At 37.9% G+C, this 59,601-nt stretch overlaps 2 protein-coding genes across 3 annotated transcripts; one reads left to right on the top strand and one right to left on the bottom strand.

The window, feature by feature from the left end:
* Positions 1 to 8,450: 8,450 nt before the first annotated feature.
* Positions 8,451 to 21,918, bottom strand: LOC134800477 (nuclear transcription factor Y subunit gamma-like). The gene is made up of 8 exons (XM_063772943.1): positions 21,656 to 21,918; positions 20,715 to 20,850; positions 19,966 to 20,151; positions 18,513 to 18,641; positions 16,233 to 16,310; positions 14,445 to 14,540; positions 13,175 to 13,282; positions 8,451 to 9,371 (listed from the first exon to the last, which is right to left on the bottom strand). The coding sequence occupies exons 1-8, from the start codon at positions 21,679 to 21,681 to the stop codon at positions 9,300 to 9,302; spliced, it is 831 nt and encodes a 276-aa protein (XP_063629013.1). The 5' UTR covers positions 21,682 to 21,918; the 3' UTR covers positions 8,451 to 9,299.
* Positions 21,919 to 24,037: 2,119 nt separating this feature from the next.
* On the top strand, positions 24,038 to 50,825 carry LOC134800744 (zinc finger protein ubi-d4). Of its 2 annotated transcripts, XM_063773283.1 has the most exons (11): positions 24,038 to 24,123; positions 24,274 to 24,383; positions 24,495 to 24,588; positions 25,350 to 25,536; positions 26,111 to 26,314; positions 28,086 to 28,167; positions 39,653 to 39,865; positions 40,815 to 40,969; positions 42,180 to 42,285; positions 49,742 to 49,854; positions 50,696 to 50,825. In XM_063773283.1, exons 1-11 carry the CDS (start codon positions 24,068 to 24,070, stop codon positions 50,822 to 50,824), a joined length of 1,449 nt encoding a protein of 482 aa, XP_063629353.1. In that variant the 5' UTR covers positions 24,038 to 24,067; the 3' UTR covers position 50,825. The 2 variants fall into 2 exon arrangements, with proteins under 2 accessions (XP_063629353.1, XP_063629352.1); XM_063773282.1 differs by lacking the exons at positions 49,742 to 49,854; positions 50,696 to 50,825 and having other exon boundaries at positions 39,653 to 39,823; positions 42,180 to 42,511.
* Positions 50,826 to 59,601: the final 8,776 nt, after the last annotated feature.

Below are 59,601 nucleotides of genomic sequence, written 5' to 3'. Positions count from 1 at the left end.
TGGCGCCCCCTACGCAGTTATATTTCCTATTCGAACCCTAGGTTTTTTCATTATATCTGTCAATGGAGCGCCATCTATGTTAAGCTTTAATGTTATGCCAAGTAACAAAAACGTGAAGTACCTATACTATTATTTTGCTTCCACAATTTTTGTTTTGTATTCTTACTAGCTGCAGAAATAATTGACCCCCCTGCAAACAAGTTTCTATGCAGGGGGGTCAGTTATCTCTGCTTACTCTACTCACAAAATACATAAAGCGTTTTATTAAAAAAAATATTATTGATATTTAAGTTTTACGTAGGTACATAAGTGATAGGTACCTACTTCGTGTTTTTAAATTTATTTCATATGAATTTTCGTTTATTATTACTTAAATATAGTAGTTAACGGAGCTGACGCGGGCCGTACTTTGTTAATATTTATGACTTTATGAGACATTGTCGTTTGTCACTATTACATACAAAATAACCAAGGCGCCTCTCGGGCCGCAAGTGACAGTTTCACGAGCCGCATGCGGCCCGCGGGCCGCAGGTTGCCGACCGCTGAATTCTAGTTGATCACATCTAAGTAATCATATTGAGCATAATTATCGTTTTAGGAAGTATTTCAATACGAAAGCAGTTAAATTCAATGAATATTGGTCACTATTTACCCAAAACACCTCATATTAATTTACAATGGTCAGTATACTTATAGTCGAAATGCCTAATCATGATACACCTAATGGCCATTATACCATTAGATCTTTCAATTTTTAATTACCAATTTCCATAGTTACCACTGTGTTCTGCCAAAGTCAAAAGATAGGTGCGACGACGAGCGAAGCGAGGAGGAGCGTGTTAGGTTGACCGTGTAGTGACCAAACAAAATATTTTAAAAGAACTTCATTTTTGAATTAATAGATAGTCGTTTTCTTTTTAAATTGTGCTTCATAAATGATCTCCAATATAATAATTCAGTTTCCAAATAAATACTTGGTACCTGCCTAAAAATAATCTAAAGCTGTAACGGCATTAAAATACAACTAATATTGATATATTTTAAGGCTCCGTTTTTGTTGCCAAACTATTCATTTTAGTACCCATATCTATTTTTGTAAACTCGATTAATTAGTTGACCGGTTAAATACGTGCCTTTCTTTATGTTGGCCGGTGGAATTTTCTTTTAAATGATGTTTTAATAACGTTAATTTGGATTTTTTGTTTTGATTTTGTTTGATATTTTAGCTACAGTTAAGTAGTATTTTCCTTGCGTTGGTGTGGTGAATTTTTATGTGTTTCACTAGGTGGCAAATAACTATTGTCGTTAATGAATTTCTTTAATTTTGTTCCCACTATTTTTGTTATGTATGCACCTACTCATATAAGACTTGAGGTGTTTTATTTTATAGAATATTGTTTATATTTAATTTTACGTAGGTACAGTGAACTGTAAAAATATGGGTGTAGCCAACTTATTCAAAAATATGTCCCATAGTTCTTAATTCGCTGACATAAGAGCTATGGGACATATTTTTGAGATGATTTGTGCACCCATATTTTTACAGTTGACTACATTACGTTTATTTTCAAAATTATTTCATGTATGAATTCGTTTATTATTACATAATTTTGCCGTTATAGTGCAATTTGGCTGTTTTTCTTTTATTGATGAATTTATGTTATTTCTAAGATATATCAAAGTTGATCATTGTTATAGTAGTAAGTGTTACTGATGTAAAAGACTGAATATGTTGAAGTTGAATACCATTATTCACATTAAAAATAAATTGCGTTTATAATATTTGTCTATTATTTTTAATGTCTGTCCCGGGTCTACATAGGTAATTCGCCAGTAACTGGCCGCCCCAAACCAAAAATGAATTCTATTCACCTATAAATAGAATTCATTTTAGTATAAGGTGGCCAGGTATTGAAAGTTGGCCAGTTAAGTATTGAAACCTTATACTAAAATGAATTCTGTTTTTTTTTTTTTTCAAACAGTTAATAATTTTAATTATTAAAAACATTTAGATTACAATAGATTAAACATACAAATTATAAACTAAAATAAACCTAAGAATGAGTAAAACGAACTTAACAAATAAAATATTGCCCCCCACTCTGATTGTCTCCCGGATCAAATGTGCCAAAAATACTGGCGGCATTACCCCGCTGAATGGCCAGTGATATTTGTTGGATAAGGAATTCTGTTTATAGATGATTAGAATTCATTTTTAGTTTAGGGCGGCCAGTTACTGGCATTACGGCCTATATTGAAACGCATCATTTTTTCTTGGCTATTGGCATAACAATTGATCCGAGTTAATTGCTTACCCTAATTTTTATACGCATAAGCTTATTTTGCCTAAGGGCCACTTGCACCATTCACTAACCCGGGGTTAACTTGTTAAAGCTGGAGTTACAATGGTTACCAGTACAATTTGACACTGGGTTATCTTTTTACCGATTAAACGCGGGTTAGTGGGATGGTGGAAGTAGCGCTATGAGTTATCCGTCCTACAATATGCGGAGCGAAATTTGGACAAAGTTTGTATATATAAAATATAAAAACACAAAAATCTAAATAAAAAATATGTGTTGTCAATGTAAAGTCAATATATCTGTCAATCACTTCGGTAAGTCTCATAAAGATTGGGTGTTTAATTTTGTAATTAGGACTTTTGAATGATCCACGGAACATGGCGGATCGTGCTCCAGACATTTTTATTTATTATTAGCATTCTGCTGTTTAATGTATAATTTTGATAGGATATTATGCAGTGAATGGCAAGCGCAATGGGTGCAGTTAATGAAGAATTCTTCTGGAAATACGAATAACTAATTCCTTGGACATCATTCGGCGGTTCGTGGTCTCGGCCGCCATTATGCTTTGTACTGCTGCTCCAGCTATCCTCCAGTGCATCGTGAAGGCCTCGACGGATGACTGGATATCGACGACTTACTGTTATATAATCTCTAATATACAGGGTGATTCAGGAGACGTGAGCAGGACTAACACTGCGCATTTTGTAAATTATAAGCAACTGTTTCGTATCAGTATTAGTAAGATTAACGTTAATTTTCTACTCGTGTTGAAAAAAAACCGGGCAAGTGCGAGTTGGACTCGCGCACGAAGGGTTCCGTACCATAATGCAAAAAAAAAACAAACAAAAAAAAAGCAAAAAAAAAAAACGGTCACCCATCCAAATACTGACCACTCCCGACGTTGCTTAACTTTGGTCAAAAATCACGTTTGTTGTATGGGAGCCCCATTTAAATCTTTATTATATTCTGTTTTTAGTATTTGTTGTTATAGCGGCAACAGAAATACATCATCTGTGAAAATTTCAACTGTCTAGCTATCACGGTTCGTGAGATACAGCCTGGTGACAGACGGACGGACGGACGGACGGACGGACGGACGGACGGACGGACAGCGAAGTCTTAGTAATAGGGTCCCGTTTTACCCTTTGGGTACGGAACCCTAAAAATGAATAAATTTATTTACGACATGCATGGTCGCCCTAAAATTAGGATACTAAACTACCGATATTCTGTGTCAAATTGAATGTCATCACTGTCATCACGGTCTGGTTACTTTTGAAAACTCGTATCTCACTCAAGTTTGACAGTTTATTTTTTTCGTAATCAAAATGCTGTCATTACGGTTAAAGAGTTTTATGTTTATTAATTGTGTCTTGTAGGGTAACCATGATTGTAGAGAACTAAATTTGCCCTCATCAAAAAGTAAAAAAATAGGATAAAGTGTGGTTGTTTCACCTAAATACGACGGTGATCGATCAATTATCAGTTACTGAGTGTGCAGGATTAGTCCTGCTCATGTCTCATGAATCATCCTGTATGTACTTGACATTGGCAAAGTGCCCTGGTAGCAAAAAAGCCATTTATACTAATAAAAAAAAAAATTGTAAATGGTAAATCAACAAGAACGCCGTCGTCAAACAGTATGTAATTTCTATAGTAGCCATCCCCTATGGCCGAAATCAAAGGTGGTGGAAATTTTGTGCAAATGGGTGAGAGTCGAAGCACTATTTACAATATTGCTCCAATTTCACCACGGTGACAGGTGCGACAATTGTAAAACATCACTGTTGCTGACGTCACAGGCATCCATGGGCTACGGTTACCGCTTACCATCGGGCGGGCCGTATTCCTGTTTGCCACCATCATTGTTTTATTTAAAATAACTTTATTATATCGGGAATAAACAGATATTTCTCTTGCTAAGTTTATGACAATTGTCACAAGAAACACTACAATTGTCACGAAATTCCGACATATACCTCATTACCTGTCAAGAATTACCTACAATTCTTCTAAATCTTGACAATTGTCAGAAACTTCGCAAAAGAAATATCTGTTTTTTTTTCGATATAATAAGGTTTTTTTAAATAATACAATGATGGTGGCAAACAGGAATACGGCCCGCCCGATGGTAAGCGGTAACCGTAGCCCATGGATGCCTGTGACGTCAGCAACAGTGATTTTACAATTGTCGCACCTGTCACCGTGGTGAAATTGGGGCCTGGCGTCCTTTGCCTTGAAGAAAACCACTGCAAGAAAGCCTGGTTCTGGAAACTATTCCAGCTTGAGCAAGGTTTCTGAGAGAGCTAGATTAAAGAAAATGGCTGCTATTTAACTGATCACCAGATTTAGTAAAATTTAATACCAAAAAATCTATTTTACCACCCTAAAATCATGAATGATCACCAAAATTATAACACCATTTTAATGTGAAATGATTACCAATTTTATTACATTTTACTATCCTTTTAAAGGAAATGACACCAAAATAATCATTATTAACCCAAAAATAGTCAACGATTACCAAATTTCAATCCCCATTTTAATGTGAAATGATAACCAAATTTTTACATCTTGCTATCCTATTAAAGAAAATGACACCAAAATAATCATTGTAAACCCAAAAATAGTAAATGACCACCAAAATTAGAACTCCATTTTAATGTAAAATGATAACCAAATTTTTAAATCTTGCTATCCTATTAAAGCAAATGGCTCCAAAATAATCATTGTAAACGCAAAAATAGTAAATGATCACAAAATTGTAACCACATTTTAATTAAAAATGTGCAAACATTTAATATATCGTTATCCTATTAAATTAATTAATCCACTTCGTCACCTTTTTCTAGTAGCATTTTATTTCTGTAACAGTCGCAGTTCTAACCTAACCTAACCCACTTTTCTAGTAGCATTTTGTTTCTGTAAGGGTCGCAGTTCAAACCTAACCTAACCCACTTTTCTAGTAGCATTTCTTTTCTGCAAGGGTCGCAGTTCAAACCTAACCTAACCCACTTTTCTAGTAGCATTTCGTTTCTGTATGGGTCGCAGTTCAAACCTAACCTAACCCACTTTTCTAGTAGCATTTCTTTTCTGTAAGGGTCGCAGTTCAAACCTAACCTAACCCACTTTTCTAGTAGCGTTTCGTATCTGTATGGGTAGCAGTTGAAACTTAACCTAACCTACTTTTCTAGTACCATTTCGTTTCTGTAAGGGTCGCAGTGCTAACCTAACCTAACCCACTTAACTGATAGCAGTTTAACTTACTTTTCTAGTAGCATAACGAAATGCTACTAGAAAAGTAGATTAGGTTAGGTAGGTATGCGGTGCGGGCTACGGGGGGTTGAGCGGGAGGGGCTAGTAATTTTGGCATCAGTTTACTTTATTTGGTAATATGTATAAATTTTTTGGTAATCATAGTGGTTTATTTAGGTGAAAATATCGCATTAATTTGGTCTTCAAGATTTGGTGATCATTAATGATTTTTGGTGATCATTCAATATATTTGGTATTTGAATACAATTTGAAGTGCAGTCGTAATTAAAGTGGTGGTACTTTTGTATTTTTAGGCCTTATTTTTTTGGTGTTCAGTAATTTTTTTTGGTAAGCATGATTTTTTTATTTAGGGTACCAAAGTATTTTTTGGTGGTCATTATATTTGTAGCCAAAGAAAATTACGGCCGGCCGTGTCGCAAAATCTTATAGAGAGCTCGGAAGAAAATTAAAAACTGACGGCAAAACTGTTAAAAATATCTTAAAGACATGGGCATCGATAAGCGATGTAGAAAAGTTAAGCCCACTGTCTCTGAAAACCAAGAAATCACTCAGAAAGTACGGCTGCGTAAATTAGTCAAAGAAATATTTTACGCTAAAAACAATGTCACTTGCGTTCTGCATGACGAGTCATATTTCACGTTAGATGGAAACGAGTGGCACGGCAATCACTATTTTGAGAACACCAATGGTCCAACCGATGAGAACGTGAAATATGTTGAGCATACAAAATTTCCTAAAAAAGTTTAGCCTGTATTCTTTGAGTCAGGTTTAGCCGTGAACGCCGACCGCTACATAGAGCGTTGTTTGCCATTAGTGCGGGATTTCATAAATACGAGTCATAGAGGAGAAAATGTAGGGTTTTGGCCAGACTTAGCCTCAAGCCATTATTCCAAAAAACCCTTAGCAAAATGGCGGAGTTAAACATCCCATACGTACCGAAGACTTCAAATCGACTTCGATCGAATTCGACGACCGGTCTGGCCTAGTGGGTAGTGACCCTGCCTATGAAGCCGATGGTCCCGGGTTCGAATCCTGGTAAGGGCATTTATTTGTATGATGATACAGATATTTGTTCCTGAGTCATGGTTGTTTCTATGTATTTAAGTATTTATATATTATATATATCGTTGTCTGAGTACCCACAACACAAGCTTTCTTGAGCTTACCGTGGGACTTAGTCAATTTGTGTAAGAATGTCCCTATAATAAAAAAAAAAAAAAAAAAAAAAAAAAACCACCTAATGTTCCGCAACTTCGCCCTATAGAAAAATTTTGGTCAAATCTAAAGAGGCGAGTATATTGCAATAATATTCGTCCCAAAAATGTACAGAGTTTGATTCGAAAAATAAAATCGGAGCTGAATAAAATGCCGACATCTGTGTTTTCGACAGCGATGGACAAAGTACCACAGAACTGCCGTAAAGCATCTCGCATGGGAGTAAACTATTTTTTACATTTTTTTTTTTTTTTTTGGAGGAAAAAATCATTTATTTACATACAATATATATACAGTGGTACTACTAAACGAAATTAATAACTAGCTTAAATCTAAAATAGGCCCTTGAGGCATTGTACCAAGGATGCTGGCGGCATTTCCTCGCTGTATCGCAATGCTGATACGTTGTGCGAGGTAGCCGCCAGCTCTTCGGTCACCAGTTACGTCAACCAGACGCTTCGCGATTTCTGCGAACAACTTATGCGCGCTGGGACCCCATGGACCTAGAGTTTCAACACCAAATGGTACAAAATGGTACTCTCTACCGAGGCTCTTATATTTGTTACGTTTTAGAATTTCGGCGCTTTCCGCCGCTCCGCCCGCTTTTACAGTAGTCCGTTGGAGGTGGGACGGTGCCAGTGTGTCTACGCAGGTAGCATCCCACACCAACATCCGTCCCAAGCTCCAAGGAACTAAGGACACTCCATCGGGCCTCTTGCCATCATCTCTGATAATGCCAGTCGGCTCAAGAAGAGCAGGCACATTGATGGTGGCAAGAGACCGACGGACTATGTCATTAAGCGACGCATGTCTCGAAAAACGGCCTGCACTTTTTTGACAAGATAATCCGTGGTGTCCATTTGTTTTTTACATTAAGCTTTGATATATACATTATTAATATTAAGAACATAATTATTTAAAAAAAGAATATTTGGTGTTTTTTTTATTTAAAACAATATTGAACTTTGTCCAAATTTCACTCCGCATACGTTATACGCATAATCCGTACCTATAGCATAAGTGTGAATATTCTAAAAGTTACAATACTAATATGTAAATTACCTAAAATTATAGTATTCACATTATTATGATATATTTACTTTTCTGGCAGCAGTTTGCTTTACCCTACCTACTATTCATTATGTACTCTCTGGCAGTTTGGTTCTGTTTGAGGTCACACATAGATATTGTTAGACTTTCATGAGGCCGTTTAAAGGCTTCGTCACACAGGCGCGTTTTCCGGGCGGGGCGTGAGCGGGGCGCGCCGCTTTTACATATAAAACGCTCACGCCCGCACGGAAAACGTGCCTGTGTGACGGAACCTTAATAGAAAATTTGAAATAAACTCCATTAATTACAAACATAATATATTAAAAATAAATTATTTACAAAATCACATAACTGTACACGATCAATAGCTTCTGTCATCAGTCAATGGCGCATACGCGCATAGCTTCTCGAATCTGCGTCGAGTTTTATACGCAGTTAGGTACCATCAGATATATCGGAGCGGCCGATATGCTCAAATCTGAACACGCAATTAATCAAAATATTTATTATTGGTCATGAGTCACAGAGATGTTATTCTAATGTACAGTCAGCAGCAGAAGTTGCTAAGCGGGCGAGGTGTTCAAAATCACCTTGACACGCTCTTATTCTCTTACGTCACGACAAGATCATTTTGAACACCTGGCCCGCTTAGCAACTTCTGCTGCTGACTGTACAACGGTCTTCAATGTCCTGCCCCAGAGGCGTACAATATGGGAGCTTAATTGGCTTGACAATAGAGGCGTGTACAGATATTTGTGAGCACCTTGGCCGCTCCGATATATCTAATGGCGACTGTACCGCTTACTCAAGGCGGTTAGTAAAGAAGTTGCTGATTTTCTAGTCGAAGGTAGCCGAGTTTTAACCTTTTGGACGCCAATGACCGATATATCCGCACTGCAGGTCCAACGCCAAAGACGGATTAATCGGTCACAGACCTCGGAGCAACATAGACCTACGTGCATATGCATAAAGTTCAATTTCAGTTATGGCACTTCCGTGACGTGGCGTCCGAGTGACAGCTTTTGTGTTTGACACGGCGTCGAAAAGGTTAAAGTGGTATCCAGACGGGCCTGATCTGATCTAATCGGTCGATTTGATCAGGAACATAATTGGCGCCAATCTCCAATTTAATCACCAATTTTTGATTTATGGTGATATTAGTGCCCTCTAAATTGAAAAAATGCCCCAGAACGAAAATACTGGCGTCACAAATTGGTATTCTTGCGTCGTTACCTCATTTTATCGGTAATACCGGTCATTATCGGCGGTTGAATTCGGCGAGCCAAATTGGTGTTTGCGTCCGCACGTCCTGATTCGATCGGACAATTTAATCAGATTGGCGAAAAATTGACTAGTCTGGATACTAAAGACTGAAACTGGTGTTGGTAGGAACTCGAGTCTTTTGAAAGACTAGACTCGTTTTTACGAGACTCGAGTCCCGCGTCGAGTTTACTAGGAGTCTTCCTGGCTGGCTACTTGCAGGAACACCTGTTGCTGTGGCTGGTGCTGCGCTTGCGACGATACCTGACACAGAATACTTTGTTATAAAACTTATAAACATTGACATATATGTAATATCTAATCAAAACCAAAATATTACTTTGCTAATCCGCGAAAACATAACGTGCTAAACTCTAAATCATAATTAGATTCCAAATAATGTTGCACTGCAATCATTTGTTTGTAAAATAGTAAATTCCTTTTTATAAATAAATACGCTAAGATAATTTATTCATTGGTAATTTTACGCCTACGATTTAAAAAAGTACTTTTATTTACTTATTTTTACATAAATACAAGACGCGCTAGTAAAAAGTGGCAACATTGTCTTACTTTTTTTGGAATCTAATTATGATTTAGACTAGAGTATAGTCAGTGCTAACCCGTTATACTTACTTGCGTATTTTTTACATGCAATGAATGTTCCCGCCCTCCCACCGCAAAAAAAACAACGGGTTGCACTCCGGGAGTGCCGACAGAAGTGAAAACTCAATGACTAGTCCAAAATGTCTGCAGCACTATGTATAATTGACCCATCCTCCTTTCTATTGAAAAACTTTAGTTCCGAAATTGCTGGTCAGTGAGCTTGTTTAAAATTCGAAATTCAAATTTGTGGCGTTAACTGTTTAAAATTCGAATAGAAATTGTAAAGTTACCTTGCAGACCTCGCATCTAAATATATTTGGTCATGATATTTTGAGTTTTATTTACCAGTACTAGAGTTCACTTTTATTAGCGATTTCATCAAGATGTAGCTTTATTGAATTATATTTGAGTGATATAAAGTTAGAATGTATGGCCAAGCGCGCACCACGACTTTTTGTCGCGCGATAATTTAGTCGCAGAAATGTAACGTATGTGTTTATATGGCAGTGCGCGCATATGCGACAAAAAAATCGCAGCGATTTTAAACCGCGACTGCTCGCGACGCGATTGTCGCAAAGTGAATTGCAGCATGCGGAGTTGTATGGCCCCGCTCGCACTGCGATAATAAAATCGCACCCCGGCCGGACCTCAGTCGGCATTTCGCTCTCCAAGCCTCAACATATCGGCACCTGCTTCTCCAATGGAGTCTCAAAATGAGACGCTAGATGTTGACCATTTAATTATGGAAATAGACGGGGATCACCAAATGCTCAAAGTCATACAGCGATCGCATATTAAAGACACGTTTCATGACAAACGACTGGTGCGAAATCCATGTTGAGAATGAACAAATCGTCGACTTTTTCATCGCAGTGCGCGCAGTGAATTTTCTGCGATATATTACAGCGCGATTCTAAAATCGTGTCGCAAAAATGTAAATCGTGGTGCGCGCTTGGCCTAACTGTGAGATCCTCGTATTTCAACCCGTACAAGATTAGAACCTTTTTCATGTAATGTCATTGAGTTTTTCTTTATTGATTTAAATGCCATCTAAATGAGTGGCCATCTAAACCTTACGGTCACGTGATCGCGTTCCGCTGTCTCGAGTTTATAATTTTTTCCCCACCTCAAAAAGTGCCCAGCGCCGCTAAAGAAGTTTTCACTTCAATAAATACGCAAATAAATATAACAGACCACCTCCAATACAATACTCGACACGTTTTTCGCCTCTCTACCGAACCGCTCTCAAACTTCGGTTTTGTAGGGAGTTTCCTTTCTATACGAATTCAGGGACGAATCATGCTGTCGCTATCTAATGTGTGGCACTATCCCTTTCGGCTATTTAGGGTTGTCAAAATTCAAGTCATTATCTTATCTGTAGTCGTGAGGACGTCAAGTGGTGCCAATCCTAATAATTGAATGGAGCCGAGTTTGCCTGAAAGGAGGAGTGTCTCCCCACTGGTAAAATGGAAAATGTATTGATATATACAGGGTGGAAAGGCACGACGATCCTTTCCGGAAATGGGAGATAGTTTAGCCTAAGCTCTATATTTTCTCCATAGAAACTATGTTAATATGGGCAACCGTTTCTAAATTATGACCTTTTAAACATCCACGCAAAAAACTACTTTGTTCTAACCCTAACAGGTGACAGGGTCAATGAACTTACTTGTAAACAATCAGTATTCGACAGGAAATTATGCTAATTTGTTGCCATCTAACCATTTTTAGGTCTGCTTACAGCACGGTAAGAATCATTGCAGGATTTTCGCTTTCTTAGTGGTTCCACTTGTTCAATACTTGAATGAAATAGTTAAGTTATTCCTTAATATTAATAATACTAACCACAACATTGTTTACAACGACAGTTCAAATGGTGACATTGACAACCACTCAAAAGTACGCAATCGTCTTATAAATATCTCTGGTTTCCTTGACTGATAAAAAGGTTTTAGTTTCTTAACACGTTTCACAAAATTATTTTCGAATAATTGGAAACTATCTAAAATAATTAAAAATAACAAGTAGGTTGTGTTAGTTGCACCAAATGAACTTGCAAAAATTAAATACTAAGAATAAATCAAAAATAAATACTTCTTCAATACCAAACTAACAAACCTTCTTGCGTGGTAGGAAATAGACAAGACGTCTGATGTTTGAAATTAAATTTTCATTGAACTATACTTATTGAATGTCATATTCTTCAAATAAAAATGTTAGATGCTCGTGGCTATTTAAATTTGTGGGGCTGTGTAAAAGATATGGTGTACCAAACCAAACGGAATGTGAAACTGCGGACGAAATGAGACAAAGGCTAATTGGTGCTTTCTGCGGAGGATAAATGACGAAGAGCATACACTATATCGCATGTGCATCGACATACTCGGGTACGGGCTGCGGCGGCGTTGTAATACACGGAGGTACATTTGAACACCGTATGTGAAAAGAAGATAGTATTAAATATTGGAAAAAAGTAATTATCTAAGAAAGTAATAAAATTGTTTGTAATATTTTTGCATGCATTTGATTTATTTGACATTTATGCGTCATTCATACATCATTGCGATACTGTCAACGATCGGAAAAAAGTGTAAAGTCCCGAGCTTTCCCGACGGAGATCCTTAATCTAGCCGTCATGTGCACATGCTATAGGGTTATCACCACAGTTAAAAAGTAGTATTTTTGCAATTTTTATTTTTTACTCAATTAACGATTCTTACCATTACCAATAGTCTCTGTATCACTTAAACGACCTAATACTTCCGGGAAGGATCGTCGTGCCTTTCCACCCTGTATAATAAATATTATAGGACAATTTTACACAGATCAATCTAGTCCCACGGCCCACGGTAAGCTCAATAGGCTTGTGTTGTGGGTACTAGACGACGATATTATATAATATATAATTACTTATATACATAGAAAACATCCATAACTCAGGAACAAATATTTGTGGTAAACACACAAATAAAGTTTGTTGATTTTAGCATTAGAAAGAAGGTAAGCGATATTAACATGTCTTTTAATTGAAAAACGCTTTTTAAAAATCAGTAACTATTACTTATGAAAGCAGAAGAATATAAATGATCGTATTAGATTCATAATTGTTACATATTTGCCGTGACTTATTTTTAAAACATGTTTTCCAATTAAAAGACACATCAAGATTGTCTACCTTTTTTCTAATGCTAAAAAAACGAACTATAAAGTGTCATTCTATGGAACTTGCTAATTATGTAAACAAACCACCATACTGAAATCATCATTCAGTGACAGTTTCAATATGGCGGTTTGTTTACATAGTTAGCAAGTTCTATAGAATGACACTTTAGGAAGTCAAGTGGTGCCAATCCTAATAATTGCTCGGAGCAATGCTGAGCCGAATGGAGCCGAGTTTGCCCGAAAGGAGGAGTGTCTCCCCACTGGTAAAATGGGAAATGTATTGATATATGAAAGCTCACCTGTATAATCTGCGAGTTGTGTGGCTGCGCCTGTATTATGATGGGTTGCGTCGGGTTATTCTGCACCTGCAGCCGGATCATGTTCAACTGCGCCTGCGTTAGCTGCAACTGTAACCAACACACATTTATATAACCAAGTTATATACAGTGGTGGTATTACTAAAAGAAATTAATAACTAGCTTAAATCTAAAATAGGCCCTTGAGGCATTGTACCTAGGAAACGGAAGCTCGATAAACTCACAAAACCAAGACTTAATGGACAAATAATACCGTTCTCGGAAGAGGTCAAGTATCTAGGGGTCACCTTCGACCAAAAGTTAACTTGGAACCCTCACCTGAGAAACATTATGAAAATGAAAATGAAATGAAAATGAAAAATGTTTATTGTGTTAAACAGTACAATTTGTATACAATTAGACTTGAGTCCTCCTTGTAAGTATATGTATACCTGTATCAGGAGAAGAATTATACAGAAAGTGGCCATGTGGTCATGCTGTCGAATGGCAGGAGCAAGATGGGGCTTAAGACCCAAAATTGCTATGTGGTTATACACAGCGGTAGTGAGGGGGCGTGGCCTAGGAACAAACTTGTATGGCGGTGAACGCACATGTGCGTCGGGGGCAGTGAATGTGTTAATTCACAAAAAAAGGAAAAGTTGTTTAATTTCATTTCGCAATAAGGTCAATTTTTACAAGCTTTTTATTAACTTGCAATGTACCTATGTGTGTATGTTTGTACGGGTCAAATCTTGCAAGTTAAATTTGACCCACTTCCCGACTTCCAATGAAGCTAAAAATTTGCATACATATGTAAGTTGGATGACAATGCAATATTATGGTACCATCGAGCTGATGATGATGGAGACAGGAGGTGGCCATAGGAACTCTGTGATAAAACAACGCAACCTAATTGTGTTAGGGTTTTTTAGAATTGTCTCGATAAGTATTAGTTGTCTGTGGAAAGAAAAGTACAGTCAGCGAGAAAAGCTTGTACCAAAAATTCTTTTTTTGTCAAAAACTTATTCGATAGCTTCAATCGTTCAGTATAGGTACGGTCAGCAGCAGAAGTTGCTAAGCGGGCCAGGTGTTCAAAATGATCTTGACGCGACTTTATTGTTAAACGAATACGAGCGTGTCAAGGTAATTATGAACACCTCGCCCGCTTAGCAACTTCTGCTGCTGACTGTACTTTATATTAAACATAGGTGAAAAACAGTCTGGTAAAAGCACGACGCTGTGTTAGAGACAGACAGACAGAGTGGTAGTATACCGGCAGTTGTTGCACGTCGCCCTGCGGAGTCACCACCTGCTGCACGAGCGTCACGGGCTGCGGCACAACGCTCGGGGCCGCGCTGTGGGACTGTTGCTGCAACAACGGACATTATACGTTCAATACGGGTCACCCATGCCATGTCATTTTGGCCGAATATATAGGTAGATAGTTTTAATCGTTTTGACAGTTCGAAAAACAAACTGATTTGACTAGTAGTCAAATACCTTATTGTAGTTTGGCCAGGGCCTGTTTCATTTCAAATATAGTCAGAGAGAATCATACTGTCTTTGTGTTATGCCAGTACTAGCACCAAAAGAAAGAGAGGGGTCTATTTTTTTTTCTTATTATCTGGCAGATTGGGTTTGCCCGGCTACATTTTAAATAGAGGTACCTTTATATACCTTTAAACGAGCAATTCTTGTTTATTTATTTATATGTATACTTATTTATATACGTATATATATTTCGGGGATCTCGGAAACGGCTAGGCTCTAATCATTTTGATGAAATTTGCTCTATTGTCGTTTTCGAGGGCGATAAATGGATCTAGCTATAGTTCGTTTTTTTAGCATTAGAAAGAACTTGAAAGAAGGTAAGTGATCTTGACATGTCTTTTATTTGAAAAACGCTTTTTAAAAATCAGTAACCATTACTCATGAAAGCAGAAGAATATAATAATATAAATGATCGTATTAGATTTATAATTGTTACATATTTGTCGTAACTTATTTTTAAACTGTGTTTTTCAATTAAAAGACACATCAAGATTGTTTAACTTATTTCTAATACTAAAAAAACGAACTATAGGTCTTATCTCCGGGAAAACGCGCATTTTTGTGTTTTTATATGTTTTCCGAGTAAAGTTCGGTATTCCAGGCCGCGTAGCCAAAATGCCAATCGCTTACGCTCCGTAGCGATCGAAACGCAACTGTCACTGTTGTACTATAGTGTAAATAACATTATTTGCGGTATTTGACACATTATGACTGACGTATATAGAGATGTAGCTAACGCAAATCGATTGTCACAGCAAGCGATTACGATTGGATGGCACGTAGACTGAGGTATCGAATTGTGACGTATAATTAATTTTTATTTGAGATTTAAATAAAGCTAGAATTATATGGTTTTCCCGCAAGCTACCGGTTGGTCGGTGTATTTAATACACCGACCGAGTAGGTCGCACCCATTGTCAAAATTGAAACTAACTGGGGATCTATTTTAAAGTTTATTTATGTTATTTCTGTGTCAAATTTGTTGTCTGTTAAGTGACGATAAATATATCCATATTTACAGTTAATTATCCACCTTTTCCATATTTTTATTAAAAGAAAAATGAAAAATTCATATCGATTTACTTAGACGACTACCGATTCATAACGGTGGTGTCCGGCCAACCCTAAAATTAAAAAAAAAAAGACGTAGAACGTAAACGTTCGCAGTGCAGTTGTTTTCCTTTGTGATTTCGATGTGCAAAACATTTTACGTAGTATTGCTGTTGTGAGTGACAGACGTCAAATACCGCAAATAATGTTATTTACACTATAATATGGAAGAGTGATAGAGAGACACAAAGCGTTTCGTTGTCGAAGCGATAGCGATTGTAACCTTGGCTAGGCCGGCTGATATTATAGTCTGTATTTTTAGGTATTTAAATAAAAGTAAACAAATAATTTGTACATTTTCGGGTAGTTATAACATTTATTTGGCATTTGAGGGTAGATTTTGTTTACTTTTATTTAAATACCTAAAGATACAGACTATAGAGGTGTTAATAGAACGTACCTGCACAACTTGGGCGCACGGCTGTATGACAAATTGTTGCTGGTTTGAAGTCTGCAACGTTTGCTGTTGCTGCACCACCTACAATAGACAATTATTATGTATTTGATTAACACATTCATTGCCACCCAGCCAAACAAGACGTCGCGCCGGGCCACAACAATTTCGTCATATAAAGCAGTAGTACCACGATCCCGACTAGGTGGTTCGGCCTGGGAACGAAATCATAAAATACCCGATAGTCGGGTTTTCGGCACTGAATGTGTTAATTTACAAATAACAGACTAGTAGTAGTAAAATACTAATACGACAACAATGAGTTACCGTCCAGTGGCGCCCTCATTAGAGGAATTGTGTTTTCTAATAAACCAATCCATTTCTGAATAATACAGTATATTAATGTTGTAGTCCTACTGATTCACCAATGTTTTTAATTTTTATCTATACGTCTAGCTATACCTTCTCATGGACAAATTTAGAGGTACGCAGGAAAAGGTTGGATTACAGTACTACTTAGAAGTGTAATTCAATATTAGTAATTAAAACTTTTTTTTGCGTTCTGCTAAAAATTCTACGAGTAAACCTGTCTATGAGTGTATGGGATATATTTATAGTATCTATTTAGTATATCAGAGTATATTTTTAGTACAGTATAGTATAGATTTTATTAGAGATGCCACGAATATTCGGCAACTATTAGGTATTCGGCATAGACCTAGGATTCGCTTGCGCTTGACAGACAGCTGAAGTGTGCGAAAGGGAAGCCATCACGTATATGAACATCCCATGAGTGCAAAAGAGTCAGACTACCAAAGACAAAACGTAACCACTTTTGAGTTTGACGACGGCCGCGGACGGCCAAGAGCTTATCACGGTAATTTTCAAATTGAAAAATATACTCGGATTAGGACGAAAAGTATTAAATAAAGTAATTCAGTGAAGATGGTGTCTTGTAGTGTGCCGGATTGCAGTGTCACAGGGCCAAATAGTCCAAGCAAATACTCATTTCAGAGGATTTATGATATTCCGAGCGAAATTTTCATAACGATATTTTGTCAAATTAACAGCGTAAAAAGTGTAAGAAGCCGGTTTATACAGTTCATTATAAGTTTTTTTCCTTTGTGTGCTAATATTTTATCATATTAGTCTATAATTTAAAATATTTTGTGTAAAAACATAATCTGTTACTTTACGCTAGGGCTTGACAAAATGTTCACATGACAGTATCGATAACTTGTCGGTATATTAATAGCTATGTAATTATTTCTTCACAAGACATCATTAAGATATTAGCTTTTATAACCGACTTCAAATAATAACGATTGTTATACCTTTTTGAAGGTGTTCATGTATAGCGGTAAACTTAAACTTCACTTTCCAACACAGTAAGAGTTACATTAAGATAAGTCTGCAACGATTTTGATGTCAAACGCAGTGCAAGTGTTATTTATACGTCATAATGTCGTAGAATTTTAACGTTTAAAATAACACATTTGAAAAAGTAGTCGATAAAGCAATCAAACATCGACAGATTATTAATATGTTGTAACATGACATCACTATTTTTGATCTCACATAGACAATTTACGCACACACTTGCATTTCATTTTTGGTCACACTTTCGAAGATTGACAGTTGTTCTTTGTCATATAATTCTTTGGTATTCGGCCAATTTGCCGAATATTCGGTATTCGGCCGAATACCAAATATTCGGTATTCGGCCGAATACCGAATATCTGTTGCACCTACCTGAAAAGAAAAATTTCACAAAAAAATAACCAAAAACTAGGTATATATATAATATTTAAACGTGTTTGAGCATTTGTTGAATCCAAAATATTTTATTTTTATCATGGGTCTGATTTGATTGACTCTAATAACTATATTCATTAATTCTGTTCAACATAAAAATATATCTTAGCAAACGTTGTGCTTTGTTGGCGAACAGTTTTCGTAATAATTGTGACTCAAAATGTTCGCATGTCATGCCGAATATTCGGTACTCGGCCGAGAGGGGGGGCCGAATATTCGGTATTTGGCCAAATTCACTATTCGGGGCATCTCTAGATTTTATGGCGCCTCCGGTCTGTCGTTTTAAAAACAATACTGAATAGAATCTTCGGAGCAGTAGGCCAAGCACATGATTGGCGCGACAGTATCTCGCCGCGAGATAGACCCGTCTTTTTCTTACTGTATTAATTAAAGAGGGACGGGTAGTAGTCTCGCGGCGAGATACTGTCGCGCCAATCATGTGCTAGCCCGGCAGCCCAGTATAAAACTCACATGTTCGGTGGCGGTATGCCTGGGGGGATCCTCTCGCGGCTTGCTCGGTTTAACCTCATGTCGCGGCACGATGTCGATTAGGAAATCGAATTGGTCGGACTTGGATATCGCCATCGCTATGTCGTTGCGCTGCAAATATATTGCTATTATTTATAGGCCGTGGATGAGCTATAGGGGGCAGCAATGGCAGCATAGCCGTCAGATTTTTAGCGCGAGGCGTAAATGTGTCGTTTATGCTTCCGAAGTAGCCCACAAGATGGCAGAACCTACTATGCACAAGGAAACGTACCGACAAGAACGGTAGATGGTAGCACTTGCTTTGGCAATGTACATGCGCACATATGTTTCCGATTCAGGCCACAAGATGGCAGATCCAACGCGCACGGTCCCTATACATAATCCATATCATATTTCTGCTGCTACGATATGTTTTCTATAGTACAAAAAATGACGTTCGAAGAACAGATCCGCATTCAAAATGTGATTATACTCTGGCACACCCACCTTGTCAGTAGAAAAAGGCGGCAAATTTACAAAATGGCACGGAGAGCTGAACTTCCCATAGAAAGTTTGAATCGCGGCTTTTTCGACTGACAAAGTGGGTTTGAGAATATACAACCCTTTTCCAGGCCGCACCAATCTACAAGGTCTTCCCAAAAAATCCAAACATATTCCAATTAATCCAGCTTTGATGATTAATTTCAAGACAAGTCACTTTTCCAAAATGTACGAATTTTATTCTCTATTTACGTTCGCGGCTTGTCTCGTGTTCGCTTCGAGCTCGTAAGCTCATCGAGCTACTGATTACACTCTCGCCTCGTGGCTCGTCTCGTGTCCCGGCCACAGCTCGTAAGCTCCTCGAGCTAATCGATTTTAAACACAAACGGTATAAGATTTGTAACCGAATGACAAGCCGAACGCAAATGTAAACAGCAAGCGCGCGTTCCGCGCGAGCCCCTTTGACTCGTGCCCAAAAAACCGCTACTACACGCGACCCGAGCCACGAGCCCTCGTTTACACTCGCGTCTCCTGGCTCGGCTCGTGGCTCGCACGCGAATGTAAACCACGAGTTATATAGAAGCAATGTTTGGTATGGTTCCCGGCCCGCATGGTGAGCTCGTGGATGAAGATCTCGGCTGCCTTGGCGAAGAGGACTGGGGCCTCGGCGGATATCATCTTCACTTCGCCGTCTAGCTTCATGATTCTATTAGATATAGAGAAGCAATGTTTGGCGTGGTTGGCTATTGTGAGCTAGTACCTGCAAAGTCCTCCTCTTATTATCCTCAGTATGGTTCCAGGCCCGCATGGTGAGCTCGTGGATGAAGATCTCGGCTGCCTTGGCGAAGAGGACTGGGGCCTCGGCGGATATCATCTTCACTTCGCCGTCTAGCTTCATGATTCTATTAGAAATAAAGAAGCAATGTTTGGCGTGGTTGGCTATTAGAGCAAGTACCTGCAAAGTCCTCCTCTTATTATCCTCGGTATGGTTCCAGGCCCGCATGGTGAGCTCGTGGATGAAGATCTCGGCTGCCTTGGCGAAGAGGACAGGGGCCTCGGCAGATATCATCTTCACTTCGTCGTCTAGCTTCATGATCTTCTTTATGCGGGCTAAAGGCAGTGCTTGGGTTTTGAAGTCTTCCTAAAAAAAATAACTATTTTAGGGTTCCGTACCCAAAGGGAAAAAAGGGGACCCTAATTACTAAGACTCCACTGTCCGTCTGTCTGTTACCAGGCTGTTTTTCATGAAGCATGATAGCTAGACAGTTGAAATTTTCACAGATGATGTATTTCTGTTGCCGCTATAACAACAAGTACTAAAAACAAAATAAAACAAATATTTGAGTGGGGCTCCCATACAACAAACGTGATTTTACTGTCGGTTTTTGCGTAATGGTACCCTTTGTGCGCGAGTCCGACTCGCACTTGTCCGGTTTTCTTATTTACTGTTACTTTATTACAAAACAGTGAACCTATGACCCAAAGAGAGAGAGTGATAGTCAGCTATACATTCAAGGTTTTATAATAATATATGGGGCATTATCTATGAAAAGGGACCTTATTGTCGATGGCGCTTACGCCGCACAGCGTCGCGCGGCATTGTAGTTATATCGGAGCATCGTTAATAATGGCGTAAGCGCCATCGACAATAAGGTCCCATTTTATAGATAACGTCACATATATTATAACCATGTCTAAACTCACCGCAGTGACCTTCCTGATATCATCAGTGACCTTGGCCCAAAACTGCTGCAGGTTCTGATGCTGGGTGTCAGCGGAGTCCTCTGCCGGCCCCTCCTGCTCGAGAGACTCCTCCGCTGTTGAGGTCCCGGCTTGGTCACTGTAAGTACGGTTTATTATTTCCATTGTTATAAACTATTTAGCTTTTTTATAAGTATTAAATTGGATTGTAACTATTGTAAGACATAATAGAACCATCATAGTTGATATTATCTAGAGAAAAAACATAAAATATTACTTAATTCAAATTTCCTTACATTATAAAAATAAAATAAAAGGCACAAAAAAATCATGGATTATATATTATATAATCCATTATTTCATTTCAACTTTGAAATTCCATTTAGTTTTAGTACTACTTATATAAGTTGTATGGTTTATATATTCTTATTAAGGAAACTGTAGGTCTATAAGTCTAATAACCGTTTACTGTAATAATTTATTACTATAAGAGACTGTTTGTTTCTAAATAAAGAAATAAATAAATTATATATAATGACTAATTTAATTTACATACATTATAACTATCAAACCAAAAAAAAATCATTTTATACTCAGTAGGTAATTATAGTAATTAATAACCTATAACTTAATTTAGAAATAGTTTTTATTTATCAAAACAATGCTTTATTAATTTAAGTTACATTCATGATTTCAAAAGTGAAAAACATAATAGGTATAAAGTTTTATCATTTTGGGTTTATCTTTTGAATAAAAACACGTAAAGCCGGGTCGCTTTATATTGGACATTGTATTCCTTACTAAAGGAGACGAAACAAAGTAACTTGGCCAAATGAGCTTTAACACATAACAGTGACCAAACATAGTTAAACATAAACAAATTGAATTTAATTTGAACAACTAGATTGAGGTAAAAAGATTAATCGGAATATTCAGGAACTTACGCAGGCACAAAGAAACACACCGACATCTTGAATTACAACACCGATAATGGACGACCTCGTCAAAATAAATTACAGCAATTCAATAACGAAATTAATTTACTACAAAAGAGTTTTAGAAAAATATTAGCCGCGGTCCAAAGTTAATGGGACACAGTAACCAATAATCAGACTAATATTTGGAGATCTCCAATCACCAATTACTGAAAATGCGCCACCTCCACGATTCGTCCACCGATGACCAGTCACAAGCTTGACGTATTGATGGTGTTGCTAGATTATTGTATGCTCTTTTGGTTGTTCGTACTTCCGGTAATGTAACAATTGACTGAAACTTTATCACAATGAATAATTTGTTTAAGACGTTTTAAAAGTGATATTTTAACCATTCAAACTAATTATGCTGAAGTTGTTAAGTTACTACCAGCCTAGATCTTGGATAATTGTTATTAAGTTAGCCCTTTGAACATTTATTTTAAAGGCAACATTAACCGGAAATGAATCATGGCTACGTCATTACTTCACTATAAGAAACGCACGGACCTAGAGAGTAAACCGGATAGTGTACATTAGCCAAAAAGTGTGTCCACATGAGAAGTCAAGGTGGGCCGTTGCATCTCTTTCTAATTAGGGTGACCATAAGTCATATGTATGTGGGATATTAGGATAACATTGAATATATAGTTTGGCCAGGGTCTTTTCTTATTCATGCATAGTTATATCAGTTATAAAGAATCATACTGTATTTTCGCTGTACTAGTATTATGGCCTAAAAAGGGATGGATATAGTTTTTTTTTCTCTTCTGTATAACGCTACACACAACCTTAGGTACTTAATTTAGTTGTTCTAAAAACTGGACCACGAACATGGTCGATCCTCAGGAAGGTGGTCCGCCGTAACGTCTGTCAAGAATACAGGTATGAGTGAGAGAGATAGAGAGACAGATATGCTGACAGAACCAGAGGGTCTACCGCGAACCGCGTTCGACGTGTCGCCCCTCTGTCACACTTACGTACGAAAGTGCTACAAAGAGGCAACACGTCGAAAGCGGCTCGGGGTAGGCTCTCAGGACACCCCTACTGTCCTGAGAGCTTTTTACAGTCTTTGCAGCGTTAGGTCCCAGGCCCTTCATAGCAAGCACTAGCCGCCCCTTTCTCAGCACCCATCATATAGACTGCCGCTTAAAATATCTGGCCGCCCTAGGCCCGGGCCTACTCGGCCTTAGGGCAAATCCGCCACTGCCACAGGGTCGCGTGGGACCGCTACGCCCGTTTGCTATAGTTTTTAACTAGGACGCTTGTCACTGGAGCATAGACACCGAAGTTTGCATCGTTTGACGAGCATCTTTCTCTGTCTCTGTAATTATTCCTTTATAGGAGTAAAAGAGAAAGATGCCCGCAATTTGCGAACCTCGGTGTTCACGGTGGTAGGCCATCTGTGCGAAAAGAGAAGAGTCGTGAAATGTAAAGAAACGAGTGATGTGCATTTCCCAGTATTAAATTTTCCAAAGACGGTAAATTCCCAGTAACGTTTCTGGTATCGTCCCAAAAGTCAGTAAATTACCATAAAGTTCTATTTTTCTTTTATTATCAATGTGTTTTTTTATTATTATAACAATGTATACATGTGTCTGTAGTGTTTAAGGACTTTGGATTTCAATTTTGGCAATTATTTATTTGTATTGGCTCTCATTTCACCAATTTAAACAAGCCGAAATAAATACATACCTATTCATATAAACTTACTTTTAAGTACGTAATAAGAATTGTGTAACACTGATTCTCATCGTGCCGACATCATGGTCACCCTAATGAGTTTGACAATGTTGACTTGTATTTTTATCGCAAAATGTAATAATTGTGGCTTCCTTGTGAAACAATATTCCACAATTAGAAATTCTTTCACTCCTACGACCTTTAACGCAACATTTATTCACCATTTTTAAGAAATTTTTCATTCACGTGTTTTGATAACATGTCATCACACGTTAGGGATACCAATTAATATTCAATGTTACTACAATGTCTACCATATCAAAATTAATGTTTTTTTTGTTATGCACATGCTTGGTTAAATCAGTTAATAATATTGACATCATAATTATTTACAAATTTCTTAAAAGATATCAGAACCTTACTCTAAATAAAGCACTTAAATAATATAAGAAGGTATTTAACTTTAGTAGTATATTGATATAAATACTACCACAATGGTATATTTTTAACATTGGCAACATGTGCGAGTGAGACACCGCGACCCACCTTTGCTATCTCAAGTGGACCGTTTTCTCTAGTCTGGTAAGAACGTCTTTCTGGCTCGGTGATAAGGTTAAATTTAGTATGGCAAAAAAAGTGACAGTTCACTCCATCTTATAACTTCATGAAGAAACGTCATTACGTCAAGCGTCTGCTAAAATGGCGGCCGCCGAGATTCAGATCGTGAATCCAGCAAATTTAGCAAAAATTGAGAGGTAATTGTGATAATTCTTATGTATTTAACATTAGAATCAACCAGATGTTCTTTACAAAATAAATAACATGTAACTTCTTGGTTATTAATCCCGTTTGGTCAAATTAGTTCGACTTCGCTTGTTTACGTATTTTCGCTTTTCCTGTTTCAGTTTTCTCAGTGATCCTAGTTATAAAGAAATTATAGAAAACTCGTCAACATTCAATACACGACTATGTGCCGAAAGAAGGATGCGTATGCCGTTTATAGACACCCAAACAGGTATGTTAAAAAATATTGATTTTGCATAGTTCGTCTCTGTCTATGTTTATGTGAATCACTGTTGAGGGAAAGAGAGGGCGATTGATGTAATACTTCTTGTTATGTTTTTAGGCGTCGCTCAGACACACTGCAATTTGTTTATGAGCAGAAAGCAGCGTATGCCGGGTCAGAAGGAGGGACAAGTTTATACATATCCTGCACAGAGGTAATAGTTATTACGCATTATCTTGTAAGTTAATTTAAAAAATGTCACAAAACTATGGCACCCAGTATGGCACGTCAGGTTCTCCTTAATAAAATCAAAGGTGACTACTTTAAAATAATATTCAGAAAATAATTTTATGGATAACACAGCATCTAGGTAGAGTAGGTATCTCATTAAAATGTTTAGAAACATTGACAATAATTTGCAAAATAATTAAAACCGCCCATTTCCTCTCAAATATGTATAAGAGGATGCCAGTGCCCAGCAGTGTATGTAGGTTGATCAACTATTTCTTGTTATTCTGTCCCATAAGCGAGGAGACAATAGTAGCATAGTTTGCTAGAAAAACTGCCATACAATGTTCTAAAAACATGCTTAGTAGGTGTCCCACTATGGAAAGGCCTTATAACTACCACAAAAAAGCAAGTGTGGTTCATATAAATACGAAAAAACTAGGATTCTAAGAGTGTCTCAGGAGACCTTAATGATGGCAACGAGTGACAAGAAAAAGTTGATTAACCCATGTAGGTTTTGTATTACCATTTCTTATCTCTTAAATTTAGAAATTTAAATGTCCTTAAAAAATTGGGTTTAAAAAACGAACTCCATATTGTCGGGATAGTGCAATACTGCACAAATAACAATGTCAATAGAGTTCTAAATTCAAACATCGTAACAAGGAAACTGAACCTTACTGGATTTCTAAGTTACCCGGTTACAATATCCAAAGTTTAATACATTTAATATGCATGTATTTGTAGATGGCGCAAAGCCCGTCGGCAGTACCTCACCATGGCCTCCTCCCGATGGGGCTGGAGCGGTGCATCAGACTTCATCAAGCCTGACAACACGGGGGAGGGTGAGAACAGTTCAGGGATACCTGGCGAGGCACTGGTCGGGGAAGACAGCCGGGACGGATCACAAACTGCTGCCAAGGATGACCCTAAGGTACTTAGAATTAGTTACAATTTTATTTTTCCATGATTGGCTTGTTATTTAGTAATTGATAATGGATTTCAGCTCTCATATAACTCTTAGTGTATGATTTACAAAATAAATGGCCAAGTGTGAGCCACTCTCACACCCTCAGGGTTCCTTGGCATTTTTTCAATATTTTTGTTCCCTAAGTCTGACTCAAACTTCACCAATTTTTATTATTTGTTGTATTTTTTTTTTTACTTGAGTATAGAAAACTATACTGAATTAAATAATTAAAAGTAGTCTGGCATGAATCTGACTATAGAATCTTAGCAGTGTGAGCCCAACTGCATTATAGGTATGATAAAACTGCAAAAACTCATGATGTCTTATATATTGGGATCCCACTCTATCATCTAAATTGCCCATTATAGTCTCTTATATTTCTTCTCAAGCAGCTTATATTTCTGAATTTGGAACTCTTAGTTATTAGGCTGGCCCACACAGAACGAACTGCCTCTGAACGAACCATTGTGTGGGTGCCTATTCAATTAAAGTTCAAAATACATTGAGAAGGAGATTAAATAAAAACCTCGATTCACAGGAATGGTTCTACGACGAGCTAGCGATGGACGAGATAGAAGCCGGCGACGACCAGGATGCGGAGTCTGACGAGGATTACTTCGACGACACGTACGCGAACAGGCGTAAGCGGCGAGGAGGCGCCACGCCTACAGGTCCCGGGTCCCGAGGCGGACGCACTAGGAAATCACAGCCGGATGATACACCGGCTAAGAGAGGCAGAGCGGTGAGTTACCACTTCTTCCTCGCGTTATCCAGGCATTTTGCCACGGCTCATGGGAGCCTGGGGTCCGCTTGGCAACTAATCCCAAGAATTAACGTAGGCACTAGTTTTTACGAAAGCGACTGCCATCTGACCTTCGTTCATAAGTTCCGAAAAACTCATTGGTACGAGCCGGGGTTTTGAACCCACGATCTCCGGATTGAAAGTCGTACGCTCTTACTGCTAGGCCACCAGCGCTTGCGAGCGCGGTGTGTTACCACTTATTAATGTTTATTTGGTTTCGTGGCAAACAAGCATTCAGCCCGCCTGATAGTAAGCGACTACCATAGACTAGGGGTCGGCTGCTGCCGCGGCTTGCCGACCCCTGTCATAGGCTATAGAGTATAAAGTGTAAGCTAGCCAGTTAGCTTCCATTTCATATTTCATACTTAAAAAAAACGACCAATGTGACATGTTCTAACTAATTTGATCACAACATAGGACACATTTTTGTGTGGTAGCACATAATGTGCATGTAATGTGCAATATGTATGTATTGTTGGATTGATTGATTCGACCCTTATCAATTGGTTGCTGTACTTTATTAACCCATGGGTCGCATGTCGCATTGCTGACGTTCCTCTAATTTGGCCTTAGAGCATTTAATAACCGGAGTCGCCTTTAAGAGCTACTCTGCCGAAAACCTTGCACTATTGCGCATACTTTTGTATTACATTTGACGTGCCCCTCCCCCGCGAAAATCGGCAGACTGTTTTGTACAAAAAATGACAGACAAGGCGTCTCCTATTACTAAATGCCCTAAGACCAATTCTTAGGGCTTTAGTACTTAACTTGAAACGCCTTGTCTGTAATTTTCTGTTCAAAACAGTCTGCCCATAAATACTTATGAAGTTTAGATACTGATCAATATCAATATTTGGGTGGGCTTTGTTTTAGCTTAGTTGGAGGCCTAGTACAGCTTGGCAAAAAAGAGTAGAAATTAAAAAGTGGCAGCACTGTAGTGTCGTCCCTTTCAAACCAATTTATATAAGAAAACGGGACGACACTACAGTGTTGCCACTTTTTTAGGGTTCCGTCCGTCCGTCCGTCCGTCCGTCTGTCACCAGGCTGTATCTCACGAACCGTGATAGCTAGACAGTTGAAATTTTCACAGATGATGTATTTCTGTTGCCGCTATAACAACAAATACTAAAAACAGAATAAAATAAAGATTTAAGTGGGGCTCCCATACAACAAACGTGATTTTTGACCGAAGGTAAGCAACGTCGGGCGGGGTCAGTACTTGGATGGGTGACCGTTTTTATAGATAATGGTACGGAACCCTTCGTTTGCGAGTCCGACTCGCCCTTGGCCAGTTTTTAATTTCTACTTTTTTTTGCCAAGCTGTAGGTTGGGATGCTACGAGCTTGAATCTGGCTTTAAGCTGTACATTTTTTGGTTTATATCAAAAATATATTGACGACCGGTTTGGCCTAGTGGGTAGTGACACTGCCTGTGAAGCCGACGGTCCTGGGTTCGAATCCCGGTAAGGGCATTTATTTGTGTGATAAACACAATAATTTGTTCCTGAGTCATAGGTGTTTTCTATGTATGTATATAAGTATGCATTTATCTATATAAGTATGTATATCGTCGCCTAGCACCCATAGTACAAGCTTTGCTTAGTTTGGGGCTAGATTGATCTGTGTAAGATGTCCCCAGATATATATTTATATTTTTAGTTATTTATTTTACATTTTAGCAATTAGTTGAATGAAGTCCTTATTTTCCACAGGGCCGCGGCCGCAAGCGCGCGGGTCAAGTCACACTCCCCTACGAGGTCCCCGGCGAGGGTGACAAGCCCTTCGGATGCGAACGTAAGTCCACCCGGAGGAGACACTAGTCTCATCTTCACTGCTCAGGTCCTACTACGGTTATACATAGTTGACGACTCAAACTTCCATAGAACTTTACTAATTTTAGAGTTAAAGGTGGTAGTCGTTTTTAGGTTTACGGGATGTCCTGAAAACCCTGAAAATGACTACCTTATTGTTATTATATCACAAAATATAACGTATTCATTTCTCAATTGGCATTACCGTAAACCTAAAAATAGACCGGTTCTATGGAGTTATAGGGAAATAGCAGTTGACGGTCTCTTATGTGAATTTAAATATTTATCTGCAAACTCTCACAATTGATAAGAAAAAACCTTCATAGCTGCAGTAACTGGCCACTGTTAGTAATTGGCCACCAAATGAATTCTATTCACCTATAAACAGAGTTCATTTTAGTATAAGGTTTCAATAACTGGCCAGTCTTCAATAACTAGCCGCCTTATACTAAAATTAATTCTGTTTATATAGGTGAATAGTTCTTTTTAGTTTAGGGCGGCCAGTTACTAAAACCGGCCAGTTACTGGCGGATTACCCAACATTAAATTTACATTAAATAGGTCACAATTCACCTCTTTAGTTTTCGTAGAGACCGTCAGCTTAATGAATAAACTGTTAAAGTATAATAGAAGCAATCCTAAGCATTTATACCCAATACTAGTTCATTCCTGTGTACCAGTTCCAAGCCAGTCTGCTGCCAGAAGGGGACGTTCGGATATTACCCACAGAAAATAATTTTTACATGTAATTTTCATTTTATACAGCTTTTTTTACATAGTTAAACTCTGAGTACCTATACTTAACCTTTTAGTTGATTCGAATTTTAGAGATGTCATCCTTACAATCCAGTAATCCACATAAAAATCTCCACGCGGTATAATATTAAACCATCATTGATAGAGTTAGACCAAAAAAAGTCTGCAGCGATTATGATAGCCTACGCAGTTCTATAAAGTTATGACGTATAAATAACACATGCACTGCGTAGGCTATCAAAATCCCTGCAGACTTTTCTTGGTCTAACTCTATATACACTGACTATTAGTAGATGTTATTGGAACGAAACAAGGGGCCAGGGCCTGTAGTCCGTTTATTGTTTGATTAGAAATTTTATAACCTCTAAAGTAGTGGTAACTTTTTCCTCCGAAATTTTATCTGAGTAACTGTGACCTAAAGTATAGTGTTGTTCATATATTATTGTACCGCAATATTAGATATCATAAACATCATTCGGAAGAAAACGTTAATTACCACTACTTATGAGATTAGAAAACTTCTAATCTTAAAAAATAGTATAGTGACAACCGTTTACAGAAAACGCCAATCGAAACTTTAATAATGGGTGGAAATAATCAGGCAAAGTTACGGGGCCTAGCCAACATGCAAAGACGCTAATATTACCGATTCGTTCGCTACGGCGCAAGCGATTGGCATCTTGGCTAGTTCCCCTGTCATCTGGATACATTATCGTTTGCCAATAAACAATTGTCATTTATGCTATGACCCAAGGGTTAGTTAAATCTATATTCAACCCACTACATTTTTTTTTTGATAGTGCTCTAAAGGTATAGGTATTATTTGTATATTTCGGTTAGCATGGGTCGAACGTCTCCTAAATAGATTTGTAGCAACCATAACCATAGCCTATAAATAAACAATTATCAGTGAAGAAACCACCTGCTTAGGTAAATATTATTTTTAGCATTCTCACAATAAAAATATCGGCAAAAGTTTTCCTGTGTTTCTAAATAAGTATTTGATTTTGAGTTGTTCAATCTGATTCCAGAAATGTAGCAAATATATATTTACATTTATTCAGGGAAACTATTGTAAACTAATTAACACATTCAATACCACTAAGTGCTACGGGTTACGCTCGTAGCGCGTAGCCACGGTTTCGTCGTATGTAGCGCGTAGTCGCTACGAACAGTGTACCCGACAGTCGGGTTCTTGGTGTTGAATGTGTTAAAGTTGAAGTATTTCCACAAAAAGTTAGGCACAAACAATGGCTATTCTACTAAATTGTGTTCACGAGTACTGTACAATTGAGGATTTAATGCCTTAATGTGTTCTCTACCATACTACTTGACCAAGTTATTCGTATATAATCAATTGTACCAATAAAATCAAACTTAAGATCTAATCCTGGTGTGAATGTACAGTTTACGTCTAAAGGGGCCCACTGATTAGCAGTCCGCCTGACGGTATCGGCCTGTCAGTTAGAACAACATTTTGACAGTTCCGAACAACTGACAGGCCGACCCTTTACACATGTGTGTTATAAAAAATATCTAAATAGGCGTGCCTAACCCATGAAAAAAAAAACAGTAGAAATTTGATTTCAATATTGCTAGTTGGTAGCAAGAACCTTACATTTAAATTGTATTGTATCTTCAGTTGAAATGCAGGTCATACCTTGAATGACATCACACTCGTTTTACATCGCTTTTAGCGAGTGATTCTCTTAAAAGTAGCTTTAAACTACTTTCAAGGCTTTACAACGAACATTCGAAGAGAATCACCCGCAGAAAGAGATAGTTTCAAAGTAACGTCATTCTAGGTCATTTCGAACCTCAAGGAGTGGTACCATGGGTCGGCAAACTTTTGAGACGAACAGCCAACTAGATTAAAGGCCTCGCACACCGGATGCGTATGCGTTGACGTGCTCGTGCGCGTGGTAATATACAGATCCCTATGAGAGACGGCACACCGCTTGCGTGACGTGTGCGTGCGCGGCTACGCACACATAGTGCTACACACAGTTCTAGGAATCTCAAAGAGCCGCTTGTGTTGTTTTCAGTGGTCTAAGAACTCGGGTGTTAATTTTTTTTGAGTGATTTGGCGAACCGCGTTTTGCCGACCCTAGTTGAAATGTAAGATTCTTGGTCGGTAATCTTTAGAAAAATCTTAGAGTAAATAATAGAGATGGTTTTATAAGCGAGTTTTACATGATACACTGTACCTCAGCTGAACTATATTCATTGCTCAATAGTTACTAATTGCAATACATGGAGTTTGAATAGGACCTGAGCTTCCGTAGAATAAAAAAATGCGGATGTGAATCTCTTATTGATATGGAAACCTCGCAAACTTTCCTGAAATATCTCAGTTCTTTAACGACATTTCTGAAATAGTTCTGATAAAATAAATAATGATTGAACATAGGAAATATTACCCATGACTCTGCGTAGGGGGCACCACTAGTACTAACTGTAAACAAACCGCCTTGATACATGTATATCATATTAATTCGTAACAAATAATCTGAAAATTTATCAAAAAACTGTTTTCAGGCATAGTATATGATATGATAAAAATACCGGCCCAATGTTATATAGAAAATAGTACATACTGAACATAGTACGAAATTAAATTTAAACTGACCCAAAAATTGACTAACCTGTAATAGTGAACGTTCTAACCTTTTTATCGTACAACTGTGATAATTGATTCACATCCGCTTAGGTTTACGGGGATGACTATAATATCAGGCCACTAGTTTATATTGATAGCAGGAAATACAATGTTATTTTTACAAGCTTTTATTTAGTTTCACCTGGCTCCAATTTCACCACGGTGACAGGTGCGACAATTGTAAAACATCACTGTTGCTGACGTCACAGGCATCCATGGGCTACGGTTACCGCTTACCATCGGGCGGGCCATATTCCTGTTTGCCACCATCATTGTTTTATTAAAAAAAAACTTTATTATATCGGAAAAAACAGATATTTCTCTTGCTAAATTTATGACAATTGTCACAAGAAACACTACAATTGTCACGAAATTCCGACATATAACTCATTACCTGTCAAGAATTACCTACAATTCTTCTAAATCTTGACAATTGTCAGAAACTTCGCAAAAGAAATATCTGTTTTTTTCCGATATAATAAAGATTTTTTAAATAATACAATGATGGTGGCAAACAGGAATACGGCCCGCCCGATGGTAAGTGTTAACCGTAGCCCATAGATGCCTGTGACGTCAGCAACAGTGATTTTACAATTGTCGCACCTGTCACCGTGGTGAAATTGGGGCCTGACCGTTGTCTGTAATCAAATCTTGCAAGTTAAATTTGATCCACTTCCCGGTTTCCAATTGAGCTGAAATTTTGCATACATACGTAAGTCGGGTGACAATGCAATATTATAGTGTCATCGAGCTGATCTGATGATGGAGACCGGAGGTGGCCATAGGAACTATGTGATAAAACAACGAAACCTAATTGTGTTTGGGGTTTTTAGAATTGTCTCGATGAGTATTAGTTGCCTGTGGAAAGAAAAGTACAGTCAGCGATAAAAGCTTGTACCAAAAATGATTCTTTTGCCAAAAACTTATTTTGCAACATAGACGTATATCTCAGGACTGGCCTTACAGGCACTAAAAATAGTAAAAATAGTACTAGTTCAGCGGTGTCATTCACGGATTCAAGCCAATCGTGCAATCTAACGCAACTAGTTGCGACCAATCGCGCGCGTGATGTGATATTATCAACCAATCGCATTGTAGCGGTGTGACACCGCTGTACTGGCCCCATTCATGCACCATTCTTATTTCCCGTAAGGCCAGAACTGTGATAATAATACGTCAATACTTTGCAATGAAAAATTGGTTTTCTCAGTAAATATCTTGCGTTTGTTTTTTCGAATAATGTTTCAACTCGAAATAAATCATCCCTGTAATGTAGGTCAAGTTTTTAGCCACAATCTTCTCATAAGCCAACACTGATTAAAACAAAACAAAAAAAGGAAGAAAAAAGTCATCTAAGGTGTTTTATAAGCGTCGTTTTAAAACTTATGTCACTAGATGGCGCTGCTATCATTTTAGGTCGGCGGTATTAAATTTAGAGTTATTAGGATTAGGCTTAAATACAAGACCCGTATTTTATGTAGCTATTGGGAAGGTTGTGGTCGAATGGGGTAATTCTAGATAAATGCCTTTACGGATTATATCAAGTAAAGTAAGGGTAATAGTTGTAGTCTAGTAGCACAGGGCCAATGAGTACTGTAGTTTAATGATAATTGACTCAGGCGTGCAATAAATCCGGGGCGATTTTTAGACAGTATTTTTTTTACATAGGGGCTATTCATAAATTACGTCATTTCAAATGGGGGGGAGGGGGGGGGGATCTGGACATTGGATGATTGTAGCATGACGTAGGAGGAAACTGGGTCATGCGAAGCATATTTTTTGGATGATCTTAGGGGGGCGGGGGGCAAAAATCGTCAAAAATAGATGATGTAATTTATGAACAGCCCCATATCCATAAATTAATTTTAAATATTTCGACTTGCGAATCGGATCCAGTGTGCTAAGCGCGTTACGTCACACCACGTTTATACATATTCATCATAATTTCATAGAAGTTTGACGTTTAAAATAACACTTGCACTGCGTGTGCTATCAAAATTGTCGCAGACTTGTCTTGGTCTAAGTCTACAAGGTTTTAACTTTTAATGCCAATCTTTTTTTTTATCTACATATTTTAAAGAAACCTTTATCAATGAGACATGTCGGCTCCGTTGGGCCTCTACATTAGAGTTTCAATAAGTATTACTGTCAAAAAAAAACAATACACGAATTTCGCAGTTTCAGACAGGGGTTTCATTTTAGAATAGCTGTATCTTTCTAAAAATCGCCCTTATATTGAAAGTGCGTTTAGATATTTCGTGGAGAGTGACTTTTCATCGGTCACAGAAATACTCTATTAATGTCGCTCTACTCGAATCAGTATTTGATATATTTTTGGGTGTCAAACATTATTAAATCCAATTAACGTTCGGTGTGATTGGTCCTTTAATATTAATTTGACACACAAGAATAACAAGTGAAGTTTTCATGCAAAAGTGAACTGCCTCTATTGACATCCGACAGACCTTTTGCTTGAGAACTACACAAATGGTATGTATATAGCAGGTTGAGTCACATGCCTTTTATAGTGTATGGACGTGTATGATAGTATAGTTTAAGCGAATCTCTTAATGAGTATCTGTTTATAAAAATATTGATTGTATTTGACTTCCAATCATGTGTGTAGATTTTAAATTTCACTTTTGTGTACCTTTAAAATGTTTTTATGGTAAATTAGGACGTATTTAAAGACGCGCCGTTTTTAAAAGTTTACACCTTTAACCGAAGCGCTGGTGGCCTAGCGGTAAGAGCGTGCGACTTTCAATCCGGAAGTCGTGGGTTCAAACCCCGGCTCGTACCAATTTTTCGGAACTTGTGCACTTGATATTTATTTACCAGTCGCTTTTCGGTGAAGGAAAACATTGTGAGGAAACCGGACTAATCCCAATAAGGTCTAGTTTACCCTGGGTTGGAAGGTCAGATGGCAGTCGCTTTCGTAAAAACTAGTGTTTACGCCAATTCTCGGGATTAAATGCCAAGCCGACCCCAGGCACCCATGAGCCGTGGCAGAATGCCGGGATAACGCGAGGATGAAGAAGACTCCTTTAACCCTTTGAACTTCTCGCCTGTCGTGCGCGGTGCGTCATCCTGAACCTTGACCTTGTCGTAATGCACTAAGGTTGGTATTGGGCTTAAGGGGTTAACATGCTATAAAGTCTTTAAATGTGGACTTAGAGCAAGAATGGTCGAAGTTCAAGATGATAATGTCCTATATAGTGTTCGACCAAAACTAGATTTTATGCGAAACTGAAGGTTCCGTTTTGCTGTAGTTTCGGCCGAAACTGAACCTTCAGCCGAAACATGGTTTAATAAATAAATATACCGAATGATTGAATATTATAGATTTTTATGCCTTAACCTGCCGGAACCGAAACTTCGGTCGAACACTACCGAAAATACAATATTGTTAGTTTCGCCGCGACCGAAAGGTTCGGCAAGCTTTTTGGCCGAAACCGAAGTTCGACCGAAACATTATTTTTGTGCCGAAACAGGTACAAAAATAAATTAGGAAAAATATTGTGACTTTAAAAACGTTGTTAGAAATGTACCTATTCGCAATTTAGAAAACGCTTATTGGTTTTACTTTTAATGTTTCTTAGATTTATCGCCATATTTATTATATTATAACATGGATGCCTTTTTCTCAGTGTAATCAGAGAGTAAAGAGGTTTTAGTAAAAATACGTCCAAAAACAAATCACACTGTACTCTGTATCTTTAGGGATTTTAATAAAAGTAAACAAAATCTACCCTCAAATGGCTCCTTAAGCCAGTTGAGGGTAGATGAAAACATTACACGACCAAATAATGTAGGTTGAAGTCAGGTCGTTCAGTGACAGATCCAAGCGGTTTTGTATTTGGTTGGTTAACCAATTAATGTTATAACTACCCGAAAATGTACAAATTGTTTGTTTACTGTTTTTTTAATACCTTAAGATAGAGATTATAACAACAACGTAATATTAAATGGCTTTTCTATATAACTCTTTATCTCCTTTCTACTCTTTACTCTGTGTTGTATGTAATATTTAAATTTTATTTATAAGATACTCGGCGTATTTTATTAGCAGCTATTAAATTAAATAATTAGTAAGTTTATGAAAAATTTTAGATCACCTGTTAAAATGTATGATCCAAAACGGATTGCACGTTAATTTTAATCAAATTTCAAATGTATTGTGCATTTAAATATAATACGGCTTAGGCAAAGTATTTATTGTAGTTTAACGTAGATAAATTTCTCATAAGGGCTGTTACACACTAGCAAATCCCTGGTATGTAAGGGCCCTTAGCGTCAATTAAAAATAACCGAAAGTGCAAAATTTGTATAACACATATATAAAATGTTAATGTGACAGGAATTTGTAACACCAATTAAAATAAATAAAATATAAAATTGACACTGCCACGTAATATATTTTGTACGGATCGGTTGTAGGCGTATTGTATTGTACTGTTGGCATATTGTGTAGGTTAGCATAGGTTTATGTTTTTAATGTAGTTTGTAAAGAGCGGCTGCGACTGGCTTATGATCTACGTTCGTTTTTCTTCTATCAAAAAAACAAAAAAATAAGAAAAGAAAACACATTTTAACCCTTTTAACGGCAATGTGTACCAGAATGCACTTCTTTCATTCTTTGAGCGTTTCCAATACGCATATAGACACGTGATGGGACATATTCTGAAAATACTGTACATTATTGATTGATTATTTAGATTAGAACCTTTTACAGGAAAACCATCACTATGCTGATATATTCTAACATGTTATTTATGGTTCTCCTACACTGGCAGTTATATAACATTGTGTGACAGGGTCAACACAATATAACATTATCAATACTATCATGTCCGTGTCACACGATGTTATATAACATTATATAACGTCCAGTAAACCGTTGAAATTTCAGTTTTGATGTAAAGTACTCAGAAGCGGTATCACGGTCGCATTTTTATCACCTGTCATGCCATGCGTCACTTTCGCACTTAGATATTTGTTAGAGCGTGACAGGCATGGTGACAAATGATAAAGAGCCGACCATCTTAGCCCAACAGATCATTATTGCACTCCATTAAACTTTTGATTTTAATAATTTTCATTCGTCGCCGCATATGTATGGCAGGGGTAAACAGCAAGTTAAGGCATTTTCAGATAGGAACAATTGTATGTACAATCTTAGGCGTGTCGCAGCCTGCCCTATCATTATTCTAAATGGGATCTTATGAGAATCACAATTGTAATCACAATCCTAGTAGTACCTAACTCATCGTGCACTCAACGGTTTGTCGTCTGTGATACATTATTTATTTCATCCTCAACTAATTTATATGTACTAGGAATTTTACATGTATTTTTCAGTGCCTAATGTTTTATTCAGTTTCGTAATGATTTACTTCGAAAACTACCTAATAAATGTACCCATTGAAAATTATTTTAAACGGTTACTCACATATTATTAAGACGACGTTTCGATCTGTTTCGAGGCTCTTCGACTGGAGCACCGTCTCTACTGATCGAGCGCGCGACGTGTACACTCATGTCGATCATTTATTCGACTTAATAATACGTGGATAACCTGCTTAAAATAACATGTACCAATTTATTAACGGCTCAGAAGACCTATTGCGAACCACTTAGGTCAATCGTCTGTTTGCATCTCTATCGCTCAAATATGATAGAGCAAAAGAGGCAGATAACGAAATTTCGATTTTCGATGCTCGTGACTCAGATGCTCGTGTAAGGTAAACGTACTACTGCTCGACATGCTAATGCCCAATAGGTGACACCCTGCTGTCACCTCTATTGACAATGACTTAGTTTCAAGATTACATGTACTGGGCGGTCCCGTCGAGCACCAGTACGTTTACCTTAAATGGAAAAGTAAAAGAGATACGTATTCACAAGTAATTTTTATATTTGAAAATTCTTCGCTTGCAGTAATAAATTACCTAATACTCGCTGCATTTTTTACTAGTTTTTGAAGTAATCTTATTAGAAGCAAAACTTTCGCCACTGTATTTTTGGATGTGTTCCGTTGGCAACTTATTTAATGTATTTATAAAAAAATGCTGTAAATTATTAGGGAATTAGATCCAAACTATTATTAGCACCCAAAGATTGTTATGAATTTATACAAGAATATTTATGTTGAATAAGAAATAAAAGTATCCAATGTACCTGTTATTTGTTCGCTAATTTTGATTGGACTCCAAGTTTGGATCTTTTGGTGAATGATCTTTTAGTTTCGAGATGTTCATTTTGCGGATTTTTTTTTTCAAAAAGTTCTTACAAATCTGGAAAAGTGCCTTTGTTACAAGCTTTTATTTAACATGCCATATTTTTACGTATATTCGGGTAACATCTTGCGAGCTAAATTAGCCCCACATCCCTGAAACTTCACATACAATACATACATGGGTGACAATGCTATATTATGGTACCATCGAGCTGATCTGATGATGGACACAGGAGGAGGCCATAGGAAACTCTGTGATAAAAAAAAGGCAACCTGTGTTTGCGTTTGTTAGAAATGTCTCGATGATTATTCGTTGCTTGTTAAAAGAAAATTGCAGTCCGCAATAAAAGCTGGTATCAAAAACTAATTTTAAAAATTAATTCTCAGATTTGTATAATTTTTTTGGAATCTGTCCGCAACTTGTACATTTTTAACGAAACCGTAATGTTTTTAGTGAAAGTGTGTACAGAATTGTAGCCTCGTGGCAGATCCAGTGATTTGAAGTCATCAATCGAACCCTCCCAGCGGCCTGCGTCCTCTAGAACTGACCATAGACTATTACGGCGAGCCGGCTATCTATGACATTATACAAGAACGCAAAAATATGTCCTACGGTTTTGAAAACCCGAGAGAAGTTAAATCAAGTATATTTTGTTCAAAAAACACAGTCGGACCAACTAATTTTGGTTTTGCTGTGATAAATTGTGAAAGTGCCACTATGAACGGTTTTTTGTGTAAATATGACGTTTTAGTGACACTTTACACTTTGACAGTTCAAAGTCTGTGCAGAGCTTGGTTTGACTCAAATAACTGTAAATCTTTTGCGGTTAATATATGTGTCAAAAAGATGTATATGTAGAGTCAGACCAAGAAAAGTTTGCAGAGATTTCGGCAGCACACGCAGTGCAAGTGTTATTTATACGTCATAATTTCATAGAAGTTTGGCGTTTAAAATAACACTTGCACTGCGTGTGCTGTCAATATCTCTGCAGACTTTTCTTGGTTTAACTCTAGACTAATTTACCTAAGCTTCAAAGGCATTCTGAAGTCTCACAAAAAACGTTATCAATTGAAAAAACTATATTTTAAACTTCAAATTGGCCAAGGAAAGTTACATTAAAAAATAAAAAAAAATGATTAAGGGTTAAAATCATACAAAACATTGCGTTCTCGTATACATCAACTTTTGTAGTATAGGTATTGATTGATGACGGATAATGCTTGGATATGATGATGATGACGATCCGCCGCCGTCGTAGTGCCTCATGATCTGTTCTGATGACGTAGGCCCGTACCCCTTTACGAGGTCATCACACCGATGCCCGGACACCTAGGTGTGTGAGCGGGACCACGCTATAGCGATGGCCCGCTCGCACACTTTAGAGGAGCATCTATGTGAAGACTGATTTAATGATTACTTAAATATTAATGATAATAACTCGATGATTAGTGAAAAAGGCAGATGGAGGCACTACTGCGGTAAGTGGATTGATATTGTTATTTTAATACAATGTAAAACTATTTTTAATTATCAGATGTATCGAGAATGAAATTGATAACTTAATTTTCAATCAAGACATATACAGTGGTATTACTAAAAGAAATTAATAACTACTTGAATCTAAAATAGGCCCTTGAGGCATTGTACCAAGGATGCTGGCGGCATTTCCTCGCTGTATCGCAATGCTGATACGTCGTGCGAGGTAGCCGCCAGCTCTTCGGTCACCAGTTACATTTTCAATACATCTGAGTGTGCATATATTTCTATATTATTGCACTTAAAACTCCCCTCACGCTAATAACCCTTTCTCTCAACAGTGTGCGGCGCGAAATACAAAACCCGGCCGGGCCTGACGTACCACTTCACGCACACACACAAGGAGTCCGCCGGCGCGGCCACGAGCGACGGCGACTCCCGCGACAGCCACAGCCGCCCCGGCGCGCACACGCCGCCCCAGCCGCAGCCCCCCGCCACAGAGTACCAAGACAGTTACGTGACATTCTTGAATAATCCCGGAGGGCCCGCTGCAGGTTAGTACCGAGCAGCGCGGCGAGCGTCCGTTGGCTAGGGCCCACGCTTACCGTAAGGGCTGTGTGCACGACATTAATACTACTTAAAGAGGGTTATTGGGATGAGGTAGAGTTTTATTGGGGTGAGATTCAGGTTTTTTGGTCTGAAATAGGGTTATTTGAGTAAAGATTATTTATTGGGGGAGATAGGATTGGTAAGTGATAGGGTTTACCTACTGTAGTGCACTGGGGTTTTCTTGAGACGAAATAGAGGTTTTTGTTAGGATGAGATAGGGTATTATAGATTAAATAGATAATATTATATCACTCTTAACTATTTATTACAGTGATGCAACATTTCTTAAGGTTTTCACTTTTTGCCCTTTGCTTGAACTAATATTTTGTTTTAATCATTATTTTTATCAGACTTCAAAATTACAAAAGGCGCGGGAGGTTCTCAATTCGGTTGTATGATTTTTTTTATGTTTGTTACCAAAGAACTCCGTATTTCTCAGCGGAATTTTAATTGAAAGTACATATCTACTTACAGATTGGTCCAATTTTTGTCCAAATCTAACTCTGATGATTGGATCCATGAGGAATCGAAGGAACTCCTCAAATCTTATAGACATACAAAAAAAACGAACCTGAAGTGCTCCAATGAAAGTGATAGGGTATTTGACTGTATTTAAAATAAATTATTTTACCCAATGCATGAAGGAAAGCACAGTTACTTTTAGACACAATTTCTATTTTAAGCCCCGTATAAAACTATAAAGAGTAGGTAATTTGATTGTGACGTCACATGCTAGTGTTTCATATAAATTTCATAGTAGCAAAATCGTTTTGACAGTTGGAAATAATAAACTGATTTGACTAGTAGTCAAATACCATATTTTGTCTCGTTTTCTTTAATATACCGATAAACAATATTCATACAGCAATTACTCAACAAATGTTCCTCCCGCAGACAAACCAGCAGCGGCCACCCCCGTGCGGCGCCCCACCCCTCCCCCGCGGCCCGCCTCCGCCGACACCAGCTCCTCCGACTCCGCGCACGCGCCTCTAGTGCCGCCCGGCTCCTCCGTGCCCGAGCTCAAGCTCCTGCAGGACAGCGCCGTCAAGGTATTTCGAACCTTACTCTAAAGACGTAAGGACCATAATTGATTAGTTAAGACGAAACAGGAGCTGAGTTTTAAATATTTTAGGTAAATATACCCGTCTCGCTAACGGAAGCGGCACCTAAAAGTAGTGCGATAAGGACAAGGCGAAAAATCCTGCGTAAAAATCTCAAAAATCGAGGTTTCGTACTCCTCTGTTTCCTCCTCCAAAACTTAACCAATCGTAACCAAATTTGGAAATCTAAATGATTATGAAAGTATCTGTGTCGGACCGTTTTGCTTTTTTTGGCTAATTGATATCAGTTTTGAATGCCACGCCTCTCATTGCGGCATAGTCAATTAGGCCATTTTGGCCATTTTTGAAGGGCTATAGCTAAACAAAAATTGTGTTGAAAAAATCATTGCTCTAGCTTCAAAAACCACGGAGGAAAACGAGGAGTACGTTTGTATGGAGAAATGAGCGCTTTTCCGCATTTCGATCGATAACTTTTTATTCTACAGAGGGCCTACCGCGAACCACGTTCGGGGTGTTGCCTCCCTGTCACACTTACGTATTTACGAATTTACAAGTGCGCCTCCTCAGAAGCTCAGATCCAGTACTTCGCTCGTCACAACTCACAAGGTCCACTGATCCTTGTTAAGTGTTGCTATTAGTACAACCAGCAAGTGATACAATTTTTATGTGTTTTGGTTGCTATAGTTTTTAAACTCGTGAACGGGGCGGCAGCTGACATTCACGAATCATCATCTCCCTCGACATCATTGCGAGTTATCGCTCGGGATGAAATTGGTCATAAAAAAAAACCTAGCACCACGCACCAAAGAACTATCAATTTTAAACATAGCGGTGGCAGCTAAATAGAACTGGAAAATGTTTCATACAAGGAATCGTAACTAAATTCGGTGACAAACTATTCGGTCCCGAGTATTCCTTTATCTATGCCAGGGGTCTCCAAAGTTTTTAGCTCAGGGCCATATTGCGCCTCGGAAACTTTCGCGCGGGCCACCGCCGGTTTTTGCGCCGGGGGAGGGTGCCTGGTTGCTGCTGTTAGGAACAGTTCCACTCTCAATGAATGGTGAACCCCTGGAGCCTGGCACTCGGTTCCGCGGGCCGGATTGGAACGCGTCGCGGGCCGGATTTGGCTCGCGGGCTAGGGTTTGGAGACCCCTGATCTATGCTATTACATCAGAAATAACCTAAAATCCCTTTACAGGCCTCCCCCTCCCCCTACTGCGACTTCTGCCTCGGGGACGACCGAGAAAACAAAAAGACGGGCACACCAGAAGAGCTCGTCTCGTGCTCCGACTGCGGACGATCAGGTAAGAGGCCGTGCACCCACGAGCCCCGCGCCTGCGCCGCCCACAGACACCTCGCCAACATAAGACTCAATGGCGTCGTGGAAATTATAAACTCCATGAGTTATTCCGCGGACGCGTTCGATAAGTTCGCGACGCAGACTAAACTGTTAGAGAATGATGCCTATTATCTGTCGCCGCCGTCCTCGCCTAGGGAGTGGCGATAGGCTGTGTACTTTAGAAACTTAGTGCAAGGGGTGAAGGAAATAGCGTCACTATACTCTGAATTTGCTACGTGAGATGGTATTTGGGGTTGATTAAATATACCACTCTAAATCGTTGGGTTATAAAGAGAGAAATTGTATTACTATCATATAAAAGAGGTCTGAACTCCGTAAAATGACTATGAAGGCTTAAGGCCTGGGTCTAGTATAAATTTGAATTAACCTACTTCAAAAATTTAGGGTATGTTCCTTGTTTTTTCGAAAACGGCTGGGCTAAAGTTTTTATTAGCACGCTTATACTGATTTTGGGTCTTTATTTTATAGTTATTATATAGCGCGTTTTGGAAAGGGACACTTAGCAAAGTGGAACTGTTACTGTATGTAGATCATATTTAACAATATGTAAGGTGGTGGTACTGGTGCTCGACGCGGTCCCAGTACATGTCATCTTGAAACTTAAGTCATTGTCAAGTTGTCAATAGAGGTGACAGCAGGCTCCAATTTCACCACGGTGACAGGTGCGACAATTGTAAAACATCACTGTTGCTGACGTCACAGGCATCCATGGGCTACGGTTACCGCTTACCATCGGGCGGGCCGTATTCCTGTTTGCCACCATCATTGTATTATTAAAAAAACTTTATTATATCGGAAAAAAACAGATATTTCTCTTGCTAAGTTTATGACAATTGTCACAAGAAACACTACAATTGTCACGAAATTCCGACATATAACTCATTACCTGTCAAGAATTACCTACAATTCTTCTAAATCTTGACAATTGTCAGAAACTTCGCAAAAGAAATATCTGTTTTTTTTCGATATAATACAGTTTTTTTTAAATAATACAATGATGGTGGCAAACAGGAATACGGCCCGCCCGATGGTAAGTGGTAACCGTAGCCCATGGATGCCTGTGACGTCAGCAACAGTGATTTTACAATTGTCGCACCTGTCACCGTGGTGAAATTGGGGCCAGGGTGTCATCTATGGCATTAGCATGTGGAGCACTAGTACACAGTATAACAACAATTAAAATGTGTGTGCCTAAATACATTTGTAAATGAATTGTCTAAAATGCCTCTAACGATTTCGAACGCGAAATCGATCTAGATAAGATTTTTCCATAGGTTTTTTTATAGAGATTTTGCGGTGCAAATTTGAGTATAGATGGCGGCATATCGGAACTATTTAGTGTCTGTTATTTTCTTCGAATCTTGCACAGTTAGTTCGGTGGTCTGTTTAGAATCTACAGATTCTCGCTTATTTATAGCCCTAGCTTCTAGATCATATTGATCATACTATCTGAATTGGGCGATATACTTACATTCATGATTCGAGTATTATCTTGTGTGTCACAAAGTTCATCACAAGAATTTGGTACTCTGCCGCAGAAGCTAACGAACATAACAGAGTGACAGAAACATAATAACTGTGCTCCAACAAGGTACTTGCACCGAATAATGCCGTTGTTTTTATTATTTTTTATTTTCTTATGTTTAATATGAATTTGCCGTTTGGTCTATGGCACTAGCAGACATGGACGCTAAATTGTAACCAATTCACACTATGAGATTTTGGAAGCAAGCTTAAGAACCGGGCCTTATTTAGTCTCAGGTTGTGCGTTTCCTCTGGTTGTAGTATATTCTCACAGACTTAGTTGCAGTCACTCTGTTATTTTCTTTGCTCCTGCGACCTTGCTAACCAAAGAACAGAATATATTATTTTCATAGCTTCATCTATTTAATCTATCCATGATACATTCCAGAAATCATACTCTCAATATATTTAGCTGCGTTCATATATTAAGTTTTATTTTAATTTTCGTCTATGGTATACATTAAAGCAAATGTGATGTTAATGTTGCCATTTTAAAATTTCTATTGTGAAGAAGGATGCCAAATATTTTAACATGTTATCTGTTGTAGCGGTCGCATGTGCCTTGGTTTTACGACGGCCAAACATAGATCTTATTTACATATTAGTAGTTAGTAGCTTTGCTTTTACTGCTCGTAAGCCAAATTTTTCATTACCTAGCTTATCTAGTCACTGCGCCAAAAAAGAGTGCACGCGTCCCGGTTCGAGGTTTAGATAAAGCATGTAAGTTGTGTCGAATCACTAAATAAAGAGTTTGTTAATATAGTCTGTCAAGCAAACTATGTCAGTAGCAATGAAGTAGGGCAACACTCAAGAGCAGTATTGCGCTAAGAAACGCAGCAATGTACATCGAACCAAAACATGTAATTATCATTATCTCAGATTTTACAAATATTTACGATCAACGGGCATGATTGTACATTGTAGACACCTTGACTTTGCTTAAATTCATGCACAATCTTATTTAATACATTGGTATTTAATGGTGACAGCAGAAATTTCTCCTGAAATAGCAACGATTCAGAATGTAAACAAACAAGATGATGGTTGTCATTCACGATCCATATTCCACACTCCACAGATAAAACACCGATGACACGCGATTTTGGAAATATTCGAAAACAGTGTAGCTAATCCGCGATTTTTCAAATTTGCCGCCTTTTGCTACTGACAAGATTTGCTTGACCAAGTATAATTGTAAATTGTTTTGATACTGGAATAGCGTCCGCTTGAGCCGCTCGTGCAGTTTGCTCGGGGGTTGTAGCGTTCGCTTACTTCGTGTATTATGCCCGGTACACATATTGCGGACATCTTAGGCCAATCTATGGGACACAGTTATGCGGAAGAACGCATAACTTAGTCCTTTAGATTTGACTATGTTGTCCCAAAATCTGTACGAGATATTAAAGGAACATTTTGGTAGAGTCATTGTCCAATAACAAAATAAAGCATTGTTATTTTTTGTGTGACTTTGTGAAAGAGTATAATGACTTCTGAGTCTTTTGTTTTATTTTGTACTTATCTCGTGATAAACGTATCTGTCAGACATATATCGTAATGAAGAAATTAATTCGACATATCGTAATTCATATTTTAACGTAGGTCGTTATTAAACCAAAATGATCAAAAATAAATGAGTTGGTATACTGTTATATGTATTTCTATAGCTAAGAAATGGTATATTTATATGATTTTACTCTGCATGATTGAAATGTAATATTTCATTGATTATTTTAATTTGGTAAATTGTTGGAATATTATTTTATAGTGAACTTGAAAACGACGAAATCGACACGCACTCTCATTATAATGTTTTATCTAGACAAAGCACATTAATCTATAGTTATATAAATATGAAATATTAATGTTATAGTCAAATTATCTCGTGTCCTTGATATCGGTCTGTCTTCAGACAAGTCAAATAAAAACCGACTATTGTTTTCTCATGTATTGATGTGTTAATATTTACCAAGTTAGTTACAAACTTTAAGTCTGTGGAACGAGAGGAAGGGTCAGTAGGGCCACCTAATACCAATATAGGTACTTGCGTTTACTTCTACATACATATTTGTGACGTTCCACGGCAAAAGGTACTTTATGGCGGCTGGCGCTTACGTCGCATAGCACCGCAATAATATTGGAGCGGCGTTAATAATAGCGTAAGCGCCAACCGCCATATAAAGGTACCTTTATCTGTGGGACGTCACATTTGTATGTAAGATCATTGAGGGCTAGACGAGATTCATAAAAAAACAAAATTAAGGGTGTATCAATATTACAGAGAAATATATTAACATAGAGAGAATAATTCTTTTATTTTTATTATTGCAAGATAAACTATATATTGACAGCTTTGCAACAGATAAATGTGAAACTAATATTTTGTCTGCAGATAATAGAGTTTCATATATATTATTTTAGTTATTCGATATATTACCAAAATGATCGGATGTCTACTTACAGTCAGTGTTGGTAGGAACTCGAGTCTTTTGAGTCCAAATTTGAAGTACTCTACTCGTTTTACCAGACTCAGCACTTAAAAAACTTCCGAGTCTTTTAGGCCTTTAATTGAGTCTTTTTTAAGCGCTGTTCAAAGCCTCCGAATAAAGACCCCGTCACAATTTTCAAGTTGTATCTAAATACTAGTAGCAGTAAAGAGAATCAGCTTTATTCTAACTCATAAATTTTACATCAAGACAATGCTGCTATAATTATAATTTTGTAAAAAAAATAGTCCTCTAAAACGGACTCGTGATAAGACTCGGGTCTCTCAATAGCCGAAAAGAACTCAAGTTTAGTTATATGAGTCTGAATACATAGTTGAGTCTTAAAGCAGAGGACTCGAAGGACTCGAGTCTTGCCCAACACTACTAACGGTACGAGCTTAGTAAGTGCCTTGTTAAAGCAATATCTGACACCGTTAGAATAGTCCATATCTTTAATATACCTTATAAAATTATAACCCAAAGATTCTGTTACGAAATTTTACTTAAATTCTAAATGTTTATTTTCAACGAAAGACTAACTTGATGTTATCAATTAAAAATATATTATATCATTCCTGTAATGTTAATTGTTTTGTTTAAATATAAATTTTAGAGATTTTAAGGTTTGACAATTAAGGTATTTGAATGTTATGAGTTTTATTTGCGAACATATATCATGTAGCTTTATATTATATAGTAAATTGGAGGTATACATGTATGTTAGCTTACTTGGTATTGTATGTTTTGTGTTGTCGTGCAATAATTGAACGTTTGCCATTGGTGCCTTGAATGCGTTATTTTACCAGTTACTGCATTTCAGAAAATTAATAATGAATATACAAAAGTCCACACAGGACCAGCACTGACTTTGGAATGAAAAATCTTTAATTCAGGCAACTAGTGGATCATTATTATAAAAAAATATATAACTAAAAACTACAAAACACGCTATGGCTGCGATGCATTACGCAACCCCGCAGTGTCAGAGAGTCGGCCGCGGAACCGCAGAAACTGTACACCCTTCTTCGGCCAAAACTGACTGAAAAGTGTCAGAATTAACGTCATATTTTGATAGGCACTTGTTGTGCTTCCACACTGTCATAGGAGCATTCCACGGGCTGTCCCGTACAAACGCATTTTATTTCCTGTGTTGGGACTTTTTTTTCGTTATTTAAAGCAGGCGATTATTTTTCTGTGCATATTTTTGACCATTTGTCATAGAAAATGAAACTCTTATACCTACCTGCAAATCTTCAGAAAATTCGCGTTTGTACGGGACAAACGGTAGACAATATCATGGAATGCTCCTACTGCAGAGCTTGGCCCGACTTTAACTATTCTAATGTTTACAACTACATTTTATTTTCAGAGAAAGTTCCTTTTAAAACAAAGAGAGAGACTAATTAGATATTTGAAATGCAGTGGCTTAATATCGTATTGAAAACCAAATTGTATTCCTGGCAATATAGGCATGCTGTTATTTGATAAACAAAATCGTAGTAGTTTGGTTATGGCTGTCAACATTACATATTTACTGTATCGCGGTATTTGTTCTTACCTTTTTAAGCTGGTAACATTGCCAAGAAACGTGAACTTAATGCCTTCTTTTTTATTTGCTTGTAAAATTAGATGACTGGTTTACTGAAAAAAGATAATAAATTTTGAAATTCAAGTCAAAGTTAACCAAAGGCAACGTTGCTAGTTGATATGATACAAATACCATAAAATTATTGTAGTTTTGTGCAGTCTGGTCAGATACAATGTTTAAAAGGCTACCATTAGACCTTACAAAATTTGCGTTATGATATTCTTAATTTTTTTTTGCAGAGCTTTTCCAAAGATTTAACTAAAACATGTCAAGGGCATCTAATGGTAGCTTTAAGGAGAATGTTAACTTTCGTTAAGTCGTGTTTTAAATATTGTTTGGGCAGTATCATTTCGTTCCCTTAATTTTTTTTTAGAAAAATTCTTTTATTTTTGGTTTTAAGATGTTACATATTTTTATTTTTTTCTTCTAGTAAACTTAATCAGTAGGACCTTTTTAAAACGTGACTAAACGACAGTTGACTCATCAATTTGGACTGAATCGTTTTATACTATAGTTTGTTAACGCATCGTACGTGCCAAGTTTATATAGTTATGTTTGTTTTTATTCGATCTTAAAATTTTATTTCTCATTGGCTAGATTATATTCCAAAGTATCTTTAAATGCAAGTACGGAAGTGCATACCGTAGCCTGGTTTACTCTTATGCTTCTTTGTTACACCAGAATAGTTATTTTAGCTTAAGAAGTAGGTATGTCGGCGTTTTTGTATACCATCGGATTTTTATAACATTAAAAATTGTATGAATTACAAATTAAATTGGCTTTTTTTATGTTGTGCTGAAGAATAGTGAATAAATGCACTTCCATACACCATTGAATGATACTTTATGTTAGTGATAATTGTTTTGTTATATTTTAGTGTCGTAAAGTGTTTCACTATTGTTCGGCACATTATATAAAACCCTGATTGCCTTTAATATTAACCGTTGAATTTGTTCCAACTTCGAAGATTGACCGAGATATGAGACAAGGTAAGATACCATGTGCCTTACAATTAGTGAATTACATACGTACACTAAAATTAAATTCAATACTTAGTAAATTATACTGTAGTTCTTTTTAGGATTAGAAAGCGCTTCGCAGAAGTAAGCATGAGCTTCTGAATTTAGCTCATTATGCGGTAAAATAAATGGCTGTGACATTCGGACGGACATGACGAAACTATGAGGGTACCGTTTTCACCACTTTTGCTGAGGAACCCTAATAAGCAATTAGCAATAATCGGTTGAAATTTGTTCATAATTATACCGCGTAAAATACGTTATAAAAATCGACTATCTTCTGCGGAGTTCTTTCTAGTGTTATAACACTATAAAAAATATTTAATATGTTTTTTTATAAAAAAACGGAATATAGTTTTTAAAGGTATGATTCCTACCAACTGGTTGGAGTCCGACCTTACTAGAGTCAAAGGAATTTTATAAATACAATACGAGTATACTCGGTGTCTAAAAAATAACTGCATTTCCGTTGCCAGGGAGGTTTTGGGATTATACTGAGCAACTTTTACTATGGGACCAAACCCGAAATCGCGAAAAAAAATTTTCCCTCCCATAGAAAATGGACCAGCCAAAATGTATGAAACTGCCAAATTTTTTTTCCGATTTCGGGGTTGGTCCCGTAGTAAAAGTTGCTCAGTATAATCCCAAAACCTCCCTGGCAACGGGAATGCAGTTAATATGTTTGCCACCCTGTATATATTTTAAACTATATTTAAACGTTAGCGTGATCTGAATTGCAAGTGCAATGAATACTAGAACATGTTTTGAGCCGTGTGTTGTGTTCAGGTCACCCAACGTGCCTGCAGTTCACGGTGAACATGATCGTGTCCGTGCGCAAGTACCGCTGGCAGTGCATCGAGTGCAAGTGCTGCTCCGTGTGCGGCACCAGCGACAACGACGTGAGTACTGTGTGCAGGTCACAACGTGCCTGCAGTTCACGGTGAACATGATCGTGTCGGTGCGCAAGTACCGCTGGCAGTGCATCGAGTGCAAGTGCTGCTCCGTGTGCGGTACCAGCGACAACGACGTGAGTACTGTGTGCAGGTCACAACGTGCCTGCAGTTCACGGTGAACATGATCGTGTCCGTGCGCAAGTACCGCTGGCAGTGCATCGAGTGCAAGTGCTGCTCCGTGTGCGGCACCAGCGACAACGACGTGAGTACTGTGTGCAGGTCACAACGTGCCTGCAGTTCACGGTGAACATGATCGTGTCGGTGCGCAAGTACCGCTGGCAGTGCATCGAGTGCAAGTGCTGCTCCGTGTGCGGCACCAGCGACAACGACGTGAGTACTGTGTGCAGGTCACAACGTGCCTGCAGTTCACGGTGCACATGATCGTGTCGGTGCGTAAGTACCGCAGGCAGTGCATCGAGTGCAAGTGCTGCTCCGTGTGCGGCACCAGCGACAACGACGTGAGTACTGTGTGCAGGTCACAACGTGCCTGCAGTTCACGGTGCACATGATCGTCGTCGTCGAGTTGGACGATTTTACGAGCTTGGCAAAGACGGATTTAATATCACGATCAGTTTACCTTTGATCAGTTCGGCGCTTATGCGCATAACAAATTCACTCTTGTGCTTATACATATAATGACCTTTGTTCAGAAAACAAAAACAAGATATGGTTTAAAATAATAAGAAGAAGAATATAATAAGAATAATATTTATTTGAAAAGTACTTTGTTAAAAATATCAAAATGTTCATGAACTCGTAATTAATGGTAATTATTGTTCGTTTATAGGACCAGCTGCTGTTCTGCGACGACTGCGACCGCGGCTACCACATGTACTGCCTGGTGCCGCCGCTCGAGAACCCCCCCGAGGGCTCCTGGTCGTGCGCGCTCTGCATCAAGGAGTTCCACACCAAGTGAACAGGTACAGACCCTGCTACCACATGTACTGCCTGGTGCCGCCGCTCGAGAACCCCCCCGAGGGCTCCTGGTCGTGCGCGCTCTGCATCAAGGAGTTCCACACCAAGTGAACAGGTACAGACCCTGCTACCCCATGTACTGCCTGGTGCCGCCGCTCGAGAACCCCCCCGAGGGCTCCTGGTCGTGCGCGCTCTGCATCAAGGAGTTCCACACCAAGTGAACAGGTACAGACCCTGCTACCACATGTACTGCCTGGTGCCGCCGCTCGAGAACCCCCCCGAGGGCTCCTGGTCCTGCGCGCTCTGCATCAAGGAGTTCCACACCAAGTGAACAGGTAGGCCCTACTACATGACAATCATATGGCTGTACCAGGGGTGCGAAACTTCTCTCTTCGGGCAAACTCGGCTCCTTTCGGCTCAGCATTGCTCCAAGCAATTATTAGGGTTGATAGAACTTGATGTCCCTTTGCATGCACGACCATAGATAGGATAATGGCTTGAATTTTGACAACCCTAAATAGCCAAAAGGGATAATGCCATATATTACAAAGGGATAGCATGATTCGTCCCTGAATCGTTGTCAAACTTCGGTTTTGTAGGAAGTTTCCTTTCTGTACAGTAGTACTATTATTTATTCTGTGGCTATACCGTCATAGAGAAAAAAATACATAGAGTGATCACTCTATACATTAGTTTTGGTACCAAAACGACTATTATTTTCGACATCTAGCATCGAGTAGCGGAATTAACAGTGCCACATGTACTGCCTCGCCTCTTGAAAACCCACCCGAAGGGTTCATGGCCGTTTGCGCTCTTTTCTTCTGGTGTGTGACGTCACTATAGCAGAAACAAGTGTTAAATTTGTAGCAAATTCGAAGAGTTTGCATTGCACAATTGCACATTTGACGTTTCTTTGTTAGGTACTGCACTGCTATTTATGACGTCACAAGAATAACGACTGCCTTCTTGGCGCGATCATTTTTGACGTTCCACGGTGGAAGGCACCTTATGGTGGTCGGCGCTTACGCCATTATGTTAATGTTAATGTTAAGTTTCATGGCGCATTGGATCTGTCTGTAAGGTCATGTAAACATTTTGCAAATAAAATAATAAATTATTAGCGGCGCCGCGATACTACGCGACGTAAGCGCCGACCGCCATAAGGTACCTTTCGGCGGGGAACGTCACATTTATTGTTTAAATTTATAAAATTTTTCTTTGCCTATATCGATATTTGTTTTGGATATAAAAATACCAGTTGGTTATCGAAAATATTTTCGATATATAATATTTTTTATAAATATATTTAAAAAAATATTTGCGTATTGACACTATTCACCTATTGTTTTAATTTTCAGGTTAAAAGTACGCTGAATTTTACTCGAGGTTCTTCAGCCGTTGCTAGAACATTAATAACATTATATTAAGTTATACGTTGCCATAGGTTAGAGGCGGGTGTGGGCGGACATTAAAATATAAATCAAGAATATAGGGAATATTACGCAAAACTCTGCGTAGGGGGTGCCACTAGCACAAACTGTAAACAAACGTCCTTGATGCATCAATGTCATATTTATTCGTAACAAATAATCTGTGGAGACTTGTCAAAAAACTGTTTAAGGCATAATATATATGTATAAGTTACTCTATGGTTTACGGTTTGTGCTAGTGCAGCACTCTGGCGGCAGAACATTGTAGTAATTAATACTCCCTATTATCCCTATTTGTTTTATTGAAAATAAAACGAGCAAGCATAGTTTATAGTTGTGATTGATGATATTTCTAAGGCATTTAAATCATGTCTGTATCCTAAAGAAAACGCAAGAATGAATTTAGTAGTCACAAAGGGAGGCTTAAGGGCTCATTTAGACGATGCGAGAACTCGCATGCGAGTTTCATTACATTGCGGGTTTTGATCGGTCGGTTGAATTGGACGTAACCAACAGTCCGCAATGTAACTAAAATCGTATGCGAGATCGCGCGCCGTCTAAATCAGCCCTAACTTTATTTCAAATCTTACATCGGAACATAAGTAACGTTTGCCGTTGTACTATGACGAATGTTATTTTTCTTGTTTTGTTCTGATTTTTGTACAATAAACTGTTTTACTACTACTACTACTACGTTTGACCACGCTTTTTCCCTTTTTATACCGATAAATTTAGGTCTTGGATCACAGTAGAGCTACAAATGATTGCTACATACGTTAGTTTTAGAAAAATGGCACTAAGTGTGGATTGTATACTTAAAATATGTGTTAAATATAATGAAAAGTTACGCTCACACTCGCCCATGTCATAGATATGATATGTAACTATAATAGACGTAAGGAAATTTACTATATATTAAGTATATACATGGACAATATTTTGTACATAGGGGCGGTATCTGGTTTCTGGTATAGAGTAGGCCGTGCGATTTTCAAGGAAAGTAATACCCACCTATTCTAGACTTTTAGTGCATTTTTAACACAGTGCCGAAAATCCGACTATCGGGTATTTTATGACTTCGTTCCCAGGCTGGACGACCCGATAGTCGGGATCGTGGTACTACTGCTTTATATGATGAAATGGTTGTGGCCGTTAAGAGTGCGGACGTCTTGTTTGGCTGGGTGGCAATGAATGTGTTAAAGATTCTTTGATTTTTGACAGTAACTGATTTTCAGGTAAAATAATTGCTATACAAAACTCATAGTTATGAATTTATTAACATTTTAAAAATTATTTAACTTATTTCCCAACGTCTATTATAGTTGTTAATGTATGCAATGGTGTAATAAATCTTATGTACTCAGTCTCGAAGGTTCTACCTCCACCGGTGCTTGCTTTAGTTATTTAGAACCGGCGAAACAATTAAACGCACTTGAGGTGTATTTTTCCAAACAAAACTCAAAAATCCCACCATCTAGGCAACAGCTCACACTTTTTTTAAAGATCGCGAATGCAAATCCGCCATTTTTTTAATGAACAAACCGGCTTACAAAATTTTACAAGAAATGCAACTTTTAGAGGAAAACAGCCGGACATACTGATTTTTAGGCGGTTAACACTGTGGATGCGATTCGCATGTCGCTCCGATTTGCGAGCGATGTCGCTAGCGTCTTTTGAGCGTCGGCGTCTAGTCAGCGCTATGTAAAATAGCGTCGCGCCGAGCAGCAGCCATAGAGTTGAATAGACGGTGACGCTCGGGACGCTAGTGTGGGGTGGCTCTTATACGCGCATATTAGCGTTGTCTCGGTATAGCGTTGCCTCGCTCAAACATCAGAGTGACGTGCCAATCGCATTCAGTGTGATAACCGCCTTAACTCGTCGAACGGTGGCATCGTTTTGGAAAAACACCCCTCCTATCTTTCACAAGTGTTCGAAGCACAAATATGTAGACAGATCTAAAATGAATAAACGACACTACATACGGCTTATAATAATAATTATGTTATGAGGCGTTGTCTATTCTGTTTATGTCTGCGATAAATAGTATGAGAAATGTAACACATTACAGTATAGAGACTACTCTGTTTTATAACTCTAGTATTTAATGCATTTGTATGCTCTATGACAGGAGATCCCAACCTTTTTTTAAACCCTTAGCCTAAAAAATGTTTCATACCCCATTTCCATTTACAAAAACCCAAGAATAACATGACTAAAGTTATGTGAGGTAAGAGAAACTGTTTATATTCCACGGGGCAAGAGTAACAGTGTGAGGATTCCCGTGTGTGTGTGTGTTTTTCTTGCCTTAATGTTTAGCCTATTTAACTTTAATTACAAGAATAATAAACTCTCCTTTTTTTACAATAGCCCCTGAGACCGGTTGTTGTTGTACCCGTGGATGGGTTCCAGCAGGCGTCCTACATGACATCAAACATTCTCTTATAGGGACTCTGCGATGTTGGCTTCGGTCCCACGCGCGCCTCCCAATGGTCCGGGACCCTATGGTCCCGACATATGGAAATACATAAAAATAACTAGCGACCCGCCCCGGCTTCGCATAGGTTAACAAATTATACACAAACCTTCGTCAAGGATCACTCAATCGATATGTGAAAACCGTATGAAAATCCGTTCAGTAGTTTTTGATTTATCGCGAATATACATACACACAAACAGACAGACGCGCCGGGGGAAAGTTTTATGAGGTGTATTGATAATCGCCCCGCTGGTTGGGAGCTCCTGGTCTGAATATAATAAGTTGAAATATCTACATATACGCCGGTTCAGTACTTACAACATAATTTATTTGCTTTAAGGCTGATTTTTCAACACCGCTTATATTATCTGGTAGATATGAACCACTTTAAAGTGCGCGTTCCTTCAAGGCGTTTTTTTAAGATTAGATTTTTTCTAACCTCGAAAGTAGTGGTGAATAACTTTTACTTCCGAAATATAGTATTTCCTATGATGATATCTAATATTGCAGTGCACTCTGATTTAATTTTGGAGGAAAAAAGTTACCATTACTTTTGAGGTTATACATTTTCTAATCCTAAAAAAAATAAACTGACCATAAGCCCACATATGGAGTTCGTGTAGGTATGTGTGCGTTGCAAGAATATAATTTATTAATCGTTGGCGGGCATTTTAAAAATGGTTTATCTCTACAGAGTGGCTAAAAAATATCTGCATTCCCTTTGCCAGGGAGGTTTTGGGAATATACTGAGCAAGTTTTACTATGGGACCAACCCCGAATCGCGAAAAAAAAATTTGCCTGTTTCATACATTTTGGCTGGTCCATTTTCTATGGGAGGGTAGGTAAATTATGTTTTCGCGATTTCGGGGTTGGTCCTATAATAAAAATTGCTCAGTATAATCACAAAACCTCCCTGGCAACAGGAATGCAGTTATTTTTTAGCCACCCTGTATATACCTTACTGTATGTATTTTAATGCTAAATATAGTATGTCATAATGAAATTCACTGTAAATTACATGCATTCCACTTCATATAGCTGTATCATTCTGTGAGCAGATTTATCTACACGGGCGTGAAGCTCAAAAACATCTACACAATGAACTTTTGCGTATAATAAAATATATAGTGGTATGTTCGATATAACAATAGATCGTATTGTAGATATTTATGAGCTAATGTAGATCTGCTTCTATTTTCATGCGTTTTCATTAGAAATTGCCAAGGATTTAAATAATTCATAATTAATCACGTGTTTAACGTTTAGACTAACATTTGAAGGTTGTTTTCCCATTTTTTAATACTATTAACCTAATCCGTAATATAATGTACTCGAAAATAACAGTGAAATTAAGTACTAAGATTTTTCCAAAATTGTGACGTTCCCGAACAAAAGGTTTTCGGTTTATTGATAGTAAACACCCCAAATGTTCTAATACATTTTTCTGACTACCAACGATGATACCTTTTGCTTGGGAACGACACAATTTTTTTCTGCTTGCCTTCAGCTCTCTGTAAGCCATTGAGATTGTGATAGTATGGGAAAACTGCCGACAGTCGATAGGATTATGGCCTAATCATGTTTGGTATAAATCCCATTTTTGTAACAGGTACGTAAACATTTTCCATTGACCTCTGATAGCCGTGGGCGTGGGCCCACTTCGCCCACGGCTATAGTCTGTTTCTTTAGGTATTTAAATAAAAGTAAACAAAATCTACCCTCAAATGGCTCCTTAAGCCAGTTGAGGGTAGATGAAAACATTACACGATCAAATAATGTAGGTTCAAAGTCAGGGCGTTCAGGGACTGATCCAGGCGGTTTTGTATTTGGTTGGTTATACCTAACCAATAAATGTTATAACTACCCGAAAATGTACAAATTGTTTGTTTACTCTTATTTAAATACCTAAAGATACAGAGTATAGCTACGTTTTATAGTACTGTACTATTTATAGTGGAAATACTTAAATATTTTTGTAAAAAAGTCAATCGGTCAGGAGATAAATTATGAGATTAATATTATATGGGGCGTTATCTATGAAAAGGGACCTTATTGTCGATGGCGCTTACGCCGCACAGCGTCGCGCGGCATTGTATTTATATCGGAGCATCGTTAATAATAGCGTAAGCGCCATCGACAATAAGGTCCCTTTTCATAGATAACGCCCCATATAGTGCTTGACTGACTCACTTTTTTACAAAAACAATTATGGTTTACTAAAATGAAAGTACTTTTATGATATTTTGTCTGTAGCTCAAGAAATAATACAATGGGGTATCAAAAATTAACGATACCCTAAAATTGTTAAAAATATTGCGTATTTATTACTTAAATGGGACTTGTATGGAACTATCAATGTCTTTTCTGCCCTTTTATCGATCTTGAAACGCATTCTTAAGAAATATACTGAACAAAAAAAATCACTTCTAATATCAGTTTGTAATCGGTGTTTAAAATATAAGTTTCACTACGATTTATTTAGTATACCTTGTGTTGCCATGAACGAAACGGCATCAGTATTAAATAAGTAAGTAGTTGTCGTTGTCTAAAAAGTGTCTAGAAATTAAGGAGGTTACTTGAAAATTACACGTTGATTGTATTTGTAAATAATACCTAAAATGTAGCTATGCATGACGGCGAAAAACGCTACGTACGTGTAAGAAAACTTGCTAAAAAACGTTTATAGCTAGACTATTACTACGTAGGCATATTTTTCAGACATAAGATACAATATTATACCTGGATTTATTAGTACATATTAGATAAAGACTACGCGGTCTTGACGTGTCTCTTTATTGAAACGCTTTTGAAAAATAAGTCACATCTAATAATGTAACAATTATATAGCATATATGTTCATTTACATTAGTTTTTTTAAAGCGTTTTTCAATAAAAGTACACGTCAAGATCTTCGTCGATCGTCTTTTCTAATGCTAAAAAAAAACTAGGTATAGAATGGCGCTGAAACCGGTTTAGAGTGTTCAACTAGAAGTAAAATATCCCACAATTACGGTAATTAGCCAGTAACTGGCCGGTTTTAGTAATTGGCCACCAAATGAATTATATTCACCTATAAACAGAGTTCATTTTAGTATAAGGTTTCAATAACTGGCCAGCCTTCAATAACTAGCCGCCTTATACTAAAATGAATTATGTTTATAGGTGAATAGAATTCATTTTTAGTTTAGGGCGGCCAGTTACTAAAACCGGCCAGTTATTGCCGAATTACCCTACCTAAATACATGATCGATAAAAATACAGAAAAGGATGCACTCGGTCTATATATAAATAGATTATACGTAACACTGGTAAGGACTGTGATCAGACGGGGGTTGTGATGGTATAAAATGTGGGTTTCCACCATTTTTTAATGCTTTTTTATATTTTTTAAGTCTGTAGCGTAGTGTCTATCAATCCGAATTTTGCTTTGTACGTTTGTGCCGAACAATTTCTAACTAGGCTTGGTTGCACGAATTTTTAAAAACGCTGGTAACCCAACTGGCTTGACACAGGCCCAATAGTGGTTAAGCTGTCGAACATTAAGACCAACCGCCATAACAGATAATGGTGCGAAATGTTGCAAAGGTTTCGGAGAATATATGTAGTTGGAAATGAGGGACCTGGTTGGTGGGGGTTTTCAAATAACATGGATACTGGGTAGGCAGGGTACCATTTACTTTTTTTCGAAAATCTATCAACTTTTGGGTTATTTAGACTCAGGATCACTTCTACTATTGATTGAGACAAAAAAATTGTCCCCAGTTAAAAAAAAAATTTGCGTGTCAGTTTTGTAACGGTCCATACAAAATGTATGTGAAAATGCGTTACAAAATTGACATTTTTTATGACAATTTTTTTTTTAATCGATAGGCCTCGTGATTTTGAGTAGAAATGACCCAAAAGTTGATGTATTTCCAAAAAGAAAAAAGTTACTTTTAAGTGAAAATGCCCTAACAGATTTTGTCTATTCGTATTATGGAGTTGCTAACGCCCTTATCTGTGACGTAGCGGACACCATCCAGTATCATCTATTATGACTATTGTGCTTTTAAACATTCGTATAATCATGCCCTTACATATATTCCTGCCAGCTATTCTTATATATCGGTGTTATAACCACCTAAGTCTCAAAATATAAAAAAGACAAAAAAAAACTTTTTCTAAAAACTATTTGATTCAATTTGCGTTTTATTTGGGACTTGGGAGGGTAAATGTAGCTAGTGTTGAACTCAACGCGAGCGAAATATTTTTGTAAGTAAGTAGTGTACATAGTATCACGTCGTAATCATCGAATATGTATAATTGGTCATTTTCATATGCGTGTGTTTCATTGGTGCGTTAAGCCCTACTTGCACCATCCCACTAACCCGGAGTTAACCGGTTAAACCGCTAACCCAGTGTCTAATTGTACTGGTAACCATGGTATCTCCAGGTTTAACCGGTTAACCCGGGTTAGTGGGATGGTGCGAGTGGCCCTAAATGTAACAAGTTAAAGTCAATTCCACAAATCATCAAGATTTCTATCTCCATTCAGCTCGAACATTATTGGTTGTTAACAATGTCATAGTTTTACTAGTAAAAAAATATTTGTACCACACTGTTAACGGTCCATATGTAAACCTTATTACAAAAGGCTTATAGGTCGACCGATGGATAGTTTAGAGTGTAGCTGTTTGTACATGTATATTTCTCATTTATGAATACTTTCGCCAGAAGCGAAACTATTAATGGCTATTGTTGGTAGACTTTGGAATATAACTATACATTCTTGATTATACATCTATAGGTAATTCCCCAGTAACTGGCCGCCCTAAACTAAAAATGAATTCTATTCACCTATAAACAGAATTCATTTTAGAATGAGGTGGCCAG

Source organism: Cydia splendana, chromosome 20 (assembly GCF_910591565.1).
Source record: "Cydia splendana chromosome 20, ilCydSple1.2, whole genome shotgun sequence".
Taxonomy (NCBI): Eukaryota; Metazoa; Arthropoda; class Insecta; order Lepidoptera; family Tortricidae; genus Cydia; species Cydia splendana.
The sequence above is the reverse complement of the archived record's forward strand: the minus strand, read 5'-3'. Positions and strand labels throughout refer to the sequence as shown.

Excerpts from the sequence above, each read along its gene's own strand:
- LOC134800477 (XM_063772943.1), bottom strand. The coding sequence starts at position 21,681 with ATGTCGGTGTGTTTCTTTGTGCCTGC. Across the intron at positions 20,152-20,714 it reads ATATCAGGAAGGTCACTGCG|GAAGACTTCAAAACCCAAGC; the intron begins GTGAGTTTAGAC and ends TATTTTTTTTAG. Across the intron at positions 18,642-19,965 it reads ATAAGAGGAGGACTTTGCAG|CGCAACGACATAGCGATGGC; the intron begins GTACTTGCTCTA and ends ATATATTTGCAG.
- LOC134800744 (XM_063773283.1), top strand. The coding sequence starts at position 24,068 with ATGGCGGCCGCCGAGATTCAGATCGTGAATCCAGCAAATTTAGCAAAA. Across the intron at positions 26,315-28,085 it reads CGGCTAAGAGAGGCAGAGCG|GGCCGCGGCCGCAAGCGCGC; the intron begins GTGAGTTACCAC and ends TATTTTCCACAG. Across the intron at positions 28,168-39,652 it reads CAAGCCCTTCGGATGCGAAC|TGTGCGGCGCGAAATACAAA; the intron begins GTAAGTCCACCC and ends TTCTCTCAACAG.